At 47.1% G+C, this 71,065-nt stretch overlaps 2 protein-coding genes across 2 annotated transcripts; both read left to right on the plus strand.

Annotated features, from left to right (window-relative positions):
• The first annotated feature begins 20,815 nt into the window (after positions 1–20,815).
• LOC119522195 (40S ribosomal protein S7-like) lies at positions 20,816–21,433 on the plus strand. The gene has a single exon (XM_037820826.1). It carries the CDS (start codon positions 20,831–20,833, stop codon positions 21,431–21,433), a length of 603 nt encoding a protein of 200 aa, XP_037676754.1. The 5' UTR covers positions 20,816–20,830.
• Positions 21,434–33,437: 12,004 nt separating this feature from the next.
• EFNB1 (ephrin B1) lies at positions 33,438–46,359 on the plus strand. Its single transcript, XM_037821417.1, has 5 exons — positions 33,438–34,334; positions 42,895–43,172; positions 43,938–44,030; positions 44,229–44,357; positions 44,507–46,359. The coding sequence occupies exons 1-5, from the start codon at positions 34,207–34,209 to the stop codon at positions 44,917–44,919; spliced, it is 1,041 nt and encodes a 346-aa protein (XP_037677345.1). The 5' UTR covers positions 33,438–34,206; the 3' UTR covers positions 44,920–46,359.
• The last annotated feature ends 24,706 nt before the right edge of the window (positions 46,360–71,065 follow it).

Here is a 71,065-nt window from a genome sequence, read left to right on the forward strand (position 1 = left end):
TCTTTCATTCTTTTGGATATGGATATCCAACTCTCCCAGCCCCATTTGTTGAAAAGACCATTATGACTCAGTTCAGTGACTTTGGGGGCCTTATCAAAGATCAGTCGGCCATATATCTGACGGTCTTTCTCCGAATTCTCAATTCGATTCCATTGATCTATATGTCTATCTTTGTGCCAGTACCATGCTGTTTTGGCAACTGTGTCTTTATAATAAGCTTCAAAGTCAGGGAGTGTAAGTCCTCCCACTTCGTTTTTCTTTTTTAGAGTGTCTTTAGCAATTCGAGGCATCTTCCCTTTCCAAATAAATTTGATAACTAGCTTTTCCAAGTCTGCAAAGTAGGTTGTTGGAATTTTGATTGGGATTGCATTGAATCTGTAGATGAGTTTGGGTAGAATTGACATCTTAATGACATTTAGTCTTCCTATCCATGAACATGGAATATTTTTCCATCTTTTAAGGTCCCCTTCTATTTCTTTTAGTAGAGTTATGTAGTTTTCTTTGTATAGGTCTTTTACATCTTTGGTTAAGTTTATTCCTAGGTACTTGATTTTTTTAGTTGCTATTGAAAATGGTATCTTTTTCTTGAGTGTCTCTTCAGTTTGTTCATTTCTAGCATATAGAATCATTACTGACTTATGTGCATTAAGCTTGTATCCCGCTACTTTGCTAAATTTGTTTATTAGCTCTAGTAGCTGTATCGTCGATTTCTCAGGGTTTTCTAGATATAAGATCATATCATCTGCAAACAATGACAGTTTTACTTCTTCTTTTCCAATTTGGATGCCTTTTATTTCTTTGTCTTGCCGGATTGCCCTGGCTAGCACTTCCAGCACAATGTTGAATAACAGTGGTGATAGCGGGCATCCTTGTCTTGTTCCTGATCTTAGAGGGAAGGCTTTCAGTCTCTCACCATTGAGTACTATGCTGGCTGTGGGTTTTTCATATATGCTCTTTATCATGTTGAGGAAGTTTCCTTCAATTCCTACCTTTTGAAGTGTTTTTATCAAAAAGGGATGTTGAATTTTGTCAAATGCTTTTTCAGCATCTATTGAGATGATCATTTGATTTTTCCCTTTTGACTTGTTAATGTGTTGTAATACATTGATTGATTTTCTTATGTTGAACCATCCTTGCATGCCTGGAATAAACCCCACTTGGTCATGGTGTATGATTTTTTTAATGTGTCTTTGGATTCGATTTGCAAGTATTTTGTTGAGGATTTTTGCATCTATATTCATTAGGGAGATTGGCCGGTAGTTTTCCTTTTTTGTAACATCTTTGCCTGGTTTTGGTATTAGATTGATGTTAGCTTCATAAAATGAGTTAGGTAGTGTTCCATTTTCTTCAATGTTTTGAAAGAGTTTGAGTAAGATTGGTGTCAGTTCTTTCTGGAAAGTTTGGTAGAATTCCCCTGTGAAGCCATCTGGCCCTGGGCATTTATTTGTGGGAAGATTTTTGATGACTGATTGGATCTCTTTGCTTGTGATGGGTTGGTTGAGGTCTTCTATTTCTTCTCTGGTCAGTCTAGGTTGTTCATATGTTTCCAGGAAATTGTCCATTTCCTCTACATTATCCAGTTTGTTGCCATACAGTTGTTCATAGTATCCTCTTATAATTTTTTTAATTTCTTCAGGATCTGCAGTTATGTCACCTTTTTCATTCATTATTTTGTTTATATGGGTCTTCTGTCTTTTTGATTTTGTCAGTCTAGCTAGGGGCTTGTCAATCTTGTTGATCTTCTCAAAGAACCAACTTTTGGTGATATTTATCCTCTCTATTGTTTTTTTGTTCTCTATGTCATTTATTTCTGCTTTAATCCTTGTTATTTCTTTTCTTGTACTTGGTTTAGGATTGGTTTGCTGTTCATTTTCTAGCTTCTTCAGTTGATCCATTAGTTCTTTGATTTTGGCTCTTTCTTCCTTTTAATATATGCGTTTAGTGCTATAAATTTCCCCCTCAGCACTGCTTTTGCTGCATCCCATAGGTTTTGGTATGTTGTGTTCTCATTTTCATTCGTCTCTATATATTTAGCAATTTCTCTTGCTATTTCTTCTTTAACCCACTGATTGTTTAGGAGTGTGTTGTTTAACCTCCAGTTATTTGTGAATTTTCTAAGTCTCTGATGGTTATTGACTTCTAATTGTATTCCATTGTGGTCAGAGAATGTGCTTTGAATAATTTCAATCTTTTTAAATTTATTGAGGCTTGTTTTATGTCCCAGCATATGATCTATTCTGGAGAAAGTTCCATGAGCACTAGAAAAGTATGTGTATCCTGGTGATTTGGGATGTAATGTCCTGTATATGTCTGTTAAATCTAATTCATTTATCAGATTGTTTAGGTTTTCAATTTCCTTATTGGTCTTCTGTGTGGTTGATCTATCTATAGGAGAGAGTGATGTGTTGAAGTCTCCCACAATTATTGTGGAAACATCGATTGCTTCCTTTAGTTTTGCCAGTGTTTCTCTCATGTATTTTGTGGCACCTTGGTTGGGTGCATAGACATTTACGATTGTTATTTCTTCTTGCTGAATTGCCCCTTTTATTAGTACGTAGTGGCCTTCTTTGTCTCTCAAAACATCCCTGCATTTGAAGTCTATTTTATCTGAGATTAATATTGCTACACCTGCTTTCTTTTGGCTGTAGCTTGCATGAAATATTTTTTTCCATCCTTTCACTTTCAGTTTCTTTGTGTCCCTGTGTCTAAGATGAGTCTCTTGTATGCAACATATTGATGGTTCATTTTTTTTGATCCATTCTGCGAATCTATATCTTTTAATTGGGGAGTTTAATCCATTTACATTCAACGTTATAACCGTGAAGGCATTTCGTGAATCATCCATCTTATCCTTTGGTTTATGTTTGTCATATTTTTCCCCTCTGTCTATTAATATCCTTTATTGTACCCATACCGAATCTCTTTAGTACTGAACCTTTCTCCAAGTCTCTCTCTCCTTTCTTTGTTTCTCTGTCTGTAGGGCTCCCTTGAGTATCTCCAGTAGGGCAGGTCTCTTGTTAGCAAATTCTCTCAGCATTTGTTTGTCTGTGAAAATTTAAGCTTTCCCTCAAATTTGAAGGAGAGCTTTGCTGGATAAAGTATTCTTGGCTGGAAATTTTTCTCACTCAGAACTCTAAATATATCTTGCCACTGCCTTGTCACCTCCATGGTGGCTGCTGAGTAGTCACTACTTAGTCTTATGCTGTTTCCTTTGTATGTGGTGAATTGCTTTTCTCTTGCTGCTTTCAGAACTTGCTCCTTCTCTTCTGTGTTTGATAGTGTGATCAGTATATGTCTCAGAGTGGGTTTATTTGGATTTATTCTATTTGGAGTTCGCTGAGCATTTATGATTTGTGTATTTATGTTGTTTAGAAGATTTGGGAAGTTTTCCCCAACAATTTCTTTGAATACTCTTCCTAGACCTTTACCCTTTTCTTCCCCTTATGGGACACCAATGAGTCTTATATTTGGACGTTTCATATTATCTATCATATCCCTGAGGTCCATTTCGATTTTTTCAATTTTTTTCCCTATTCTTTCTTTTATGCTTTCATTTTCCATTCTGTCATCTTCCAGGTCACTGATTCATTGTTCAACTTCCTCTAGTCTTGTACTATGAGTGTCCAGAATCTTTTTAATTTGGTCAACAGTTTCTTTAATTTCCATAAGATCATCCATTTTTTTATTTAGTCTTGCAATGTCTTCTTTATGCTCTTCTAGGGCCTTCTTGATTTCCTTTATCTCCCATACTATGGTCTCATTGTTCATCTTTAGTTCTTTGAGTAGTTGCTCTAGGTGCTGTGTCTCTTCTGGTCTTTTGATTTGGGTGCTTGGGCTTGGGTTATCCATATCGTCTGTTTTTTTCATATGCTTTATAATTTTCTGTTGTTTTTGGCCTCGTGGCATTTGCTGAACTTGATAGGGTTCTTTTAGGATTTGTAGACCAATTGAAGTCCTTATCTCTAATTCATCAGATCTACAGCTTCGTGGAGTACACTTTCTCTAACTAACCAGCAGGTGGCGTCCACGAGCCACCTGTTCTCCACAAGCCAGTTCTCCCCTGCTTAGCCTTTTTGGTGAGTGGGGTAGTGAGTCTTGTGGGGTCCAATTGGTGTATCAAGCTTGCATGTGTAGTTGGTGTTGCCTGCCCTGTATATGGGGCGTGTTTCTGGGCAGTCAGGGAGGGGGGGTGGCTCTAACAATCAAATTTCCCTGGTGATCCTAGAGTTTTAAAGCTGCTGCAATAGTCTAATCCTTCAGTTCAGTCCTGCCACAGTTTGTCTCTGCCACTGACCCACAAGTCCTTGGTATTGGCGTATGGCTCCCGAGACTTGCAAGTGGGCCCCTCTTCCAGGCCGTGCACCCTGGGTCCTCTGTTGAGGGATGACTGTGCTATGTCACAGGTGAGTGCCGTCCCCCCAGGGCAGTTCTGGGCTGCTGGGCTGTGTCGGGAGGCTCCCAGTCTGCTGATATGATGGCTGAATGGGGCTTTGTTAATTCACACTGCTCTACCTTCCCAACTCTGGGACAATCAGCTGAGGTTGCAGGGAAGGCTAATGTCCACGCCCAGTTTTGTGGTGTGTGCCTGTTATTTGAAGCACTTCCGTCACACTGGATTGTCTGGGGAAGTTCTGGGCTATGGGGCTGGCGATGGGCAGGAGTGTTTCCTGTCCACCAGGATGATGGCTGTGAGAGGACACCCCCCTTTTCTTGGGAAGTTGTGGTGTTTAGTGAATTTTCTCAGCCACTGGATTATTGCGTTTTGTCTCAGAGCTCTCCTAGTTCTGCTCTTGACTTGACCTGCCCAAATAGCAAGTCTTTGAAGCTTTCTGTATTGGGCTTCTTAGAGTAATTGTTTTAGAAAAGGAAAAAAGGATTAAAAACAAAACAAAACAAAAAAAAACAACAACAGCAAAAAAAAAAAAACGGGCCCTCCTCAGAGATCTAATGGGTTATTGAAATGCTAATAGACAAAGCAACCAGGGCCATTAAGGAAAGGTCCACAGGGCAGAGAGATCAGCTTTTCTTCAGGATTTGCATATGTGCCTCAGGGCCCTTCCCCTTTCTATGTTCACCAGAACTCCAAAAATCCTCCGCTTTTATTTTGGAGTTTTTCGTGTTGTTTTTTTTCTACGCCTGTCTCCTCTCTGCTGGGCTGGCTGCTCTCAGATTCTCTGGTGTCTGGTCTCAGTCTATCTATGGTTGGAGTTTGAATCAGTAGAATGAGTTTCCGATAAGGGCTGCCACTGCAGTTCTCCCTTCTCCTTCCCGGAGCTGACAGCCCCTCCTCCCACGGGACTGAGCCTGGCAGGGAGGGGCGCGGGTCCCCTGGCCGCAAAAACTTACAGATTTCACTGATCTCAGCAGTTCCACGTTTTCATGAGTGTTGTATGAAGTATGCCCAAAGTCAGATTGCTCTGTGGTGTCCAGTCCACGCAGTTCCTGGCTTTCTACCTACTTTCCTGGAGGAGTAACTAAAACATACAGCTCACCAGTCTGCCATCTTGCCCCGCCTCAGCACTTAATCTTATGGTGGTTCCCTCATATGTGATGGAATTGCTTTTCTCTTGCTGCTTTCGGGATTCTGTCTTTACCTTTGGCATTTGATATGCTGGTTATTATGTGTCTTGGAGTAGGTCTATTAGGATTTACTCTTTTTGGAGTACATCTTGCTTCCTGGATATATATATATATATATATCTTTCATAAGAGTTGGGAAATTTGGGGCCATTATTTCCTCAAATATTCTTTCTGTCCCTTTTGACCTTTCTTCTCCTTCTGGAACACACGTGGCAAGTATGTTTGTGCACTTCATGCTGTCATTCAATTCCCTGAGAACTTGCTCATTTTTTTCCATTCATTTCTTTATCTTTTCTTCTGTCTTTAAGATTTCAATTGTCTTATCTTCTAGCTTGCTAATTCTTCTGCCTGTTCAAATCTGCTGTTGTATGCCTCTAGTGTATTTTTACTCTCATCTATTGTGACTTTCATTCCCATAAGTTTTGCTATGTTCATTTTCATACTTACAAATTCTTCTTTATGCTCACCCAGTGTCTTCTTAATATCCTTTATCTCTTTAGCCATTGTTTCTGTCCTCTCTTAGAATTGATTTAGGAGATTTGAACATCTTTGATTAGTTGTTCCAAATTATGTGTCTCCTCTGAAGTTTTAATTTGTTCCTTTGATTGGGCCATATCTTCCTTAGTATGGCTTATAATTTTTTGCTGATGTATAGGCATCTGATTATCTTGATGAGTTTACTCTGAAGTTCAGTTTCTCTCTCTTGCCTAGAGTTTTATTGTTGATTGACTTTGTGTTAAGGCTCATCTTTGACACTTGGTTCAGCTTATTCTAGACCTTTAGAATTGCCCTGTTTAACTGATCAGATTTTTTCATCTCTTCTTAATCTGATTCTTGCCCTGGGTTGCAGTACAATTTTTGAAATTGCACTATTTTTGCAGTTGTTTCACTCCCAGAAGAAAGCTTCCTTTCCTCCCTTGGTGTCTTGATCTGTTCTGTTTGTTTTTGTTTTGTCTCTATAGTTTATTATTTTTTTTACTCTCCTTTCATTGCCTCTAACTGCTTTTGCCTGGAGGACAATTTCTGGGAGGAAGTCACCCTGGAGGGGACTTTATTATTTCCCAGCCAAAGCAGGGCCAGGGACCCATGAAGCTAGAATAGACCAACTCCAAAGAGCCCTGGGGAGAGATTCAGGAGAGACACAAATAGCCTTTTTGATGACCCCCCAAAGCTGTGCATTCCTGGCCTGCCCACAACCCCAAGGAGGCCCTGCATCTTTAAACCTCCACTGCCTTCATCCCTGTTGGGTGCTGGGTTGAAACAATGGCTGTGGCAGTCCTTGTCTGAGGTAGGCTAAAAAAGTGGTTCAGAGTTGGGACCCAGTGATCTAAATTCACTGATCAAAAACTGTAATCAGTACTCAGCTGTGCCCTCACACCCCCATTTTGTGGAGGAGGGCTTCCACATCTCCTTCCATCTGCAGCAACCAGACAGGGACCAGACCCATGCCAGCTCACCTCAAGTGTGTGCTCTGTGGGGAGGGGGGCTGCCATCAGCTACCATGGAGTGAGTTACTCACAGACCTCTACCAGTTTCTCAGCCTCATTGTTCTGTTCTTCCCTGGATGCTGTACAGTGCTCCTTGGCCTCCAGAGCCCTGAAAAGTTGTTTCAGATCATTTCTGCCTGTCCACTAGCTGCATTTGGAGGAAAAGTGAGTCCTGAAACCCCCCGCCCCATCATCTTTCCCATAAATCATCGATATTCTCTCTTAAACTTGATAATCTTTAACTTGAAAACTATGAGATAAAGTTAATACAATTTATGTTATATGATAAGGGAATAAAATAGGGAAGAAAACAAGATATTTACTTTATGTATAAGTACAAACATATTAATAACAAAACAAAGAAGAAATATTCATAACCATTACAATCCTCATTTCTGTAACTGGTCATGTGGTCATAGCTCCTATTTATAACTAACATCTTCTACTACAAATTCCATATTCTTATTACCCTCAGCAAGCACTTCAGCACTTTCCCTGATGAGGTGACCCAACCTTCATTCCTGAAGTTTCTGGGCCATTGGTAGTCTTGCATGGATTGGGTTGTTGCAGTTTTCCATTAACTTTAATCACAGGGCATAGTAGTACTAACAGGCACACTATAAGAGCTCCTGTATTCCAGGCAAACTCTTCTTTACCTCCATTGTGTAGTTGCAGTCCTATTTCCCTTTGATAATCAGGATCAACAGCCCCAGCCAGTATAGTAATCTCCTTATTTTTCTATAGATTCAGAGGCATGAGAAGCCCAAAGTGGCTGGGTGGCAGTCTTCCAATTCAATGTAATAATTGTGATTCATGGTGGAAGCAGTCTTCCTTTTGGATCAAAGACCTGTAAGCCACCAGAGCTTAAAGTTGCAAGGAAAGAAAGCAAAAATTTTCCTAGTGGATCACTAGGGGTAATAGTGAAAAGTGCCACTCCCACTTCCACCCCTTGATTCACAGGCCCATGGATCCTGGATATGGGAGAAAGAGCACCATAGAGTGGATGCCTACTTAGAGCACATACAGCCTCTTGGGGATCATTGCTCCATCCCTGCAAGATATTACCACCCAGTTGGTACAATAATCATACCTTCAAAAGGCTACCCCCCATTCTATCAATCCAGTTTTTTCAGGATGATGGGGAACATGGTAAGACCAGACCTCTTTCTCACAAATTTTCCAATTTTGCTCCTTCAAAGTCCTTGATCATGCAGCCAAACCATTGGCCATAGCTCATGGATCATTATTCAAACACAACTCTAGCTATTTCTCCTTCCAGGAAAATGGACAACCAGGTGCAAGGCTTGATGTTCCTACTGGAAGGATTTCCCTTCACCATTGTGCTTCAGGGATGTCCCAGAAAGGGGCTGTAATGCTATGCTGTCCACTTTTGGTGGTACTGCTTTATCTTGCCAAACCACCTGTAACCCTGGCCCAAGTTTTCTCTTCCCCAGTAAACTGGTCTAGAGCTCCTTCTAACCCCTTGAGCTGCAAACATTAAATCCAGATCCAACCATATGTTCCTTCCACCATTATTCCACACTTTTAAAATTCATTCCCACACATATTCCCTTAATCTCTGTCTATATAAATTGGAGAAATCATGCAGCTCTTTTGGAGTGTAGTGCACCTCCTCATTGGCTACATTTTGCACCTCAACTCTTGGGGCCTGTGGGGCATCAGGATAGTTATAGTTCTGAAATAAAAGAAGGGTGATGGGGTGGGTCATGAGAGGGATAAGTAGCCTCTTACCAGCCAACTACTTCAGAGCATTCCACTGCAGTTTCATCTGGTGAAACAAGATTAATCTCTTCAGATGGAAATGTGAGGGCTGTTTCCTCAGGGGAGGCAGTTACAGGTTTATCAGTCACAGTAGGGTTAATTTCTTCACATGGAGGCTTAATGGCTGATTTCTTGGGCAGACAAGGTTGGGAGGCTGATTCCTTAGAGCAGATGATTACAGGTTTATCTGGAAAGGAATTCTCAGCAGAATCTAGGGTTTAAATGTCCCCACCATCATCATCAACTCATATTTCTCCATTCTAATTCTCAGGATCCCATTCCTTTCCGATCAATGCCCTCATTTTAACAGCAGACAACTTGCACAGTTAGGAATTGAATTTATGTTGTAATTCAACTGCTGTCACAATGAGACTCTGGGCCTGGTTATCAGAAATCTCAGGTCTGTGGCTACAAGAAATAAGTTTCTGTCAGAGAACACAAAGAAACTTCCACATCTTTCATGCCATGCTTATGCTGGTAATTCAAAGACTTGAACCTATGCCTTTCTTTAACAGCTCTATCCAGCAAATTTAAGAACAACCAGCCAACATCAGTATAATTTTTAATAAAACTCTATTGAGGTAGCAAATAAACTGTCTTTCAAAGCCTTGCCTCTTATAAGGATTTGAATAGCAGTTTCCAATGGTGACATTTTGCATATCTCTATTGCCAATTCATGCCATGGAATATCAGTCCCTGTTTTATCATTGAAAACAGAGTCATTAGTGACTTTGAATCAAATCAGATTAGAGAACCAATTCCAAAATCCAGAACCAACTGAAAAACCTTATTCTTAATATTCCCTTTCTCAAGAACCATCCCAGTACCAAATCTCTATTAGTCAGTGTTCTCCAGAGAAACAGAAATGGCAGGAGATAGATGATAGGTAGGTAGGTAGATATAGATATAGATATAGATATAGATATAGATATAGATATGAAGATATGGGGATATATAGATACAGATATATTATGTAAATATTATGAGATTTATTATAGGAATCAGATCATGTGACTGGGAGGATGGGCAAGTCTGAACTCTGGAGGGTAGGCTGCAAGCTGGGAGTTCTGATGAAGATTTTCAATGAATTCCCTAGCAGAAGCTTGCTGGCTGAAGTAGAGATGGAAATTCTTCCTTCTGACTGCTGAAATCATGTGTTCTCCCTTTAAGGCCTTCAACAGATTGGATAAGACATCTCTCATTTCTGAAGGCAATCTCCTAAGTTGATTGTAGATGTAATCAGTCATAGATGCAATCAACCTACTGATGATTTACTCCATGAAATATTTTCACAGTAACAAACAAGCCTGTGTTTGCTTGATAAACCAACTGGACACCATAACCTAGCCAAGTTGACAAATGAACTTAATCACCAAAATTTTTATATATGTAGCATGTTAAATATTATTAGCCCTAAGATAACCACAAAGAAAATATAGGAAAATATATATTCAGAAATAAATGGGTAGGGACTCATAATAGTACAATACAAAAAATAAAATAAATATGAAAATAGGCATTAATGGAAGAATTGAGGGTCAGAAAAGGCTTAAAGCATTTGGAAAATAAATAGCAAAATGGAATAAGAAGGACCTTCATTGTCAGTACTTACTTTAAATGTAAATGGAATAAACTCTTCAGCCAAAAGGCAGAGATTGCTAGAATGGATAAAAAAAAGCATGACACAATTATGTGCTGTTTATAAGAGACACACCTGAAATTCAAAGACATAAATAGGTAGAAAGTGAAAGGATGGAAAAATATACCATGCAAGTAGTAACAAAAAGAGAGTTGGGGTAACTACACTAATATCAGAAAAGAACAAGACTTTAAGTAAAAAATGTATGAGATACAAAGAATGTCATTATATACTGGCAAAAAGGTCAGTTCCATAAGATGGCAAAGTAATTATAAACATATATGTGCATGTAAATAACAGCAAAACCCCAAAATATGTGAAGCAAATATTGACAGATTTGAAGGGAGAAATAAATATTTCTACAGTAGTAATAGGAGACTTTAACACACCACTTTCAATAATGGATAGACCATCTAGACAGAATTTCAGTAAGGAAATGGAAGACTTGAATGATATTCTAAACCAACTCAGCCTAGCAGACATACAGAGAACACTTCACACAATAGCAGTAGAATACACATTCTTCTGTAGTGCACATGGATTATTCTCCAAGATAAACCATATCTTAAGTCACAAAACAAGTCTCAATAAATTCAAAAACATGAAAATCATACAATATATCTTATCCACCGAGGGAAAAATAGAAAATTCACAAGTATGTGGTAATTAAACAATGTGCTCTTAAACAATGGGTCAAAGAAGAAATCATTAAATAATTTAGAGATTGTCTTGAGGCAAATGAAAAGTAAAACACACCAAAACTTGTGGGATGAAGCAAAGACAGTGATGAGAGGGAAATTTATAGCTCTAAATGCTTACATTTTAAAATAAAGAAGATCTCAAAGCAGAGACCTAATCTCACAATGGGAGGATCTAGAAAAAGCAGAGTAAACTGAATCCAAAGTGAGCAGAAGGAAGGAAATAACAAAGATTAGGGCAGAGATAAATGAAATAGAGAATTAAAAAATGGAGAGAAACACACAAGCAAAAGTTGGTTCTTTGAAAATATCAATAAAATTGACAAACCTGTAGCTTGATTGACAAAGAAAAAAGAGAGAAGATGCAAATAAAAAAAAATCAGAAATGAGAGGGGGAACATTACTACTGCAGTACCCCAGAGAAATAAAAAAGTTCATAAGAGGATACTATGAACAACTGTATGACAACAAATTAGACAACCTAGATGAAATGGACAAATTCCTAGAAACACATGAATAAACTACACTGACTCTATAAGAAATAGAAAACCTCAACAGACCAATTAGAAGCAAAGAGATTGAATCCATCATAGAAACCTTCCCAAAACAGAAAAGCCCAGGACCAGATGGCTTCAAAGGTGGATTCTACGAATCATTCTAAGAAGAATTAATACCAATTCTGCTCAAAATCTTCCAAAAAAAAAAAAAATAGAGGAGGGAATACTACCTAACTCATTCCAAGAGGGCAACATCACCCTAATACCAAAGGCAGAGAAAGATACTGGTGATTGTGGGATTGAGAAAGTCTTCTTGACCAAAGGGGGAAAAGAAATGAAACAAAATAAAGTTTCAGTGACTAAAAGTTTTCAAATACAGTCAAGAGGTCATTCTGGAGATTATTCTTATGCATTATATAGATATTCCTTTTTAGTTCCTAGTGTATTAGAATAGCTAGAAGGAAATACCTGAATCTCTTGAACTATAATCTAGTACACTTGATTCTTAATGATTGTATAATTATATAGGTTTTATCATGTGATCTTTTGATTGTGAAAAACTTGCGACTGACACTCTCTTTATTCAGTGTATGGGCAGATGAGTAATCAAACAAAGACAAAAATATATATAAATAATAGGGGGGATAAGGGGGTATGGGATGTTTTGGGTGTTCTTTTTATTTTCTTTCTTTATTTTGGAGTAATGAAAATGTTCTAAAATTGATTGTGGTGATGAATGCACAGCTATATGATGATACTGTGAGGCATTAATTGTATACTTTGGATGGATTATATGGTGTGTGAATATATCTCAATAAAATTACATTAAAAAGATACTCTAAGAAAAAAAAATTATGGATCAATTTCTCTTATGAATATAGATGCAAAAATCCTCAAAAAAATACTTACAAATCAAATCCAAGAGCACATTAAAAGAATTAAACACCATGATCCTGTGGGTTTTATCCCAGTTATGCAAGGGTGGTTCAATACAAGAAAATCAATTAATGTAATATGTAACATCAGCAAAATGAAGAGAAAAAACCCATATGATCATCTCAATTGATAAAGAAAAAGCATTTGACAAAATTCAGCACCCCTTCTTGATAAAAACACTTAAAAAAATAGGAATAGTTTTGGGTAAGAGAAGATGGCAGCTAGGAGAGACAGGGAAAAAAAACACCTCCATGAAAAATACTAGATAAAAGCCAGAAAGTGACCCAGAACACCAGTTCCAGTGATGCACCAGCTGGACAAGGTCTGTTAAATCCACAGGGACCATGCACTTGGTGAAACTGGGAGTCTGCGTTCTGAAACGAGTGAGTAAGCCACTGAATATCTGGCAGCCACACTGCAGTGTGGGGAAACCGAAGGTTGGTGTTTGGAGGTGGACTAGTTCTTTTTAAAAAAAAAACCCAAAAGCGGCTGCAGATACGGCAGCAAGAACTGCACAGTGAAGCACGGCAGGAACGGTCTGTGCGAACGCCTCAATATCTGGTGTGGAAGATAGCCTTTTGCGCACCTGCTGCTAATTGTCTCGGAGCGAGGAAGGCAGAGGTTAGCCAAAAGGGGAAAAAAAACAGACCCCTTACAGCCATCTTCCCAGTGGGCTGGGAACGCTCCTGCCTGGTGCTGGGGCCACAGCCCAGAGCCGTGCCAAGAAACCCAGTGTGACGGGGGTGTTTCCAGTGGCACACGCACATGCCACAGTGTTGGCTGTGGACAATAACCTTTTGCGCACCCACAGCTAATTGTCCTGGAGCTGGGAAGGCAGAGCTGTGCAAAAAGGGGGAAATTGGCACACCCCATTCAGCCATCCTTACAGCAGTCTGGGAATGCACCTGCACGGCCCATGGCCCAAAACTTCCCTTGAGGGATGGTGCGCACTTGTGACGTAGCACAACCTTCCCTCAGCAGAGGCCCTGGAAGGGCATGGTGTGAAAGAGGGACCCACTCGGAAATCCCAGGGACCATACACCAATACCAAGGACTTGTGGGTCAGCAGCAGAGACAATCTGTGGCGAGACTGAAATGAAGGTTTAGACTCCTGCAACAGCCTTAAATATCCAGGAACACCCAAAAGGTTTGATTATTAAAGCTGCCCTCCCTCCTTATCTGCTCAGATACATGCCCCACATTCAGGGTGGACAGCTCCAACAACACACCCAAACTTGTTGCACCAATTGGACCCCACAAGAATCAGACCCCCACACACGACAAAGACAAAGTTGGGGAGAACTGACTTGAGGGGAATAGGTGACTTGAAGATGCCATCTGCTGGTTAGTTAGAGAAAGTATACGCCACCAAGCTGTAGATCTGACAAATTAGAGATTCAGCTTTGAATAATCCTACATATTCTAAAAGAACCCTATCAAGTAAAGCAAATGCCAAGAGGCCAAAAACAACAGAAAATTTTAAAGCATATGATAAAACCAGATGATATGGATAACCCAAACCCAAACACCCAAATCAAAAGATCAGAGGACACACAGTACTTGGAGCAATTAATCAAAGAACTAAAGACAAACAGCAAGAGCATGGCACAGGATATAAAGGACATGAAGAAGAGCACAGCACAGGATATAAAGGACATGAAGAAGACCCTAGAAGAGCATAAAGAAGAAATTGCAAGAGTAAATAAAAAAATAGATGATCTTAGGGAAATAAAAGAAACTGTTGGCCAAATTAAAAAGATTTGGGATACTCATAGCACAAGACTAGTGGAAGCTGAACAATGAATCAGCGACCTTGAGGACCACAGAATGGAAAATGAAAGAACAAAAGAAAGAATGGGGAAAAAAATCAAAAACATCAAAATGGACCTCAGGGATATGATAGATAAAATAAAACACCCAAATATAAGACTCATTGGTGTCCCAGAAGGGGAAGAGAAGGGTAAAGGTCTAGAAAGAGTATTCAAAGAAATTGTTGGGGAAAACTTCCCAAACTTTCTACACAATATAAATACACAAAGCATAAATTCCCGGTGAACTCCAAATAAAATAAATCCAAATAAACCCACTCCAAGACATATTCTGATCAGACTGTCAAATAATGAAGAGAAGGAGCAAGTTCTGAAAGCAGCAAGAGAAAAGCAATTCACCACTTACAAAGGAAACAACATAAGACTAAGTAGTGACTACTCAGTGGCCACCATGGAGGTGAGAAGGCAGTGGCATGACATACCTAAAATTCTGAGAGAGAAAAATTTCCAACCAAGAATACTTTATCCAGCAAAACTCTCCTTCAAATTTGAGGGAGAGCTTAAATTTTTCACAAACAAATGCTGAGAGATTTTGCTAATAAAAGTCCTGCCCTACTTCAGAGACTAAAGGGAGCCCTACCAACAGAGAAACAAAGAAAGGAGAGAGATGGAGAAAGGTTCAGTACTAAAGAGATTCAATATTGGTTCAATAAAGGACATTAAGGGGGGGATATATCTGACAAACATAATCCAAAGGATAGGATGGCTGATTTAAGAAATGCCTTCACAGTAATAATGTTGAATGTAAATGGATTAAACTCCCCAATTAAAAGATATAGATTCGCAGAATGGATCAAAAAATAAGAACCATCAATATGTTGCATACAAGGGACTCATCTTAGACACAGGGACACAAAGAAATTGAAAGTGAAAGGATGGAAAAAATATTTCATGCAAGCTACAGCCAAAAGAAAGCAGGAGTAGCAATATTAATCTCAGCTAAAATAGACTTTAAATGCAAGGATGTTAGGAGAGACAAAGAAGGCCACTACATACTAATAAAAGGGGCAACTCAACAAGAAGAAATAACAATCATAAATGTTTATGCACCCAATCAAGGTGCCACAAAATACATGAGAAAAACACTGGCAAAACTAAAGGAAGCAATGGATGTTTCCACAATAATTGTGGGAGACTTCAACACATCACTCTCTCCTATAGATAGATCAACCAGATAGAAGACCAGTAAGGAATATGAAAACCTAAACAATCTGATAAATGAATTTGATTTAACAGACATATATAGAACATCACATCTGAAATCACCAGGATGCACATTCTTCTCTAGTGATCATGGAACTTTCTCCAGAATAGATCATATGCTGGGACATAAAACAAGCCTCAATAAATTAAAAAAAATTGAAATTATTCAAAGCACATTCTCTGACCACAGTGGAATACAATTAGAAGTCAATAACCATCAGAGACTTAGAAAATTCACAAACACCTGGAGGTTAAGCAACACACTCCTAAAATAAATGGTTTATAATGTAGAATGTAGGGGAACTAGTGATAGAGAGCAATTAATGAAGGGGGAACGACGACCCAATAAGAACAGATAAGCTATCATGGGTAAATTTAATGTTCTGGTAATGCCCAGGAATGACTATGGCTTGTTAATTTCTGATGGGTATGGTAGGAACAAATTCACAGAAATGTTGCTATATTAGGTTATTTTCTTGGTGTAGAGTAGGAACATGTTGGAAGTAAAGTAGTTATCTTAGGTTAGTTGTCTTTTTCTTGCTCCCTTGATATGGTTTGTTTGAAATGATTTTTTATTGCATATCTTTCTTTAAAAATTTTTTTTATATAGTTAATTTAAAAAAAAAAAGATACAGACAGCCCAATTATAAAATGGGCAAAAGATATGAAAAGACAGTTCTCTGAAGAGGAAATACAAATGACCAAGAAACACATGAAAAAATGTTCAGCTTCACTAGCTATTAGAGAGATGCAAATTAAGACCACAATGAGATACCATCTAACACCGGTTAGAATGGCTGCCATTAAACAAACAGGAAACTACAAATGCTGGAGGGGATGTGGAGAAATTGGAACTCTTATTCATTGTTGGTGGGACTGTATAATGGTTCAGCCACTCTGGAAGTCAGTCTGGCAGTTCCTTAGAAAACTAGATATAGAGCTACCATTCGATCCAGCGATTGCACTCCTCGGTATATACCCGGAAGATCGGAAAGCAGTGACACGAACAGATATCTGCACGCCAATGTTCATAGCAGCATTATTCACAATTGCCAAGAGATGGAAACAACCCAAATGTCCTTCAACAGATGAGTGGATAAATAAAATGTGGTATATACACACGATGGAATACTACGCGGCAGTAAGAAGGAACGATCTGGTGAAACATATGACAACATGGATGAACCTTGAAGACATAATGCTGAGCGAAATAAGCCAGGCACAAAAAGAGAAATATTATATGCTACCACTAATGTGAACTTTGAAAAATGCAAAACAAATGGTTTATAATGTAGAATGTAGGGGAACTAGCAGTAGAGAGCAATTAAGGAAGGGGGAACAATAATCCAGGAAGAACAGATAAGCTATTTAACGTTCTGGGGATGCCCAGAAATGACTATGGTCTGTTAATTTCTGATGGTTGTAGTAGGAACAAGTTCACTGAAATGTTGCTATATTATGTAACTTTCTTGGGGTAAAGTAGGAACATGTTGGAAGTTAAGCAGTTATCTTAGGTTAGTTGTCTTTTTCTTACTCCCTTGCTATGGTCTCTTTGAAATGCTCTTTTATTGTATGTTTGTTTTCTTTTTAACTTTTTTTCATACAGGTGATTTGAAAAAAGAAGGGAAAGTTAAAAAAAAAAAAAAAAAAGAAAAAGAAAAAAGACAAACAAGGGAAAAAAAAAAAAAAAAAGATTTGGTGCCCCCTTGAGGAGCCTGTGGAGAATGCAGGGGTATTCGCCTACCCCACCTCCATGGTTGCTAACATGACCACAGACATAGGGGACTGGTGGTTTGATGGGTTGAGCCCTCTACCATAAGTTTTACCCTTGGGAAGACGGTTGCTGCAAAGGAGAGGCTAGGCCTCCCTGTATTTGTGCCTAAGAGTCTCCTCCTGAATGCCTCTTTGTTGCTCAGATGTGGCCCTCTCTCTCTGGCTAAGCCAACTTGAAAGGTGAAATCACTGCCCTCCCCCCTACGTGGGATCAGACACCCAGGGAAGTGAATCTCCATGGCAACGTGGAATATGACTCCCAGGGAGGAATGTAGACCTGGCACCGTGGGACGGAGAACATCTTCTTGACCAAAAGGGGGATGTGAAAGGAAATGAAATAAGCTTCAGTGGCAGAGAGATTCCAAAAGGAGCCGAGAGGTCACTCTGGTGGGCACTCTTATGCACACTTTAGACAACCCTTTTTAGGTTCTAAAGAATTGGGGTAGCTGGTGGTGGATACCTGAAACTATCAAACTACAACCCAGAACCCATGAATCTCGAAGACAGTTGTATAAAAATGTAGCTTATGAGGGGTGACAATGGGATTGGGAAAGCCATAAGGACCAAACACCACTTTGTCTAGTTTATGGATGGATGTGTAGAAAAGTAGGGGAAGGAAACAAACAGACAAAGGTACCCAGTGTTCTTTTTTACTTCAATTGCTCTTTTTCACTCTAATTATTATTCTTGTTATTTTTGTGTCTGTGCTAATGAAGGTGTCAGGGATTGATTTAGGTGATGAATGTACAACTATGTAATGGTACTGTAAACAATCGAAAGTACAATTTGTTTTGTATGACTGCGTGGTATGTGAATATATCTCAATAAAATGATGATTAAAAAAAAAAAAAAAAAAAAAAAAACCTAGGGAATGACCAAAGGGAAACCAACATGGAGAGTAATAGCAATAAAAATAGCTAACGTTTTTTGAGCACTTACTCTGAGCCAGGCAAATGAATATATATAAATGAGTGTGTGTGTATGCATATATATATATATGCATACACACACACACATTGTTTTGATCCTCATAATAGCCCCATGAGGTAAGTACTATTATGGTTGTTATACCTATTATACAGATGAGGAAGAGTGACAGGACAATCTGCCTAAGAAGGCATAGTTCTGTTGTCTTCCACTGCTGGGCCCCTCTGAGGATCCATTCTGCCTTCCTACCTCCTGGCCTGCCTCCATGGGCCAAAGGCCCTCTCTAACCCCAGCCACCTGCAAGTGCCCTCCTAAATACCCAGACTCGGGGAAGGCCAGGCCAAGACGGGGGAGCCTACCCTTCCTTTTCACCACCTTAAAGAGGCAGGGGAGAAGAGTAGAGTGGAGGGATCATAAACTCAGATGTCTACAGGGCCAGACATTTTTAATAAAGACAGCAGCACAATAGTTTAAGAACAGTATTAAAGGGCAACTGACACTTGGCCCCACTATGGGGGTACCAGAAGGAGTGAGGGGGATTAGGGTGAACTGGAGAGCCCATTCCTCATCTCAAGGGGCACTGTTACTTAGCTGATTGTTGTGTTAGACTTTAGGGCCCAGGGTTGCCCGATAGGATTTTTCAAGAGAAGCCCGATACCCAAATTCATATATGAAATCTTAACATTTTAATATGTTGGCAATGAGTTAAAAAAAATCTTTTTGAAAACACTGTTCAGGCAAAACCAAACACATCTGCTTACTAGCTGGGTGAACCTTTGGGCAAGTAACTTAATCTCTTGAGCCTCAGTTTCCTGATAATGTAAAATAGGGATAATACTAATATCTACTTCAGGGGGCTATTATGAGAATTAAATAAGGTGATGTAAATGAAAAAAAAAAAAAAAAAAAAAAAAAAAAAAAAAAGAGCTAAGAGTTAATGACAATCAATGCAATATATGATACTGGAGTGGATCTAAGAATGGAGGAGAAAAGCTCAATGGGGGCATAAGGAAAAATTGGAATATAGAATTTAAGCTTTATATCCATATTAATTTTCTTGAATTAACTGCAGTTAAGTTAATGACATAAGTGAATATCCTTGTTCATAGGAAATGTACATGGAAGTGTTATGAGTTCAAGGAGTATGATATATGCAACCTGCTCTCAAATGTTCAGAAGATGATAAATGGGTAGATAGATAATTGATAGAAAGATAATAGATATAGTTGAAAGAAAGAGAGAGGGGGGAGGGAAGGAGAGAGGAAGGAAGGAAGGAAGGACAGAGAAAGAAAGGTACTGCAAAGGTAGCAAAATGTAAAATTGGTAGATATGGATATCTTGGGGTGGGGGGGTGTTGGAGTTCTCTGTATGGGGTTTGTATTGTATTTGCAACTGTCCTATATGTTTGAAATTATTTCAAAATAAAAATTAAAAAAAAATAAAAATGAAACTTCTTCAACATGATAAAAGGCATATATGAAAAACCCACAGTTAACATCAAACTCAGTGGTGAAAGACTGAAAGCTTTCCCCCTAAGAATCTGGAACAAGACAAGGATGCCCACTGTCACCACTGTTATTCAGTATTGTACTTGGAGTTTTAGCCAGAGCAAAAAGGCATAAAAAAGAAATAAAAGGCATCTAAATTGGAAAGGAAGAAGTGAGACTTCCACTATTTGCATATGACATGATCCTATATATAGAACGTCCCCCAAAATCAACAACAAAGCCACTAGAGCTAATAAATGAATTCAGCAAAATGGCAGGGTACAAGATCAATACCCCAAAATCAGTAGCGTTTCTATACGCTAGTAAGGAGCAAGATGAAGAGGAAATCAAGAAAAAAATCAATTTACAATAACAACTAAAAGAATCAAATATATAGGAGTAAATTTAAACAAAGATGTAAAGGACTTTTACACATAAAACTACAAAACATTGCTAAAGGAAATCAAAGAACTAAATAAATAGAAGGACATTCTGTGTTCATAGATTGGAAGACTAAATATCATCAAGATGTCTATTTTCTCCAAAGTGATTTATAGCTTCAACACAATCCCAATCAAAATTCCAAGAGCCTCTTTTGCAGAAATGGTAAAACCAGTCATTAAATCTATATGTAAGTTAAGGGGCCCCAAATAACCAAAGCTATCTTGAAAAAGAAGAATGAAGTCAGAGGATTCACATTTCCTGACTTTAAAGCATATTACAAAACTACAGTGGTGAAAACAGCATTGTACCAGCAGGAAGACATAGACCAATGGAACTGAATTGAGATTTCAGAAATAGACCCTCACACCTATGGTCAATTGATTTTTGACAAGGCTTCCTAGTCTACTCAGTTGGGAAGAATAGTCTCTTCAACAAATGGTGCTGGGAGAGCTGGATATTCATATGCAAAGAATGAAAGAGGGGAGATTTGACGAGTTCTCGCGAGGTTTTGGCCTCTTCCTAGGCCGGCGCTCAACAAGAAAAAGGCCATGTTCAGTTCGAGCGCAAAGATTGTGAAGCCCAATGGCGAAAAGCCTGATGAATTTGAATCTGGCATTTCTCAGGCTCTTCTTGAGCTGGAGATGAACTCAGACCTAAAGGCTCAGTTAAGGGAGCTGAATATAACAGCAGCCAAGGAAATTGAAGTTGGTGGTGGTCGGAAAGCTATTATAATCTTTGTTCCTGTTCCTCAATTGAAGTCTTTCCAGAAAATCCAAGTCCGGCTAGTACGTGAATTGGAGAAAAAGTTCAGTGGAAAGCACGTTGTATTTATTGCTCAGAGGAGAATTCTGCCTAAGCCAACTCGAAAAAGCCGTACAAAAAATAAGCAAAAGCGTCCCAGGAGCCGTACTCTGACAGCTGTACACGATGCAATCCTTGAAGACTTGGTATTCCCAAGTGAAATTGTGGGCAAGAGAATCCGTGTAAAACTGGATGGCAGCCGGCTTATAAAGGTTCATTTGGACAAAGCACAGCAGAACAATGTAGAACACAAGGTTGAAACTTTTTCTGGTGTGTATAAGAAACTCACTGGCAAGGATGTTAATTTTGAATTTCCAGAGTTTCAATTGCAAGCCAAAATGACTAAATAAAATGTCATTCTCAAAAAAAAAAAAAAAAAAAAAAAGAACGAAAGAGGAACCCTATCTCACACTATACACAAAACTTAACTCAAAATGGATCAAAGTGATGTGCTGAGCCCTCGAGCATGGGACTTGCCCTTATGAAGCTCATTACCACAAAGGAGAGTCTAAACTTGTATATAATGGTGCCTAAGAGTCTCCCCCTGAGTACCTCTTTGTTGCTCAGATGTGGCCCTCTCTCTCTCTAACTGAGCCATCTTGACAGGTGAACTCGCTGCCCTCCCCCCTACGTGGGACCCGACTCCCAGGGGTGTAAATCTCCCTGGCAACACAGAGTGACTCCCGGGGATGAATGTGGACCCGGCACCGTGGGACTGAGAGTATCTTCTTGACCAAAAGGGGGATGCAAAATGAGACGAAATAGTTTCAGTGGCTGAGAGATTCCAAATGGAGTCGAGAGGTCACTCTGGTGGACATTCTTATGCACTATATAGATAACACCTCTTAGGCTTTAATGTATTGGAATAGCTAGAAGTAAATACCTGAAACTACCAAACTCCAACCCAGCAGTCTGGACTCCTGAAGACAATTATATAATAATGTAGATTACAAGGGGTGACAGTGTGATTGTGAAGACCTTGTGGATCACATCCCCTTTATCTAGTGTATGGATGAGTGGAAGAATGGGGATAAAAACTAAAGAACAAATGGGGTGGGATGGGGGGATGATTTGGGTGTTCTTTTTTCACGTTTATTTTTTATTCTTGTTCTGGTTCTTTCTGATGTAAGGAAAATGTTCAGAGATAGATTGTGGTGATGAACGCATAACTATGTTATCATACTGTGGACAGTGGATTGTATATCATAGATGATTGTATGGTGTGTGAATGTATTTCAATAAAACTGAATTTAATAAAAAAAAATGGATCAAAGACCTAAGTATCAGAACCAGGACTATAAATTCCTAGAAGAAAACATAGGGAAGCAACTTCAGGATCTTGTGTTGGGTAGTGGTTTCTTAGCTTTTACACCCAATGCACAAGCAGTGAAAGAAAAAAATAGATAAATGGGTCCTCATCAAAATTAAAAACTTTTGTGCATCAAAGGACTTTGTCACAAAAGTGAAAATACAACGTTCTTAATGGGAGAAAATATTTGGAAACCATATATACAATAAGGGATTAATATCCAGAAAATATAAATAAGTCCTACAACTCAATGACAAAAAGACAAACAACTCAATTTAAAAATGGGTAAAAGGCTTGAATATACATTTCTCCAAAGAGGATATACAAATGGCTACAAAGCACATGAAAAGCTGTTCAACATCGGTAGCTATTAAGGAAATGCAAATCAAAACCACTAGAATGGCTATGATTTAAAAAAAAACTACAAGTGTTGGAGAAGGCATGGAGAAATAGGAACATTCATTCACTGCTGGTGGGAATGTAAAATGATGCTGCCTCTATGGAAGACCGTTTGGCAGTTCCTCAGGGGACTAATATAGAATTACCATATGACCCAGCAATCCCACAACTAGGTATATACCCAGAAGAAGTGAAAGCAGGGACTAGAACAGATATTTGCACATCAATGTTCATAGTGGCATTATTCACAATTGCCAAAAGTTGGAAGCAGCCCAAATGTCCATCAGCTGAAGAATGGATAAACAAAATGTGGTATATACATCTGATGGAATATTACTCAACTGTAAAATGGAACAAAGTCCTCAAGTTTCACATGGGTGAAACTTGAGGACATTATGCTGCTGAGTAAAATAAGCCAGACACTAAAGGACAAATATTGTATGATCCTACTGATATGAACTAATTATAATAAGCAAACTCATAGATTATAATCTAGAATATAGGTTACCAGAGGATAGATTGGGGTAGACAATGGGGAGCTGATGTTTAATCCGTACAGAATTTCTATTTAGGTTAATTGTAAAGGTTTGGAAATGAATGGTGGTGATGGTAGCACATTATTGTAAGTGTAATTAACAGCACTCAATTATGAGTGTGAATTTGTTTGAAGGGAAGTTTTTGGTTGTGTACATTATTAGAATGAAAGTTAGACGATAAAACATGGTTTTAGTAAGAAGGTGTAACACCCTGAGCCCTGTTGTGGATGACGGACTGGGGTTAAAAGTACCAGTATAAGAATATTCTTTCATGAATTATAACAAATGTATGACACTAATACATGGCATTAATAATAGGATGGTATATGAGAAAAATACACCTAATGTAAAGTATGGACTATAGTTAATAGTACTATTTCAGTATTCTTTCATCAATTGTAACAAAGGTAGCACACTAATGCAAAATGTCAACAATAGAGGGTGTAAATTTTGAGGCCTTGTGTTAGGCAATAATTCCTTAAATATGACACCAAAAGCACAGCAATAAAGAAAAAATAGATAAATTTGACTTCCTCAAAATTAAAAACTTTTGTGATTCAAAGAACACTATTGATAAAGTGAAAAAATAAACTACAAAATGGGAGAAAGTATTTGCAAATCATATCTGATAAGGGACTGATATCCAGGATATATAAGAACACCTAAAACTCAACAATAAAAAGACAGATATTCCAATTAACAAATGGACAAAGGATTTGAATAAACATTTCTCTAAGAATACATTCAAGTGGCCATTAGGCACATGAAAACATTCCCAATATCATTAGTTATTAGGGAAATTAAAGCCAAAAGTACAATGAGATACCTCATCACACCCATTATGGTAGTTATAATAAAAAAGAAAATAACAAGTGCTGATGAGGATGTAGAGAATCAGAACCCTCATACACTACTGGTAGGAATGTATAATGGGGCAGCTGCATTAGATTCATTTGGTAGTTCCTCAAAAAATTAAATTTAGAGTTATTATATGATCCAGGAAATGCACTTTCAGGTATATACCCAAGAGAACTAAAAAATTATATGTCCACACAAAAATTTGTACAAGAATGTTCATAGCAACATTATTTGTAATTCCCCAAAGTGGAAACAACCCAAAAGTCCATCAAGTGATTCACAGTTAAACAAAATGTTGTATATCCATGCAATGGGATATTGCCCAGCCATAAAAAGGAATGAAGTGCTGATACATACTACAACATGGATTAACCTTGATAACATAATGCTAAGCAAAAGTAGCCAGACACAAAAGACCACATACTGTATGATTGGATTTATATTAAATGTCCAGAATAGACAAATATATAGAGACAGAAAGCAGATTAATAGTTGCCAGGAGCTATGGCAAAGAGGGAATGGGGAGTGACTGTTAATGGATACAGGGTTTCTTTCTGTAGGACAAATGTTCTGAGATTAGATATGGTGATCTTTGCACAAGTCTTGATACTAAAATCTATGAGTATGAATTTTAAGATCTGTAAACTATATCTCAATAAAGCTATCAAAATAAGGAATGATCTGAAAAGCAATATGGTAAAAATAACTCATTCTCCAAATCCTAGACAGTTTTAATAAATAATATTCTTAGTATATAAATTGTTCTTACAGGTTAATGAGGGAAAAGACCACAAGGCAAAGGAAATGAATATGCAAAGCAGAGAAGAAATTAAGAGGTCAAGTAGAGAGCAAATGAGGGTTTCCATGGTACTTACTATACAAGTGTTTCACTCTTATATTAGATTAACTCATTTAATCTCCACAACAACCCTATAAAACAGGCTCCCAGTCCCCTCACAGTGAATGGCACAAGCTATCCAGGACACGATGATAACGACCTCCCATCCAGGTGTCCTCTGCTGACCTGTGCGGAGTGGTGTGTGCCCCCATAATGCCCAGTTGGTACCCCTGATGCCGATGTCCTGACTTCATCCAGGGGCCATTGAGGATTTCGAGAATGCTTTCTGGACCACACACCTTCAGGCAAGGCTCCTGGAGACTTTGTTTCTTATAGGTGGACTTTTGCTATGTGCTAGGTGGCAGAGCTTGTAAGCCTAGCTTCCCTAATGAACTCCCGGAGTGTGAAGATTCTGTGTGGTCTGGTACGTGCACATCTATCAGCCTTAGCAATCAGCAAGGCTGGCAGTGGAGTCGTTAGCTGTTGGTGGAAGTTGAGTTGCCTGGCAAGGGCACGTGCACTTCTGAGAGAAAGACCACTGTGCTTCTGCTCAGCAGTGGATCCTGGGAAGCACTGCTAGCAGGGGCAAGATTTCCCTTGGAAAGCATTCTGTTCTACACCAACACAAGGCAAAATGGGTAACCGCAGTCAAAGTCCTGTGCCTTAATTGCCCTGCTGCAGTAACATCAGCCTGGGCATTTTTAAAAGCATGTGTTATCAGTCATCCACTTTGGCCATAAAACCCCTTAAAAAAGTGTCCATGGAAAGTCCACCCTGAAACCTGCAAGCTCTGCTTGTTGTGGGATGTACCTGGGAAACTGAAGAGGCTGCCTGCTTTCCAGGGTTGTCAACTCCAAGCCAGGGCTTTGTTAGAGCCTGAGTAACGGAGGGACCAGAAGGAGGGGGCCTTGGACCACTTCAGACCCCACAATGAGTGGTGTTCCCTTCCGACCTGAGCAGACACTGTGCACCAAGGATTACTAAGAACTGAGTGACAGAAAAATAGTCTCAGGTGAGGGGCTTACTTGGGCAAAGAGTGAGGCAAGAGGAAGTGCCTCAGACTCCCCCAAGGTCCCCATCTGGAGAAAAGCAAAATGGCTCAGGAAAGACATGAACAAGAGTAAAGCTCAGGTTAGTGGGCCCACTATTCAGAGGTGCTTGTTGGCTTGGGACTGTTCCCTAGGTGGGCACAGGTAGGGTGAGGGGAAGAAACTCAGGTGTCTGTCCCATCTCTTCAGCCTTGGGACCAAGAACCTGCCAGGCTCCTGGGGGCAGCCCAGCAATTTGTTCCTGGGGGAGTCTGGATATTTCACTGGTAGCAATCTCTGATGGGCTCTCCCAATTTGGCCCTGGTTTCAGGTGTCAGTTTTCTGCAGAAGTTGGCCACAGCCTTGTTGTGTGATATGACCTGGGAGACTTTCCCTTCTGAGCTTGGAAATCTGGCTTTCTGTCAAATTATCCAACTAGAGAAAACATGCCTTGAGACGAAGAGAGAGAAGGACAAAGGGGTCAGAGTTATTCCGTCCATGCTCCACGGAGCACGTGGGTCTCTGCTGTGTCATCAGGGACCAAGTCATAGTCATCCCCATGTCCCTTCCAGTTCCTGACACATAGTAGATGTGGTTTGGAGCCAGGGAGCCCTGCATCAAACTCTGGGTTCTGCCATTTACTAGGCATGAGGCATTATTTAAGTCACTTGACTTCTGAGAGTGCCAATTTCCTCAGCTGTATGTAAAATGAGTTTTGAATGAGATAATGGATGCAAAGGACGTGGAACATAGTAGGTGCTTAATAGATGGTCGCTGTCACCACCACCATCATCCTATCAAATAGCATTTAATGAACACTTTCCTGTGCTTGGCATTGATGCAGAGACTTAAGGGCAAGCAGCCAGTGGTCTTCCCCAGGTTAGTACCTAGTGGGAGAGCTAAAGTGTACACAAATAATAAAAATCCAAGGGACAATTACAGGCAGTATGGTCAGGATGCTGGAGCTTAAAGGAGGAAACAGATCCTGTGGGCTAGGGCCTTCTGGAAATGCTGCCCAAAAGAGGTGGGTGCTAAAGTTGTCTGGATAGATCGGGCTTCCAGTATTAGAGAGGAGGTAGGATGGGGAGGGGAAGGAAAAGTGTTCCTGGCTCAGCTTAGTTCAGGCCAATACTCAAAGCTGTCTGTATCCCAGTCTCCTGTGGGGCCTCTGGGGCTCAGGGCTGGGTCTGCTTTTGGGATGCAAGCACCAGGCTGGCCACTGGGGGTCGACAAAGTTTAAGGAATAGGAAGGCTATTATGAAACGGAAAAGAGTTCCTTGGGGACTACACCCCTCTGATTCAACAATCTGCCTAATGCCTAGATTCCCCAGCTCTGGGATCTCACTCCCTCTCTCCTCTGTCTTTAGAAAAGCCCTAATCCCCTAAGGCAGGCTCAGTTCAGAAGTCCCAGAGCTTCCTGTCTTCCCCACCTCTGCCCAGGACATGAATCCAAGGAGGAAAATTCCCACTCTCCACAACCCTGACTCCTCATGGTGAGGATGGTGGTAAGGATCCAGGCTAGGACAAGGATTGCCATAGGCTCTACTTTGTGTCCTGGAGAGGGGCTGTGAAACAAAAGCAAGCCTGGCTAGGGATATTTATGTTCCTCTAAGGGGGCTGGCTTCCTGGTAAGGAAGATGCTGGGTGTTGTCAATTGAGGTCTGTCAAAGCCTCTGCCTCACCCCAGACTCTCCTTGGTCAGCTGTAGGGAGGTGGAAGTATGGCGGGGGTGGGGTGGGGAGGTGGCAGGATGGAAGGATTTAGTGGAGAAACTAAAGGTTTAGAAAGTAACTGGGCACTTGCAGGGAGATGCATAGATCTCAGGCATTGGGGTCTTCCTGATTGAAGGTGGGAAGTAACATCTCTAAACTAGGCTGGACTGACTTATGAGTGGGGAAGGCAGGTTTCAATGTCAGGGACTCTTGCTGGATTGACTCAGGGACAGCTGGGGATGGGTGGGCCTGGGTGCCATATATCCTCCAGTGGTCATCTGGCCAGCTGGGTCCAGCCCCTTATCTAATTTCAGGATGTCCCCAGGGGCTCATGGCCTCTCTACCACTAGATCTTGGGTTATCAGTGGTTAAATCCCAGAACCTGACCATTTAGCCTTCTTGCTGGAGTGGGAAGTAGGGAGCTAGCTCATAAACTAGTGAGGGGTCAGAGCTGGGAGTGCTAGAGAGATGAGGGAGCATCTTCCCTTTCCTTTGCTTGCTCAGCTTGGAGTATTCCTCCTTGAGAACTTTATTCCCTGTGTCTGTGGGGCCTGGTACACCCAGTGTGCTCACTAAGGAGCCATTTATCCAGCTAGAACTGCCCATCTCCAGGCCTACTATCTCTGAGATGAGAAGCTAGGCTGGGGTCAGTGACAGGTGGGGACAGCTGCTGCTCCTTCCGAGTGCCTTAGCCCTTGACACTGATGCATGGCTCGGTCCCTTCTTGCACATTCCCCAGGTAACCAGAGTGAAGGGAGCAACAGGTGGGCTGTGCCATAGTGTTGCAGGCTTCCCCCCACGGGCTGCACCCCACTGGGCTGGGGAGCCTAGGATAAGAAGGACTGCTGGAGGGAGCTGAGCACAGGTCAGTGAAACAGAGGAGGACAGTCACGTCCAAAGAGGAGGCCACAGAGGGACCAGCTGCAGTTCAGAGCTTCGTGTTACCTGCTGTGCCAGGTCTGGCCGTGCTCTGGTTCTCAGAGGCCCTGTTCCAGGCCTTTCTCAGGGCCAGAGGGGGAGGCCGTTTGCCCGTCTGAGGCCTGAGGACTTGGGACAGATATCTAGGCAGCCAAGGTAAGGATAGAGGGGGATAAAGAGAGAGGGAGGGATGGGGACCAGGCCCATCTCAAGGGAAGAGGGGCTCCTCCTATCCTTGATGTGGTCCTGCCAATAGTCTGACCCGGGTTCAGGCTGGCACCTGACAGATCAAGGTGATCTCAATGCAAACACCCATAAGCCAGGCAGGCAGCTGGGACAGGAACAGGGAAGAGGCTGGGAGTAAAGAGTTTGGTTGAACATTTGGCCTTCAGGACCACCCAGTCCTCCTTCCCCAGCCACTGGGAACTGCCACGGCTGTAGTGAAATCAGATTTCCAGGGCTTACCCACCTGGAATTTGATCTGCCCTAGCCCTGGGGCGTGGTGCAGCTGGGATGGAGAGAGGAGGAAGAGTGAGAGGGTTCAGACCCCACCCTGGATTTGCCCTGAGACTGACCCAGAGACAGAGTGACTTGAGAAAAGTATTCATGGGGGAGAGAGGGTAGCCTGGGCCCAAGAAAGACTCCAGCCAGTCTCAGCTAGGAGGCAGTGGAGGCAGAGAGAAGAACAGGAGAGGAGATGGTGTGAATAAGCCAGCAGGGCAAGTGAGCTGGGCAAGTAAGGGGATTGCAGGCTGAGGATGGCGGGGCAGGGAATGCAGCCAGACTGAGCTCCAGAGCCTGTCTCCTAAACTCTAAAATAGGCCTATCAATATCCTCCTTAGGGAGGAGGTGAGGATTAAACAAAGATAATATAGACCCAGAGGTGAAAGCACCCAGCTATCCTGCCTGGCACACACTAGGTGTTTAGAAACAGTAGCTCCCCTTCTCCCTGTAGGGAATGGATATCTGTGAGGAGGTTGCAGGCAGAGGCAGTGGGCCTTCTAGGGGACAGACAAGAGGAACAAGGCAGGCCAGAGATGATTGTAGCTAAGAAAGAGGGTTGCTAGCCTCACTGGGTCATCCCAATTGGCATCGCTCCCAGACTCTTCAGTCTGCTTTTCCAAGGGCTTGCTCTGGCTGGGCCTGATGGCTCACCGAGACCCATATCCTGGCATGCACTCATTTCAAGAGCCCTGGGATAGCAGTGTAGAGTCATGATTTAGAAGGTCAAGTTGTGAAACCAGATGGCCTGGGTTGTAATCCTGACGTTTCCACTTCCTAGCTGTGTGGCTTTGAGTGAGTTACTTCACTTCTCTGTGTCTCAGAGTACAAAGCAGGCAGAGAAAGGTCAAGGACTCAGGCCACAGAAATAGGGGGTGTGTGTCTGTTAGTGAATGTGTGTGCATGACAATAAACATGAGAAAATATAGGGGCTAGACTCCAAATTCCACCAGGGCAGGAACCAGGCCCTGCCACCTGGTACTGAATGAATGAATAGTGAGAATCTGTGTGTGCATAGGTACATTTGTGCCTGAGCCTTCGACAGGAGAGAATATCTGAGCAGGAGATAAAGATGTGCATGTAGCACACAAAAGCATGTGAGAACGTGTGACTGGAAACAGGGTGTCTCTGTGGGAGGCTCTGTAGAAGAATAATAGTTTCCATTTAGTAAGCACTCGTGGTGGGCCAGGCATGATGCTAAGTCCTTCATGTGCATTATCTCATTCACCCCTCCCCATAGCTCCAGCTTACAGAACACACAGAGGCTAAGTGACTTTCCCAAGGTGACACAGCTGATAAGTAGTGAAATCTGTTTGTGTTTGCCTGCCTCCCATGGGTGTGTGAATCTGAGCTTGGAAGTTGCTGATCTGTAGCTCTCCAGGGGCTGCTTGACACCTGAGACTTCCTGCAAGTTGCCTAATGTTCTTTTGCCCCCCTGGGTCCCCCATATACTTATTTTGGTCTGCTTGAGCTTTGTACATGTCATCCTGTCCTCATGAGACCAGGAGCTCCCAGATGACAGTGGTGGGTGGGGCTTCTCTCTGGGCCACCAGGGTTGGTCCCCGACCCTCCAGGAACACTGGTAAACTTGAATTGCAAGGTATGCACGTGTGCGCACATGTGTGTGCATGTGCACACGTGTGTGTGTGAGAGAGAGAGAGAAGGGGGGTAGGGAGGGAGAGAGAGTGTGTCAGAATGGTGACTGGGTGGTCTGGGAGGCCCAGGGAAGGGGCATGACTGCCAGTGGAATAAATAGGTAGGGCTTGCATAAAGGAGAGCCCACATCCCCCACAGATCCTGACCAACTTCCTCTCAAGCTCCCCTGGGGAGTCATTTTTCCCTACCTTAGGGGCCTGAATCACTACATCTGAGGCCCGCTAGGGTGGGGCAGGAGGTGGGGGCTTGGCTGTGGCAGGGAGTAGGTCGAAACTTGCTACTGAGGCCCCTGAAGCTGGGGTGGGCAGGTTGGGGCAGAAAGGCTGTGCCATGACCAGGGGCGACCTGGGGTGGAGCAGGCCTGGACAAAAGGAGTCCTCTCATCCTTTCCTCTTCTGCCCTCTCCACCCAGGATTAGGTGTTGGTACAGTCAGGCATTGCATCTGTCTGCCCAGGTCTCCCAAGTCTGGCAGCCTAACCTCCCCTCCCCTATCCACCAGCCAGCCTTGGGTTCCCCTCCCAAGAGGAGGAAGAATCCCAGGCAGGTTCTGGAGTTGGTTGTGATGGTCTTAGCTGAAAAGAACGTTGGGATGTGGCCAGGAACAAAGAAGGACTTTCCCAGGCCTAGTAACCTCTTTGAAGTCTTTGAGTGAAGCCTTGAGTGCTGGCCATCCTGAAGCCTGCTGCTTTCCAGGGACCAACCAGCTTCCAACCATAAATAAACCAAGTAAACAAATAAGCAAGGATGGGCTAGGAATGTGACAATCCAATATGGTATAGAGACAGATAAACTTGGGGCCAAATTCTGCTTCAACACTGATCAGCTTGGTAACCTCAGAAGGGTCACTTCTTCCTGAGCCTTAGTTTCTTCCTGATGTTCTATGGGGATGGCAAAACTCGTCTCAAAGGATTGTGACAGAAAACACAACTAATATGGTTCTTGGCACTCAGTGGCACTCAGTAAATGGCAAGCTCATTTCCATATTTGGATTTTGACATCCTAGCATGCATGTTGGGGATCCTAGTCTTCCAGCTACATTAGAGGTGTGTCCTTGTCTCTTTTTCTTCTCCTTTCTCCTTGCTTACCTGCCAATGTGGGGGCCAGCTGAAAGCTGCGAGACCCCAGACAGCTCCATGTTATCCCCATCTGCCCTGATCCATTTCAGCCTCAAAGCCCTGTCACTGAAGGTGGGAGGAGGGCCCAGCTTCTCCCTTTTTATTTCTCCCCAAACAGAGGTCCACTCTACAGCCCCAGAGGTCAACAAAGGATCCAGTGAAAAACTCAGCAGCTCAGCCTTCTAATTACCATTTACATGGACATGAAACCATGTAAATGGTAGAGCTCTTTGGCCTAATCATCTCCATAAAGCAGCAGTAAGGAGACTTTATATTCTTGGCTGTTCCAAAGCCAACCCCAAACCCAGATCTTCCCTTAGTTGTTTGCCTTCCTCCCCGGGCCAGGCCGCAGTTCTTGCCAAGGACACGCCTGTCCCAGGTCTTGCGTTCAAGCGCGTGTGTCAGGCTTGTGTGTGCCACGCTCCTGTTACAGTGGGATAGCCCCCAATTCGGCCCAGACTCCGCCAGCGCCACTGAAGACCAGTAGGGGGAGACATCAGCACGTGGCTACGTCTGCTGGGGTCCGACCGTGGAGAGCGGGCCGGACCGGGAGGGTCTGAGCTGTGGGATGGAGCCAAGTTATAAGCAAGTAAGCGAGGAAGGGCGGGGAGAATGGGCCAGGGCTGGGAGACAAAGACCCAGATGGCGGGGCCGGGAAGGGCTGGAGTCCGGCGTCTCCGGGCCAGGGCGCCCGCTTTTGCTTTTTCAAAAGGCGCCTGCCCTGTGCCTTTTCGTCTTTGCCTTCGAGGCGTCTTTCTTTATCGAAGTGCCTTCATCCCCGTTTGCCCATCCCGGGGCCTTGACCGTGCCTTCAGAAAGGAAGAGACTCCGAATCTGGGTTCCAGGGCCCCTACAGAGCTCTCTCCAAAGCTGAGATCTCGAAGGCCTGGTCTCTGGGGGTGAAGAAATCGCCTTTCCCTCCGGATCCCAAACTCGACCCCATGCGAACCTCCACCACCCCACCATAGGCGCCTTTGTGTTCTGGATTCCCGGCCCATGTGCAAGCGGACGCTGTATTGCCTGGGCGGAAGGAGGAGAGGCCACCAGAGCCTTACGTGAGATGGATGGGGAGCAGGCAGGCTGTTCTTGCCACAGAGGTGGGCACAGAGCAGGACTTCAGGGTTCGTATGTGTAAAAAGTGAATTAAAGCACTTTCTCAGGGTACTTGGGACAGGACTGGATGTTTGAACAGATACGCAGGGAGGAGAGCAGACCCGCCGTTCTCAAGAAGCGCCAACTTCCCACGGGCAGAACGCTCTGGGAACAGGACTAGTCAGGACCTAACACCAATGGCAAGGGCCGCACACTAAGATTGCTGCCATCGAGAGCGCGTCGTCCTTAAGAGCTCCATGAAACCCCGCCCCTTTCCTGTTCTGGGGGCGTGGTGTGGGGGGCAAGGACCCCGTCACGGAGCTTCCCATTGGCTAAGAGGAGCAGGGTTGGCCTTGCTTTCGCCTGAGCAGGGGAGTAGACATCTCAGCGGCGGCAGAGGGAGTCTATGCGCGCTGGACAGCAGTGGGAGGTGTGTGAGGCTCGTATTGGCTGCAGACCCTCGGGCGCAATCGCCGGGGAACTAGGACTCGGCGACGGGGCTGCCGGGCTACCCGGCCGAGGCTTCAGAGGCACAAACTGATGAGACTTGCTCGCTCGACCGCAGCGTCCCCCGCGCTTTTCTAAGTACGCTGAGCGGGGCCCGCGCTGAAGTAGAAGCTGTCGGGGGCGCGCACCCCGGAGTCCCAGGGTGGCCCCGAGGAACGGAGCTCGTGCCAGGGCGACCCAGTCGGGAGCCCGGAGACCGAGTTTGTGTTGCTAGAAGACCCCCACTTCTTCCCGGGGGTGCCGATCCCGGGACGGTCGAGGCGTCGGGGCGGCCACCGAATCCTCAGCGGGGAGACCTGATCGGGGAGAGGGCGCGCAGTCCCGAATAGTCTCGGGGAGCCAAGCGAAATCGGGCGGGATCGCCCGGGGGCGCAGAGCCCCCGTCGTGCCTCGTGCAGCGGAGAGGCCAGGGGAGCGAGCCCTCCGAGGCCGCAGCCCATGCCCGGGTTGGGGGCGGCTGCCCAGTGAATCCTCCTGGCTGGCCGGGCGGAGAAGAGCGACACCGAAGCCGGCGGGAGGTGAACACTTCAAGGCCAGTGGCCGCGGAGGATGGGCGCCTGAGCGTCTTGGAGCGCAGCGCGGCACGGGAAGGCAAGTCGAGCTTTACTGAGGAGGCGCCTGGGAATCCCGAAGTGCAGCCTGCCCCCGGGAAAATGGCCCGGCCTGGGCAGCGTTGGCTCGGCAAGTGGCTTGTGGCGATGGTCGTGTTGGCGCTGTTCCGGCTCGCCACGCCGCTGGCCAAGAACCTGGAACCCGTGTCCTGGAGCTCCCTCAACCCCAAGTGAGTAACATCCGCTCCCGTCCTCGAGGGTGGGAGGCACTCCGGGGTGAGGCCGCGCGCCCCCGAGTGCGTGTGGGGATGTGTTCGGAGGAAGAGCGGCGCCTCATTTTGTCTCTTGCTTTTTTGAGTGTGTTTTCCTGCAGACGGGCGGGGCAGGGTGCGGCGGGGAGGGGTGGGGGTACTTGGTCGGGATGTGTCCCCTCACCTTCCCGGCCCTCGCCCTCCGCACGTCCCGAGTCAAGTCGAGATGGTCTCGTCAGCGCGGAGCTGGGGAGATCCGGTGCACAAGAGCGCACCCGAGAGCTGGGTGGGGGCTAGAACGCAGCCCCCTTTGGGGCCCCTAGGGAACGTGGCGGTCTTAGCAGAGAGCCGCTCCCGGGCGAGTTTGACCAGGGATGGGATGGGGGTGGGGGTGTGGGGGCCGAGGCCGGAACATAGATTCCTCGTTGCCTAGCTGGGCGAGGAACGCGGCGCGGGACCAGGCTCTTGGGGCGGGTGGGCAGAGTCTGTCCCCACTCGGGTTTCTCTCATTTTCATTTCTCTTTCTTCCCTGTTTGCTTCCCTGGCTTTTCGCTTTTGCCTTCTCTTCTTGCATACGCCCCCCCACTCCCCGCTTCTTTGCCAGCGCTGTGGAAGGGCGGGCGCCGCTCCCAGGCTCACAAAGGCGGCGGGCAGAGAGGGGCGGAGTGGGAGAGGGATTGTTGGGGGGGGGGGGTTGCAATCCAGCACCCGTCGGGGGTCCAGTGGAGCCGGCAGTAGAGCTTCAGGGACCCGCCTGAGCGGAGAGTGGCGGTCGAGCCGGCCAGGGAGGTGGCCTGGGAGCTAGCAATTCCTGCCCATGGAGGGTCCCTTTGACTCCCAACCCTATGTACCCCAGCTTGGAGAGCTGTCCTTAGTTTTCCCCGAGGGGGTGGGGGGCAGCTCTACAGAGAAGATCCTTCCTTTTCTAACTCCTCATTCCCCTCCACGTCCCCCCCCCCCCCAACAATGCACACACCTTTCAGGGCGGTGGCTCAGTGGTTTCTGGGCTGTTAGTGGGGAGTCACAGGGGCTGTTGAGGTGACCTCTGGACCTTTCTCTCTTTTGGCATCCAGGACTCGGGTTGGAGCCCAGGGTCAAAATTGGTCTTCCTCCCTGTCCTCTAGAGGTCTAGACAGTGTCAGCAAACCCCCACTAAACCGGAATCTGGGGTCCTTGGCCTCTTCTGTCCCTGCTCGCTAATTCCTGTATCCAGAATCTCTTCCTGTCCACTCTTACAGGACTCACTGCTAACTTCACAGGCTCCTGCCTGCCTTGGTCTCTTGGGTCCTGGGGACAGTGCATCTCTCAGTCCTGGAGTGGGAGAAGGCGGTGGCTTTAATTCTCTTCTTGGGTTAAGGTCCCATTACTGTTTGGTGGGATGGCTAAACTAAGGTCAGGGTGGAGGGCTCCGCCTCCGCACAAGAATAGGATTGGCAAGAATTTCTCCCCTCCCCAGAAGCCAAACTGGGCACAGCACTCTCGTAACAGTGGGGGCTCAAAATGGTTTGGGGGCCCTGGGCCTGCTCAGCCCAGGGGAAATGTTGTGAAGCACCCAATTCCCCCTATAAGGGTAGAGGCTGGAAATGCTCTCTCGAGCCAGGAGAGCTGAAATCCGCCTGGGGTAGCCCATCACAGGGACTCATGGGAGTGACCTAATTGCTTTGGTCTCTAACCAGAGATAGCATACAGGTCCACAGCTGGAAAGGAGCCCTCCTGCAGAGTTGGGAGCGGAGGGGGGCGGGGGTCTGGGAGAAACAAGATCTGTCTGAACTTCCCCCTTTTTGTGTTCTGAACCTTAGGGCTCTGGACTGGTTTACAGGTTTTTGGAGGTTGCATCCCCTCTGTTTCCCCCATCCCCCTCAAGCTGGGGGCAGGCATACTGGGGGAAGGGGCGACCAGGGCATGAATTCCATCCTGTAATGGAGCAGATCCTGGGAACGGTCGGGAGCTGATCTTGGTGTCCCCGTTCCCCCTCCCCTCAAGAGTTCCATCTATGCTTAGGGGTCTGGAATGCAGCCATGGTCTGTGTGTGTTGGCGGGGTAGGGGTGGGGGTGGGAGCAGGAGGACAGGAGGGAGGCACTGCCCTCAGCTCGACTTGAGCTCTGGGGGCTGCCTCTGCCACCATGCCCAACCCTCAGGCTGCCACAGCCTTTCAAATAAACAGTCTCTGTCTTTCTTCCCCTTTGCCTCCTGTCCGAGTACTCCCTCTCTGGCCCGCGACTTGTCGGCTCACCCTCTCACACCCTCTGTGAGCCTCGCTCACCTCCCCTCTCCAGCTAGGCTCACTTGTTCTCCCTCTTTCTCACACTCCCTCTCACTCTTAGTCACTCTCTGCCTCTTTTTCTCAAGTCCTTTTGTTTCTCGCACATGCCCGTGCTTTCCCTCGCAGGCTCATTTTCTCTCTTCCCTCCCCTCTTTCTCCTGGCTTTTGGTCTCTCTTCTCAGCCCTGTCAGGAGCTGGCAATCCCCGCCCCCCAAAATCTCCCAGCGCCTATAAACCCTGCTTAATTGCTTCCTCCTTGGGAAAAAAAAATCAAAATAAAGAAGTGGTGGGGCTGGGGGTATGCTTCCAGGTTCTAGGATGCGCACAGTCCCAGCCCTCACCGGGAGAGGGGAGCTGGAAGGGCTGACTCAAGACTCCCGGCCTGTTTTTCAAAGAGGTACTGGGGTCGTCTGGGGTGGTGGTCCCTGGATGACAAGAGCTTCTGCCTCCTTGGGCCCCTCCTGTCCGATTTGCCATATGCACACAGGCTGGGAAGGTGGGCTTGGTCCCGCTGGAGATTTGTAGGATCTAGGGTGTGTGGGCATGCCTGGGTGAGGGGTGGGGGTGGGGGGCTGTGAATGAAGTAGTCCCTAGCGGCCCCCTCCCCCAGCCTCTTCCCCCAGGGAGCTCGGGCAGCCGGCTGGGCTCACACTTGAGTCCTCAGCCAAGTCCAGCTGCTGCAGTTCAGTCTCTCGATCCCGTTATGACCCCTTCCTGCCCCCCACTCAGGTTCCCCCCACCTCCAGAGAGTGGCAATGTGCCTGAGATCATATTACGCCTTCCCTACAAGGGGGTGGGGGTGGGAGGTTCAGCTTGGAGTCCGGGACCCTTGACTCCAAGCATGGGGGGGGGGGGGCAGCTGAAGACCCTAACCCAATGCTTTGCCTGCTACAAGCCAAAGTGTTGGCCCCAGCCCCCTCACAGCTGTTCCAGCTCACAGTCCTGGGGAGGCCAGCTTGGGGGGGCCCCTTTCTGGGGCCGGCTGAGGACCTGACCTCTTCTACTCTGTGGCTGATTGGCCACAGGTGGGGGCCTGAGAATGATGGGGACCCAGCAGCTCCAAAAGTTCCCTGTTCCCTTCCCTCCCTACCCAGGGCAGCCAGGCAAAGGCAAGAAGGGCCTGTGAGGCTGGAGTGGGAGCTGAATAGAGGGGTCCCTTTCTCCCCTCAGTGTTCTCTGTTGCCTCACCAGCTCAGGAGGTTGGGGATGGGTGGGACCCGGATACTGCGTCTCACTACTTTCTGGCGATGGGACTATGGGGAGGGTCAATCAGCCAAGAGGCCACAGGTTGCCATGGGAACAATAGGTTTGGGGGAGGGTCCACACTATGACGATTAGAGGCGGTGAGGTGTGTGTGGGGGTGGGGAAGTGTGCTCACCAGCCACATTCTGGGTTCCTTACCCTGTGGACCATAGCAACCCCTCCTGGGTGTGTTTTCATGGTGGTCGTTATGGGTGGGGGTGCTAGCAGCTAGGACATAACCTCCCTCAGCTTCTTCCTTTAAATGGTACTGTGTTTGTCGGGATAACTAACAGGCAGCACCTTGCTACTTACAAAGCATTCTCATAGATGATCTCATTAGATGCTCCCAACAGCCCTGTGAAGTAAGTATCGCCCCATTTCCCAGATGAGAAGGCATTGGTCCGGAAAGGGGAAGTGACTCGTCTGTGGTCGGTCAGCTCATAGGAGGCTGAGCTGTGATATGTACTTCTTTCCATGCCTTCCTGCTGCCTTGGAACCTAGGAGAGGTAAAATTAAAGATGAGGTTTGGAAGAGGCGCTGGCTCCCTGCCCCTGGGTTCCCCTCTCCCCTCACAGGTGTACGTGCATCTATCCTGGTGACTCAGTCCCTGTCTGTGCAGGGTGAGCAGTGCCCTAGCTCCCTCATTTGGCTTTGGCAGGCCTACCTCTTAGAACAGCCTGCTTATTGGCGTGAGCTAGAGGCAGCCAACTCACTGCCTGGCTCTCTTGTTTCTGAGCTCTGAGTAGGGCCTTTGGTTCCTCTCTGGGCCAGAAAGCTCACTTCCTCTCAGGGACCCCACAGTCTCCTCAGCTCCAAGGACCCGGCAGAAAGCAGACAATGGAGGAGGGGGAGTGTGTTAGGCCCTCGATGGAAGCGAACTTTAGCCGGGTGGGGCAGAAGGGAGGGCATAGTTCAGTGTAGGTGTGGAGGGTGACTTCCTCTGGGACTCTCCTGGCTTCCCTGCCTCTAACAGGGCTGCTGTGTGTATGCCAGGACCCAGCTGCTGTTCCTGCCCACCCACGCCTGGGCGGGCACTGCTGGGACACGCCAGGCCTGCTCCTGCCGCCTCAGGGACTGGGTGGGGCTGGGGGAGTGAAGAGGAGCCTTTAATTTGGGGGCTCCCCACCCTAACTGGGATGAGAGCAGACTTGAGCTCTGGCTTAGGGTCTGCCCTCCTTTGGTCTTGCCACCCTGGGGGTGGGGTCATCAAATTAAGACTCTGGCTAGGGTCTTCTCCCAAACTTGGACTTTCGTGGCCCAGGACTGGCTTCTCCCTTTGGCCATTCTCTGACCACAGGTTCCTAGAGCCTGAGGGAAGGGTGGGAGGGAAGGGTAGACCTGGCTGAACATGGGCAGCTTTCTGGGCATGCCCACTGCAGCTGCAAGCTCTTCCCCCTGTAGGTTGTATGTGAGAAGGGCTCAGCTGTACAAAAGAAGCCGGAGGGTGGGGTGGGGGGGGCGCTGTCCCCAGACCCTTTAGGCTTCTTATATCCCAGGATTCCTTTCAGCAGTCATGGCCGTACTTCTAAACTCAATAGAAAGACTGTGGAAGGGTTTTGAGCTAGGGTGGAGGGGAAGAGACTGGTCACAAGACAGAAGCTGCCCCCCTCAAGTGCTTTTACTCCTTAGGGTGGCTCCTAGGGGCCCAGGGCTATCAGAGGTTAGAGAAGGAAGGCCTCAGAGGTTACCATGGTGACCTGCTTCAGGCTCCCTGCTGGGCCATGCCAATCCCCTTACTTTCCAGAAAAGGGCTTTGTCCGGGGGTGGCCCCAGGCAGAAAAGCTTGGCTTGATAATGGGGGGGGGGGGGGTTGTTATAGAAAGGTGGGGGGTGAAGAGTTTAACTGGGGGATAACAGTTTAACTTCAGGACAATCTCTTCCTCCTCCTCTCCTGACCTGGTAGGTGAGAGGGGAGACCTATAAGTTTCCCCCCATACTGTATCACTAGTGGCGTGCCTGGCTACAGGCCCCATTCTCACTGCATTCATACGCACTCCTCGTGGCCTCTTGCTGCTTTCTTGGGCTTCTTGTGGGCCAAGACACAGTTTCCCAGTGGTGGGGGAAAGTGCTGAGAAGGCAGCATTATGGGGGATCAGGGTCAGGGTAGGTGGGTCTCATCAGGCTCTTCTGCCTTCTGCTTGGCTGATGTACTTCTAGGGGAAGGTGAGTTTCCCCTCTGCCAGCTGCTATGCAAATGCACTGATGAATATTTATGAAGTCACTGTTCACTGAGGTTGAAGAGAGTCTGAGGGGTGTTGGGGGGAATAGTCCTCTCTTCTCCCCCCTCCCCCACCCACTATATAGACATCTGTTTGCTCAATGCCTCTGGGTTAAAGGTAGGACCCGAGTAGCTGAAAGCTCTGTGTTCCAATGCCATGGCTCTGGGGCATGGGTGGTGATGGGAGACTAAGCCCAGGGTAGGCAGGATTCCCTGGTGATAAGCCAGGCAGGGCCAAGTGGTTAAAAAGGTGAGCTGTCCTGTCCTGCACCCCTTTCTGTGCCCTCTCTGTACTTGTTGAGGTGCAATGGTACAAGGATTCGGCCAATGTTTTAGGTGCTCTTTGGTCTCTCGGGTTGGCTTTGAGCACCCACTTCAATGGGAACATTCATATCTTCATATGAGAGCCCTGGGTTCTGGTGAGTCTCTAAGGTTCCTTCTGGCTCCAAGATGCCAGAAGTTGTCTAAACCTGATGTCTGGGTAAACCAGTGTGAGGATTGGAAAATGAAAATTGCTGCGGGAATTGTAGAGGTTTTGGTGGAAAATCTTGGCTTTGTGTGGTGCAGTGGGTGGGGGGTGTTCCATCTCAAATGTTCACATAAGCCCACATTCCTTTCTGGCCCCTGAGAGTAGGGTAAAGTTAGTTGCCAAGGGGCAGGGTTCCATTTTGGCTTTTACCCTCCTGCACATTAAGATCTTCCTGGGCAGGTGTCAGCTTGGTGGAGCCCCACTTGACATGGAGGGCTGCATTTCTCCATCTCCTTCATACTTGGTCTAGTTTCCCTACTCCCCTACCTGGGAATCATTTCCCTCTCTTGGATGAGGACACTGAGGTTTGGTGATGCAAAAGCACTAGCCTGGAGCTCACAGTAGGTCCTCATTACTTGCAGTACACACCACGTAGTGGAATCCCTCTATTCCCAGATGATTGCACTAGCCTTCTAACTGGGACTCTTCGCCAGCGGAGCCTGACACTGTCTGCTTCATCTCCTCCAAGCCCTGCCTTCACCCCTTCATCTCCCTCCATCCAATGGGACGAAACCCACACTGCTTATTGTGACATTTGAGGTCTTTCGATCTGGCCCCAGCTGCTCCTTGCCAGCTCTTTTCCTGCTCCTCTCTACCTACTCGCAGCCAAGCTGGACCCATCACTAGGTTGGATTTTGTATCTCAGACACCTCTGTGTACTCTTCCTGTGTGTTGGCTTATTATTCCTCACCCAGAAACCCACCTTCATCCAGCCCTTTCTGTGGAATCGTCTCTGACCATCCTGGTCAGATGAGCTGTCTCCTTCCTCTCGAGGCCTCCAGCTTTGTTGTTTGAACTGCCATCCTAGCACACAACCCATGGATAGCCTTGTGCTGTCTGCTGATAGTGTGGGGGCCATTTACTTTGCTGTCCCAAACCAGACAGTAAAATCCTTGAAGGTGGGGCCATATCTTCTCTTCCTATTTCCCCTCCAAGAAACAAAACTGGGCTTCTAGGTGTGTAGTGTTAGTATCTGGCCTCCTGGCTCTTGGCAAACTATTTCTAGGAAGGAGTCAAACCTGTTGAGTGCCTACTGTGTGCTAGTTGCTCTACTTGTGCTAGCTCATCTACCCTAGGAGGGTACATGCTCTTACCATCCCCAGCTTATACGTGAGGGAACTGAAGCTTAGAGAGGGCATGCGGCTCACTCGAGGTCACAGAGCTAGGAAGGGCCAAGCATGTCTGAGTCCAAAGTCTGAGTTCTTTCTCCTCCATGGCACTGCCTGACTTTCTGCTCCCACCTGCCCAGAAATGACCAACAGAGCACCACCTGTGCCCTTTCTTACTGTATGCTCAGGCAAAGACAGGCTCATATGATTAGGTGGCCTTAGGCAGCTGCCCTCTCCTTGCTATTGCCCAGTGCCTGGCCTTCTGGATTAGAACATGAACCTGGCTCAGAAGGCATTTAACCATCTCCTCTCTGGATCTGGGGTAGGAGTAATGTGGCGGTGGAAGGTTGGAATACAGATGAGTGGGGTTCCTTGGCCCTGTCTTGTATGTTCTGTAGTCCCTGGTTGGTCTCCCTTCCCTCTGTTCTTAGGAGTGAGACTGGTTAAGTTTGGGAATTCAGGCTCTTCCATTGTGGGGGTGGGGTGGGTCACCAGTGGGGCACTGGTCGGCGGGAGTAGGGAGAGCTGTGGGGAGTTGTACCTAGCCAGAGACTGTACCATCATCCTTCAGCTCTAGGCAATGCCTATTCTTATCACCGCATCATGCCCAAGATTAGCAAGGATGGGGGAGAAGGCATGGGTCCCAGGCAGGTTGAGCTCCCCCAGCCTTGGCTGGGAGTTGCGGGGGTGGTGGATAAGGCATGTGTGGGCTTGCTCTGTGTGTGCGCATGCACGTGCGTGCGTGTGCGTGTGTTTGGAGGGAAGGTGGTGGCAGCAGCCATGAAGGAATGAATGTGAGTGTGTTGGGGGAGGGGGGAGGGGACGCTGCCTTTTCTAGGCAGCCCAGGCCTGACACCTTGGTACCCAGCCCATTGGCCACGTCAGCCCCCTGCGGAAATGCCACATTAGGACAAAGCGCTCCCCCAGCCAGGCAGTGCCCCACCCTGCCAAGCAGCCAAAGTCTGGCAGCCTTGCCCATGGGCCACCCCTTCCACACCCTACCGGCAGTGTGGTTCTCCCTCCCCACCCCCCAGCCTGAGGACAGAGGAAGGGCAGAACGCCTACTCTTGCCATTTCCAACCAGTAGACCCAGGCTGGTGCTCATTGTCTGCTCCCCTGTCCTGGGGTGGCCTGAGTCCCCAATGCTTGGGCTGACCATTCTCTCTCTTCTGGGCAGGTTCCTGAGTGGGAAGGGCCTGGTGATCTACCCAAAGATTGGAGACAAACTGGACATCATCTGCCCCCGAGCAGAAGCAGGGCGGCCCTATGAGTACTACAAGCTGTACCTGGTGCGGCCCGAGCAGGCCGCTGCCTGCAGCACCGTGCTCGACCCCAATGTGCTGGTCACCTGCAACAAGCCAGAGCAGGAAATCCGCTTTACCATCAAGTTCCAGGAGTTCAGCCCCAACTACATGGGCCTGGAGTTCAAGAAGCAGCATGACTACTTCATTACCTGTGAGTGCCTGCCCATCGCGTTGGGCATTTCCTGAGTCCGACTTTGCCATCCTGTAGCAATGAGAGCTTCCTAAGTAGCTGAAGATTCTGCCCACAGTTAAGGTCCTGCCTGAGCTGAACCCCTTTGAAGACTGACATCCTTTCCTCCCAGCCTAACTTTGGGATTCTAGCCCCGACATTCTCCAAGGGGCCCACTGCCAGCTCAAAGAGGATTCCAATTCTTGTTTGCTTTCTCTCTTATTTTCTTTGCCCACCTTCAGTCTAATCTTGGTAATGGCAGAGTTGGCAGAGCCCTTTGAGATCAGCCTGCTATTTAGCCTTTTCCCGAGCTTCTTGTCCTAGATCACACAGGGAGCTGTAGGGATAGAATTGGGACTCCAACCCAGTTCTCCTGACCCCTACTCCAGGATTCCTTCTAGTCTACATAGAAGCCTCCTTCATAATGCCAATTCTAATTGCCTTGCCTCTGAGCAACTTCACCCAATGAGAGACATGCCTTTACTACTGCCACTGAGAAAGAGGGGCTGAGGCCTGGTCATGATAGAGGAGCAGTGCCCTTGGGGAGGGGCTAGTTTGTGACCGGTGCTGGGCTGGGCTACTCTATTCTTAGTGGGAGGGAGGGAAGTAGACAGGTTTACAGGTAGCTGGATGCTGTTTGCCACTCCCCCTCCCAGTTCTATACCTATTGGTTGAGGCACGCTAGGGTTTCTGGGTAATGCTGGCAGACCTTCCTTGCCTCCTGACTTCTCTGGCCTCTTCCTGTAGCTACATCCAATGGGAGCCTGGAGGGCCTGGAGAACCGGGAGGGAGGTGTGTGCCGTACACGCACCATGAAGATTGTCATGAAGGTTGGTCAAGGTGAGTGCCCAGTCTGAGACCCCCGCCCCCAGTTAGGCCTTTGGAATAGACGTTCCCAAGCTGGGTGTGGAAGAGGTGCAATAAGGTTAGAGAATCTGGTCCAGTATACAGGCTATTCTTTGGCTACCCTAGATGATTGAGGGCATCTATGTTGGTGGGGTCCCTCCCTCTCACCTGTCCACATCTCTCCACCCCCAGATCCCAATGCTGTGACGCCTGAGCAGCTGACTACCAGTCGGCCCAGCAAGGAGGCAGACAACACTGTCAAGATGGCAACACAGGCTCCTCGTGGTCAGGGCCACCTGGGTGACTCTGATGGCAAGCATGGTGAGTGTGTAGGTGTTTCGCCCAGGGCAGAAGCCATGGCTTGGTCTTCCTCTGAAGAAAGGCAGGCCAGGGGCCCAGCCTGAGATCTGGCATGTCTCCCTGGGACCCCTGGCTGACCATTCCTCCCCCTCCCACCTCCCCTTCCTCAGAGACGGTGAACCAGGAAGAGAAGAGTGGCCCGGGTGCAAGCGGGGGTGGCAGCGGGGACCCTGACAGCTTCTTCAACTCCAAGGTGGCATTGTTTGCGGCTGTTGGTGCTGGCTGTGTCATCTTCCTGCTCATCATCATCTTCCTGACAGTTCTGCTACTAAAGCTGCGCAAGCGGCACCGTAAGCACACACAGCAGCGGGCGGCCGCCCTCTCGCTCAGTACGCTGGCCAGTCCTAAGGCGGGCAGTGGCACAGCGGGCACTGAGCCCAGCGACATCATCATACCTTTACGGACTACAGAGAACAACTACTGCCCCCACTATGAGAAGGTGAGTGGGGACTACGGGCACCCTGTCTACATCGTCCAGGAGATGCCACCGCAAAGCCCGGCGAACATCTACTACAAGGTCTGAGCACCCGGCGCGGCCTCGGGCCCCAAGGGACAGTCGGCCTGGACCGCACCTCTCCCTTCTCCCCATGTCCCCTTCCCTTGCCAGCTGTGCCCACCTTTGTATTTAGTTTTGTAGTTTCTTGGCTTTTATAATCCCCTTTTGCCCTGCCCCCTGGGCTACAGAGGGGGTGCTTGTGCCCCCAACCCCCATGCTCTTGTGCCTTCCCCCTCTGGCCAGGCCTCTGGGCTCTGTGGGGGCGCCCCTTCTTGGGGGGCAGGGTTGGACGCTGATAGCAGGCGGGGGATGGCCTCCTGGCCTTGCCCCCTCCCTTGCCCCTCCCCCCCTTCCTAGGACTGCTTGTCCACTATCATCACTGTTTTTTAAATGCTTTTGTGTTCATTTTTTAGCTGTCAACTCAATTTCATCTGGTTTTGGGGGGGAAGAAAAATGGAAAAATGGAAAAGGCAGCCCCTCCCCAGGCTTTCTGAGCCGAACTTGGCTCAGTATAAGAGGGCCTGGGGCTGGGGCAGGCTGGGGCCAGCCAGGAAGCATAGGATGGCATTTCTTTTATAGACTCCTTGGCATTTCTTGGGGGTGGGGGTGAGGGAGCTGGCCAGGGCTGTTCCTGCCTGTGAGGGAGGAGGAGAATGCTATTGGGCAAGGTGTCCCACCGGCCCCTACTGTACCCCCTTCTACCAAGCTGATCCCGGCAGTGGGGTAGTGGCTGCCACCCTTCCACCAAAAAAAAAAAATCCTTTCCTTGTGGGATTCTTGGGCATCTACTGCCTCCCTCACTCTCACGGTAATTAACGTCTTAATTGGCTGTTGCCTGGGGAACAGGAGAGCTGCTGCAGGCAGATGACCTCATGGGGGGTGGAGGGAGGTGAGGTGCCCAGGTGGCTATTTGCCCTGCAGAGCTGGGAGTTCCCCCCCACACACACACCCTGTTCTCTCCTCATCTTTAGCCTGGTGGGGAAACAGAGGCCCAGGCAGAGACCTAAGCGGGTATAAGGCCAGGTGGCCTTCTCCTTTTCTGGACTCTAGCACCGGTTGGTGCCCCTCACCCATCTAGCTGCCACTGCCCATCCCCTCCCAATCTTGAGCTGGGGCCTGGAAAGAGGAAGAGGCTGCCTGGGGCTGGGCCAGCCTGCCGTGCACTTTGACCCTGGCTCCTTGCCAGCACGGCTAACAGACTGCCACTTGAGTGCACCTTGCAGGCACTCCCGGAGCGGCCAAGGAAGGAGCTGGGCCTTACACCATCCACCCCCACACTGCCTCCTGGCCAGCTGCCCACCCCAGCGTCAGGTGGGAGAGGGAGCAGAACAGCCAGCCCTTTCCAGGTGGCAGTCGGAAGGGTTGTTTTGTTTTTTGTTTTTTGTTTCTGTTGCCATTTGTGTAAATACTAGTCTTTTTTGGAAAAAAAAATAATGTAAAGATGTTTTGTATAAACTCTGAATTATTTTCTTGTTGCTTTTTTCTTAGAAAAAAAATGAGAACTAAAAAAAAAAATTAACCACATGGCGAAATGGGTGTAAAATGGTGTTGTGATATTGGGGAATGCAATGTGTGTGCATGTGTGTGTGTATGAGAGAGAGAGAGAATCATTTTCTATGCCCGAACCACTGGTGATCTGGGCAGGTATGAGAAGAGAGTAACTGTCCTAGTTGGGTGAGATGTTTCAAATGCCCTGTGTCCTTCCTCCTGCCCAGCCCCCCTCCAAGTTTCTCTGCCCTCTTGCCCTGCTGTCAAGGAGCCTGGTGCTATCACCCTCTGTCCATCCTGTCACCTTTGTGGCAGGGTGCTGTAGACCATGGACATCTTTGTAGTCTGGCACCAGGCTCAGTTAGAGTTTTGATGGGGGACGGGGTATTCCCATGGGAATCTGGGTGTGTCTGCAGGTACTGCCACCACCTGGCTGGGGCTGGATCTGGGACCTGCTGGCAGGCCCAGCCCTGCCCTGCCTCACCTAACTTGGAGGTAAATAGAAGTAACTTCCCAAGAGCTGGGCCTCAATTTTGGCCCACTGGACATAGGGGCTGTTTTGGGCTGCCCAGTTCACCTCTCAGCTAGAGGAATATTCCTTCTCCTGCCTTCGGGGCTGGGCCACACCAAAGCCCGTCCACCATGACATACATGGGGGCATCTGGCTAGCAGTTGACACCCTTAAGCTAGAGCAGCCCTGGGTACACAGTCTCCCTCCCACAGGCAGACGAGTAACTCGCTCGGGTCAGAGACTGTGGTGAGGGCCCCGAGGAGAATTTGGCTTCAATCCCACAGCAGAGACTCAGACTGGCAGGGCCTGGGGCCTTCCTGCTGTAGCCTGAAGCAGCCTGCGTGTCTCTTGGGGGACTCCCTGCTGAGATGGCTAAGACAGTTGTGAGTGAGATCCTAGCAGCTGAAAATGTTAAGAAGGTAATAGAGGAAAGGAGGTGGAGGAAGGAAGAGGAGGGGAGTTAGTGGCGCAGAGCAGGAAGCCCCCTGTGAGGTGGCCAAGGAGCAGCCATGGCTGAGGGAAGTGGGAAGTGCATGGAGAAGGAAGGGGGAGGAGAGCTATGGGACTTGCAGGGTGGAGGGGAGGGAGGCTGGGCTAGAGCAGGGCTGGGCCAGGGCTGGGGTGCTCCCGGAGCCAGCTGGGGCAGAGGCTGTTTATTTGGTTTCTCATTAACCAAAGGAAGTGCCTGGATCAGATGGGGCCTCTGCTGCTTGACTGCCTTCCCAGAGTGAGGCCCTGCCTGGGCCAGGGGTCTCTAACCAGGGCTGGTTCGGGCCAGACTGGGGTCTCTAACTGAGGTGGAGCCTGATCAGGGTTGGGTGGGCCTTCCCGCACTTCTCCAACTGAGCATCTTTGAGTGCCCACACCCCAGCTTTCACCCTACCGGCTGCCTTCACCTTCCTGTTGGGGGACTGAGCTCCTGCAGTCCCCTATGGAATAGCTGTGGGAGTGTGAAGTAAAATCAGAGGGAAAGGGAGAAGGAAAGTATGGGGCAGTCTCCCCTCTAACCCACAAGGCTTGTGCAGCTGTTGCCACTTGTCCTGGCATAGGTACCCTGGCCAGGGTTGTTTTGAGCTCAGTATATCCTTGTGACATTGTGTCCTTCATCTGGACAGTGCCTGTCACTTTTTTCAAATGCTTTTTTACACATGGCATCTCCCTAAGTGTCATAAGCTGTCCCATGACGGTGGTTGGTAGGGAAATCATTGCCGCATATTTGAACTGAGGAAACAGACCCTATAAGGGGACAGTAATTTGCCCAAGAACACCCGTCCAGCGACCAGGGAGCCCAAGGATTCAAGCCCAGGCCTTTTATTACACCGTGAGCAAACAGGAAAAGTTCCTTGAGAATGAGGGGTGTGACTCCCCTTCTCCCCCTTCCCTACCCCTGGCCTCTGTCTAGTGTGAGACTGAGCATGCAGGCTCCCTTGGCGATCTTGAATACCAAGAGCCCTTCTCCTCATTATCTTCCCATCTGTCTGGGTCAGGGAGGGACTGAACTTAGCTAGCTGGAGGCAGGAGGTGGGAGCCTCTAGTGGTAGGGCCCCAGTCCTGCCCCACCCTCCACTCTCCTTCCTGTCCTAGCTGGGCCCAAGCTCTTGGTGAGTCAGGGATAGAGGATGCTTCCCAGGTGAGGGTGGGGCTGCCTTGATTCCTCACCAGGCTGAGCCCAGTCTCCAATGAAGCCCAACAGTGCAGATCCTAACCAGGCCTCAGTCTCCCTGAAAGAACAGGCCTTAGGGAGTTGGAAGGGCAGGGCTTTTGGGACCTTATTGCACCGGTCAATTTTCAAGCTTCCAGAAGGCCTCCCTGAGGCAACAGGGACATGGAAAGCCTGGCACTCTCTCGAAAGGGGCACGAGGGTGGGCTGCGGAACCCAAAGGGAGACCCAGGTCTGACCAGAGCCAATCTAGGTTGGGCCCTGCTGAGCAAGTGTCCCTCCTGCCACCTGGCACCAATCACTCTCAGAAATCTGGCCTGCTTGCCTGCCCTCCTGCCCTGCCCCAGCACGTCACAGTCCCACTGACACCCCAGCTGAGTCAGCCCCAGCCTGCCTGGGGACCCTCCTTGCCCATCTGCTGCTGGCCTCCTGCACAGCTGGCCATCAGATCTGGGGGGCTGGGGCCCCAGCTGGTGTTTTTGTTAGGTTGGCTCCCACTTTGGGAGGCTGCTGAGGGGGAGCCCAGCCCCTACTCAGGACAGGGGTCATGGAGCCCAAACGAAAGCAATTTAAGGGCATGGGGGAAACAGTAATTATAGGTTCTCTTTCCAATGGCTAATTATCCAGCTGACAAAGAGAAAAGAAAGAGGGAAAGCTGGGGGTGGGAGGAATAAAGAATGTGTGAAGAGATATGGGAGGGTAGGAAGAGTTTTGCCATGGGCAGAGAGGCTGGAGACCTGAGGGCCTGCCCCAGCTGTGCCATGGTTCCCCTTTTGACCAGGGCCAGGCAGGTCCCTCCTTCTTTGGGCCTCAATTTCCCTGTCTAGGTAAAGAGGGAGTGGGACTAGATATATTCCTTTACTCGAAAATACTTGCTGAGCACCTGCTATGTGCCAGCCAGTGGTCTGGGCACTGGGATACAGTGATGGACTGAAGAGCCAAAGTCCCTGCTCCCAGGAGCTCACATTCTAGAAGGGTCTTTCAGTGCCAGATTTGCTCTTGACTGTGCTGCTGTGGGGATTGGGTCATGGGGATGTGAGAGACAGGAAGGAGGATGCACAGATTAAAAGCTTGGATTCTGAGTCATTCATTCATTCATTCATTCGTCCATTTTTCTTTTCAACAAATGTTGACTGCCTGGCAATGTAGTAAGCCCAATAAATGGTAGCTGTTGCTTCTCCTGTGAGGTATGGAGCAGGCAGTTGGGCTCTGCAGCTGGGCTTCCAAGGGGCTATTCCTACTTTGGGAGTGAATCCTGAGCCCTGACTATTCCCATCATGACTGACCCAAGTTAGCTGGCCTTTTGCAAAGTTCCTAAACATCTTCATAAGAACTTGCCCTAGGGCTCTAATCCCAGCCTGCTTCCCCAAGCTGCATCCCAGGTACCTGGGCCAGGGGCAGGGTGAAATGTACCCATGATATACACTTCCCCAAGCCTGTAGGCAGAAGCTATGCAGACTAAAAGAAGTGTTCTCCACCCGTGCCTATCCCTGCAGTCCCATGGGCTGCTCTCTCTGTCTCTCCAGAGACAGCAGGTAAGGAACTGGCTCCTGGGTAGGAGCTCCCTCCTTTCTCTGGTCAGGCCTCTAGCAGCTCCACGGGGGCTCCTCTGGTTCCAGGGTACCAGGAGAAACTGAGCGAAATCCTGGATTCCATCCTTGCACAGGAAATGCCACATTGGCTGGATTCTAGATTCTACTGGGCAGAACCATTTTGCTGCCCATGTTCTCAGGGGAACTGGCCGGCAGCCTTGAGGGCTGGCTTCTTGCCTGTTTGGGTAGAACCTGGGAAGTCAGAGACCCAAGAATGATGGAGCTAGGACTTTCCTGAGAGCTCCCTGACAGACCAAACCCTTCATGGGGAAACTAAGGCCCAGAGACTGGAAGGGAATTACCCAAGGTTTCATAGGGTGTGCTGGCAGAGCCAGGCCTAGAACCCAGCTTTCTTGCCTCAGAGACTGGAGCTGTTTGCCCTTTTGTACACTGTTGCTTTGTTCTCCCAGAATCCCCAGGAGTGTGTGTGTGTGTGTGTGTGTGTGTGTGTGTGTGAGAACCAAACAAATCTATATATGCCCGTATTTATACTGACAAACTGTGTAAGTTTACACATGGCAATTACTAAAACGACACATTATAATCCTGAGAAAACACAGTCCTGGGAGGTTTAGGCCTGGGGCCGAACAGCCCTAGAAAAGGCTCTAACAGTTCACCCCCTTCTGGTGGGCAGGGGTGGGGGGGTACACTCCTCTCCTGTGGCACCACACACAGCTCTGTAGTCACTCAGTGGCACAACACCCTGGAAGCATCTGTAGGGGCCAGACACATTGGGTCATGGCCCAGACCCAGCACGGGGCATCTTGAGGCTGAATGGAGCCTTAAAGTTCACGTGGTTTCACCCTTCCCTCCGAGCTGAATGTGGCTGTCCAGCCTCCCTGAGCACACCTCCAGGGCCTCCCTCCCCCACCTGGCAGCCTGGGCCTTTCTGGCCAGCCTGACAGTTAGCCTGTCCCTGCCCTGTCTTCAGCACCCCCTACCCCACCCCTCACACACATTAATAGCCGTGGCAGCAACATGCTTTCACATGCAAATTGCTATGGAATTCTCAGCCCCTGCCTGTGCCCAGCCCCCAAGGCTTCCCCCTGGGCAGATTCTGAGAAGAGAATGGAATCTTTCAAGCTGTTAAGGCTTTTAGAGACCTTCTAGTCCAGCCCCCCTCATTGGATGGATGGGAAAACTGAGGCCCAGAGAAGGGAAGACGGAACTGCCCTACAGTCACACACACAGTTCGCTGGGGCTGGATCTTACCCAGGTCTGACTTCCAGCCCATTACCTCTTCACACGATCACACAGCCTCCCAACACCCCCACCCACCCCTTTCACTGGTTGTTTCCTATGGACCCGGGGGTCCCTCTGGCCCAGACTCTCATCCCAGACACACTTCGGTGGGGCCTGGGACTGTGAAACCCAGAGGAGAAAAGGCTAGAGGTGTCCACGACTTACGGGCATTGTCCAGGGAAAGGAGCCATTCTCCTTTGAAACAGGCAACAGGCAGGATTTCCTCACTTCTCTCTTCTGGCCCCTGATCCTGGCCAACCTTTTCTCACCAGCCTGGCCCACCTGCCCTGCTATGCCATGCCAAGCCTTCTCCTGGGCCCTAGCCCCACCAGTCCTTGCTAGTTCTTGTGCCTCATCACTCCATTGGAGTTGCGGCCAGCAAAGCCTGGGCCCTAGGAGGCGCAGGAACCCCGGTCCCAGCTGGAGTCTGGAAATCTCTCCCTTCCCTTCAGTTCAGCTGAAATAGGACTGGAATTTTCTGAAATGAACTTTACAAGGAAATGAAAAGAAAAGAAAATAAACAAGGAGAAAAAGAGATGAGTTTACAGAACACAGGTGTCTGCTCCCAGCTCAGCGGAGGTCTTGCCACAGATGGGCCCAAGCTAGAAACTTCAGGGGTATCCCTGAATCTGCCTTCAATTCTGCCTCTGAAACAGTGCTTGACTCTGCCCATATCTGATCATCCCTACAGCCACCGCCCTGGTTCAAGCCATCTTCTTCTCTTGCCTGGGCTATGGTAGTAGCCTCCTAAGTGATCTCTCCGCTTCCATCCTGCTCTACTCCCCACTCCACCGCTGTCTTGTAAAACAAGCTGCCAGAGCATGTGATCTTTGCAAAGCCAGTCCTGATCTTGTCAATCCCCTGTTTCAATCTGTTAATAGTTTCTCAATTCCTCAGCATGGCTTTCAAGGCCCTGGGTGACCTGGCTTCTATGTCTCTATAGCCTCTCACTTCTACCCCTCACCCCACCCCCACACACCTTACACCCAGATGACACAGACTTACTCACTGGTACCTGACCAGAACATGCACCTTTAAGCCTCTGTGCCTTTCCAAATGCACTTCCTTCAACGAGAAATGCCCACCCCCTTGGTCCTGATCTTGCAAACTCCTATTGATCCTTCATGGGCACCTCTGACCTCCAACTCAGGCAACGTTGGTGCTCTCTTCCCAGCTCCCACAATGCTTCTGCTCACAGTGTGTGCCTCTGTTTCTCCCACTAGACTGTTGGTTTCTGAAGGGCAGGGACTGTGTCTAATCCAAAGCTGTGACTCACCTAGAGTGACATCCAGCACAGAGTTGAGCACAGAGGCGATATCAGTGAATCTCTGAAGTATTCGTTGAATTGAATGGACTTGGCTGGGCTGGGGCAGCCATCCCAAGGAGCTGTCCCTGCCCTCCACTTGCTCACATTGCTGTCCAGCTAATGTGGAGAGTCAACCTCTTATTATGTTACTCTACAATAGAAGCAAATGCTTGTTATGGGCCAGGCAGTGTGCTCAACACTTCACACACATGACTCCATTGACAACTCATGTCTCAATGATGTCTCAGTGAGGTGCTTATCTGAGGTAGGACTATGATTATCCCTGTTTTACAGATGAGGTAACTGAGGCTGAGAGAGGGAAAGTATCTTGCCCATGGGCACATGATGGGAAATTGTAGAGCAAAGATTTGAACCCAAGAAGTCCAAATCCAGAATCCAAATTCTTAGGTACTTTGCTATGATAGTGATGGGAGGTGGTGGTATCAGCATGGAGAGGGAATGGGGCTGGGCCCTAGGGCCTGTAACCTTGCTACCAGCCATGTGGCTTCAGAGGCAGTTTAGAATAGTATTTAAGAGCCCAGACTCTAGGGTCAGGCTGCCAGGATTCAAAGCTCAGCTTTACCACTTTCTAACTATGGATTCTGAAGCAAGTTCCTTAAGCCCATCTGTGGGCTTCTGTTTTATTCATCCATAAAATGGGTAGCAGTCATCTCATGAGACTGCGGTGAGGATGAAGTCAGTGAATATGTCTCAAGCCCTTAGAAGGCTGACCTTGTTAATTGCTCAGTAAATGCCATTTACTACCATTTGAGAGTCATGAGGCAGCCTTTGGTTCTTGTCACCCAGCCTCAGGCAGCCAGAACACTCTAGGCTGATCTCTACTTGGCCCCTTGAATCAGGAGGCTCAGTAGGCAGAGGCCATAGCTGCAGCCTTAGCCTGGGTCCTGATGGCCCCAAGGAGGGTCCAGGGAGTGGTAGGCTGCAAGATTTTTCAGGCCCCAGCCCCAGGGCATGGCAAGCTTGGGCTTGGCTCCTGAAGGCCCAAGGGGAGGAAAAACCAGGCAGCCATGCCACCTACAGGAGCTTGGAGTCAGGGTTGGGAGACCTGCTTTTGAGGCCTGACTCTGCCACTACTACTTGGATGTCATCTCTTCTCTCAAGGCCTGGGTGTCTTCTTCATCTGTTCAGTGTAAATGGGATGATGTAAGTAAAACTGCTTTATAAAAAGCAGCCAAGTGTATGTCAATAGAAGGGACCACCATTTCTCATTAAAATGTGTGCTCCTTCAGGGCGGAGAACCTGGAGCCCAGTAAAGAGATGATGAGTGAATGAAGTGGGTGTCTCTTCTGTCTATATCCCCTGCCCCATTCAGAGTCCAGCAGCCAAGAGATCCAGTTCCAAAGTAGAGACTCTCACTCTGATAGTGGGATGGAACGCTTCTGGAAAGTCGAGAGGATATGTTGCCATGTTCAGGAGAAGCCCATTAACTAAAACCTGAGCTCCAAAGACTATTTTGTTCACATCTTCAGCAAGGTCACCAGAGCTTTTAGGGACCTTTCAAAAGAAGGAAGCTACACTAAATAGCTTCTTTCTATATTCTGTTGTGCTTGTGAAGTTCAAACTGGTACAGCCTTTCTGGAGACCAGTTAGACAATAATTCACTTCGACAGCCTTAAAATGTGCAAATGCTCTGACCCAGCAATTCCAGTGTGGATGAAGACCCTGTGTAAGGGATGTTCATCACAATTTTATGTATTTGCAGTGTTTTTCTAACGTCAAAAAGTTGGAGACCACCTTGAAAGCCGCCTTCACTGGGAAGTTTTCATGATCTACGCACACAAACACACACCTCATGTGTAACAATGAAAAATGTTCTGTGTGGCATATATTACCTCTCCTCTCCTTTGAAAAACCTTCCCAGTTCCCCTTCTGAGCTCTGCGCGCATCTCTCTTGACTCGCACATTGCATTGCAACTGACTGGTTCTCCGTAACTCAGTTTCCTCATCTGTAAAGCGAGGATGCTGATACTGCCCCTGGTGTTGGGTTGTTGAGAGGATGCCACGAGATAATATATGTAAAGACCTTAGCACAGTGCTTGGCACATCGTAAACGTTCAATCAATTTTATTATCTTAACGGAGATAGCCATTTGTATGTCTGCCTCTATCATTAGATCATGATTTCCTCAAAGGTGGGGACTGAGTTGTATTTTTTCCTCTCTGAATCTCCAGTGTGCATTCCAGAGCTGAGAATGTAGTAGGTACCTGAGTGAATTTGGTGATGGAATCAACTAACAGCTGAGAGGAGGCAGCTGAGGCCCAGGAGGGGACAAACCAAGAGTTGGAACTAGAAGGAATGTCTTCAGTCCTTAAATTGTGGTCCTCTGGGGATGTGGGGGTGAAGGTGGTGGTTGGGGAAAATCTTCTGGAGTCTTTGAGCTTGACTGCTTGGGTCCTTTCTGTGCTTTGGGTCTGGGATCTCTGTGATCAGAGGGGCTCTGGGACTGGAGGCAGTTGTACAACAGCCCCCCACCCCCCTGCCATTTCTTGCCCTCATTTACTCCATCTTGGGCTCTGGCCTGGACCAGCCAAACAGGAAGATTCATTAACCATCTAAATATACAGAGCCCAGGGGCCATGTGCAGCCTGCAACAGAGCTGGGGTCCCAGCTGGGCCAGAGCCTGAGGCAGCCTTGGCGGCAGAGGGCTGGCTGGGAGGCGAGAGGGGGGAAGAGCGGGTGTGTGTGGGGGGTGTGGGAGGGTGGAAGCCTGGCGAGGGGGAAGCTCAGGGAACAGCCAGTGGGATGATTGATGGGGAGGTGAGTGAAGCCAGGCCAGCCCCAGGCCCTCTGAACCCTCTGTCTCTTGTCCCATTCTCAGTCACCCAACCCTGTATCCCCCAAGACCCAACCCTGGTCTCCAAATCAGCTGCGGTTTCATCCCCTTCTCAGCACTCCCCAGTCCCTCAGTCAGGGTCCCTGAGCCTAAGAGGTGGGCAGGCCAAGGTGGGGTGGGTTTCCCCAGGCTCCTGCCTGATTATTATTATAAGGGCTATTTCTCTAATCAAAACTCCCCAATTACCCAAGGGCCTCTCTGATTAATATTCCATGATAACAGGAACAGGTCACATCTGGCTGCAGGAGCTGGAATTCGACACTCCAGGAGCTCCATGATTGGTCTGCAGGAAGAATAATAAACTTCCTTTCTGCTGCCCCCCCACCCCCGTTCCCTTCCTTCCAATCCAGAGGCTCCCCCTTTCCTCCCTCTCCCTTTCTCCAGCCCTCTGTCTGTCCGCCTCCCTAAGCTCCCAGCTTTGAGCTTTGCTGTCTCTCTAGGTGGAAGCTACTTCCCAGTCTTGGTAAACCTCCTGGCCACTATATAGTTGTGTCCCTTGCAAAGCCCAAGAGTATTGCATGCTGGGGTGGAGGGAGTCTGAGCAGGGAGGGCAACTTTTGAGCGATTGTGGGTGCTCTAAATGTATCACCTGATCAAATCCTCATTACCATCCTCCAACAAGGAGGGACACAGTGACTCCAGGAAACCACGGGACTTGCCCAGCATCACATGGCCTATAAGTGACAGAACTGGGATTTCAAACTCAGGGCTTTCTGCTTTCTAAGGCTCCTCCTCGCCCCACACCCCACCCAGATTTGCTGAGCCTGGTTTCAGTCTGTGGATACTTGGATTAAGGTGGGACCAAGTGATCTGGTACAGAGCCAGTGCCTGACATCCAGACTCCCAGGCTTTCATTGGATTATAGATGCTTTTAAGGCAAGAACGAGTGTTTCGAGAACTTTTAGTCAAATCCCTCAAGCCCCAAGAGAAAAGACTTGTCTACGTTTGTACAGGAAGTTGGCTGTAAATATGGGGCTAGGACCCGGGTCTTCTAACACCCACGCGAAAATTCGTTCCATTTGCCATCACCTGGAGGGCTCTGTGAGAAGTTTCCCATCAAACCTGCATACAAGGCACTTCCAGATACTACCCTTCCCTGAGCTAATCCAAAGACACCCCAGAGAGAGCACAGCTGCTTGTGTTTGTTCAGTGTTCACCAGGGATCCTGGGCAAAAAAGGGTCTTGGCTTGGGGTGGGAGTCAGGACAGGGACAGCGGGTGAAGGGGGCGTGGCTGCTGCTGGTGGCCAGAAGAATTGCCTTCGACCCAATCTATAGTGCTTGGCCCTCTGGCAGCTACTCCTTCCTTTCCCATAATGCATCATAGTAGAAAGAAGGAAGGGCAGGCCCTCGGGCTTCAGGAACACACTCCTCCACCGTTTTTCCTTCCCCCTCACAGTGGTGGGGGTGGGGTTTTATCAGTGCCTGCCAGTAAGACACCAGTTTGGATTTGCTGAGGAAGGGCAGGGTGGTGAAGCATCTTCCCCCCACTCTTCACTCCCCCATCCGGCAGTTCCTTCTGCCTCTCACCTTGCTCCTAACTCCCCTGGTGTGCTCTTCTGCTCAGCTCTTTTCAGAAACACCCTGGCGACATTTCCCAATTTCATAGCTAGGTAAACTGGAAGTCCTGGGTGAGGATACTAAAGTTTTGACTCAGTCAGTGGAGCCTTGCTCCAATCATTCTTCCCATCTCTTCCATCCTTTGGCTGGAAACGTTCTGGCCAGAGGGGTAAACGTGGGGCCGCTCAGTCCTCGAGTTCTGCCCCTTAAGGAGGTCTGAGATCTGCACTGTTTTTAAAGATCCATGGAGTTCCTGGGGCACAATTCCCTCACGATTCATGGAATCCCAGACAGGCCTTGTGAGGATCTGGAGCTCTGCCTGGGGGAAGCAGAGACCCAGGTGTCTCCCACCCCTTCTGTCTCTGCTTCTTGCCTGCCACTGCTCTTATTGCCCAGGCCCCCACAGCCTCTCACTCGAATCCCTGCCTCTACCTCCTCTCTGACACCCCACCCTACTTTCAGGGTGCCTGTCTAATTCATTTTCTACATGCTGAAGCTAAATTGATCTTAAATGAGCCAGATCCAAGCTCATTACTTAACTTTTCTGCACCTCAGTTTCCTCATCTGTAAAATGGGGGTAAAACTCACACCTATCTCACAGGGATGTGAAGATTAACTGAGAGAATGCAAGTAAAGCACTTAGAACTGTGCCTGGAGTAGAGTCAGCACTCAGTCAGCATTATTATCTAACCCACTAATGATGAGAAAGGCTAAAACCAAGTGAGTGATAACTATCTGCCAGGCACCATTGAAAGCACATGATGTCTGTTAGGTTGTTTGAGCACTATAACAATTTCATGTGGTAAGTACTGTTACCATTCCCACTCCACAAACCAACACATAGAGGTACACTGATGTCATGAAACTTGCCAAAGTTCCCATTGCAAGTAACCTACAGAGCAAGCGCTTGCTCCCACATAATCTGACTTCAGAGTTTGGCCTCTGAACTGCTCTGTCATTTGGCCTCCCTAGACACAGTCTGGGTGCTCCCCGGTACCCAAAGGATAAAGTCTGAATTCCTTAGGCTACCATTTAAGGCTCTCCCACTCCTTCTCCTCATACAATACACCTTGAGAACTGAATGTCTGCTCCCAGAAGAGCAAGAGTACTTATCTGCTTCCAAACCTTTGCTGAGGCAATTCTACCTGCTTGAAATGACCCTCCCCCACCAAACACATACACACACACTCACACACACATTCCACCTCTCCAGGTACTTATTTTAAACTCATCTGCCAAAGCTGATGGGCTCAAAGTAAGCACCTAGGGCAGTGGGGTTCATGTGTGTAAGCATGGGGATTTTTATGGGGGCGAGTATTGGAGGGTTACTTCAAGTGTGACCACCCTCTTGAAGCCAAAAGTACATTGGAGGTGCCCTAGGCCAGCAGTCCCTAACTATTTCACCACCTAGGACTATCTTTTTGAACTATCCATCCCTCTTCCTGCCCTAGACACCAAGGCTTTAAAAGACTTGTCTACTAAACACTCTGCATTTAAAAAAAAAATAGAAAGCAGGGTTAGCAGGATAAGCCAGTCTCCTGGGAAATCAGATACCACATTTGAGAGGTTTATGGATTTTTCCTTCTCTCCCCCCACCCGCTTCTTCTGAACTTGCCTTTGAATGACTCGAGATTTCTGGGCAAACTGGATACCTGGGCTGGGCCCCCTACAAGTGAGAAAAGAAAGATCTGTATTTTTCTCTCCACTGATATGGTTTTATTGTCATGCTTCGGGAGTAACTGCAACAGACAATTGCTCCTACTGCCCAATTATTGTCAGAAAGCAGGCTTTAAGATCAACTACCCGAAAACCCACATCATCAGCGTTGGCAGACAGCCCCCAGCATTCAATTGGTTTCTCTCCAACAATTTAATACAGCAAGTCAAATCATTCAGTTACCTGGGGGTGCAATTTGCAACTAATTCATCTTGGAGGGTTCACCAGGAAGCTATATTGCCTAAATTAGATGTTCTAAGGGTGTTTTATTGAGAGTTTTCAAATGGCTACAGTGGCAATTGGTAACGCCTGCTTTGAAAGAGTTCCAGACAGAAATGGTTGCAGGGCTGGCTCGATGGCAAAGAACTCTGTATGTTGGAGGGGATTCAGGACTGTTTCTGGGGAGGACTGCTCTTGTCCATGGGTACCCCTCCAGGCCCCTCTGTGAGAACCAGTTCTAGTCGCTCTTAGTCCATCTAAGCCCTCATCTCTGCCCAGCTCTCTGGCAAAGTATATGGCTCTGCCCTGCATCAGCAACTCGGAATCGTGACACTCTAGGATCTTTCTCTAGAAAACTCAGCCTTGAGGCCTCTGGTGTCCCAGCCTTAACAATAGCTCAGTTGGGAGAAATAATAGTTATGGTGGCCTTCTTGGCAGGCAGACAGTCCAGCCTGTCTCCTTAGCTTAAGGCAGCTTTTCAGAGGCTGGGTATTCAGACCCCAGGCTTTTAGACTCTCAGGAGGCAAGAAAGCCTAATGGTTATGAACCTGGGATCTGGTAACAGACAGACCTGGGTTTGCCTCTAATCCTTCCTGCCTATGGGCTCTTGGTGAGTGATTTCCCCTATCTGACTCTCAGTTTCCTCATCTGTAAAGTGGGGTTAAAAACGGTGCCTACATACAGCAACGGTTAAAAAAGCTTAAAAAGAGTCCACACTTCAATTAGAGATATGAATGAAGCATATGTGTTTAGGACTAGGGCAAATTGGGCCAAAGGGTAAAGGACAATACTGACTGCGTTTTAAAGCTTCAAATTCCATGTGAGAATAAGGGAAGAGATGTATAGTTGGTGCAAGATCCATATTTCCTAAACAATTTAACTTGTACAGTTTGTTCAAATACCATAATTACATAGAACTCAAAATAGGAAGTGAGACCTGGTAGGTTTGCATAGGTTAGTGTGAAATAGCAGCACATCCCAAAGTAATTTGGACAGAGAATAAAAATATATATGCAGGGCCCCTCTGAAGAACTGAGGGAAAATGCAGAGGTGTTGGGCTTCCTCACCTGGATTGTTGCTGATGTTCTCACAAACATTGAAGACTGGCTGTTTGATGTGCCGAGTCCTCTATCTTGGGGCTTGCCCTTATGAAGCTTGTTCCTGCAAAGGAGAGGCTAAACCTGCTTATAATTGCACCTAAGAGTCTCCCCCTGAGTGCCTCTTTGTTGCTCAGCTGTGGCCCTCTCTCTCTAGCTAAGCCACCTCGGCAGGTGATCTCACTGCCCTCCCCCATACTTGGGATCTGACTCCCAGGAGTGTAAATCTCCCTAGCAATGTGGGATATGACTCCCAGGGACGAATCTAGACCTGGCACTGTGGGATGGAGAACATCTTCTTGACCAAAGAGGGGATGAGAAATGAAACAAAAGAAAGTTTCAGTAGCTAAGAGATTCCAAATGGAGTCGAGAGGTCACTCTGGTGGGCATTCTTATGCACTATATAGATAACCCTTTTTAGGTTTTAATGCATTGGAATAGCTAGAAGTAAACACCTGAAACTATCAAACTGCAACCCAGTAGCCTTGGCTCTTGAAGACAATTGTGTAACAATGTAGCTTACAAGGGTGTGTGATTGTGAAGACCTTGTGGATCACACTCCCTTTATCCAGTGTATGGATGGATGAGTAGAAAAATGGGGACAAAAAACTAAATGAAAAATAGGGTGGGAGGGGGGATGATTTGGGTGTTCTTTTTTACTTTTATTTTTTATTCTTGTTTTTACTTTTTCTGGTACAAGGAAAATGTTCAAAAAATAGATTGGGGTGATGAATGCACAACTGTATCATGGTACTATGAACAGTTGTACACTTTGGATGATTGTACAGTATGTGAATATATCTCAATAAAATTGACTTAAAAAAAAACAACAAAAAAAAAGAAAAAAACAGTGCCTACCTCTTGGGTTTATTTGGGGGACTCAATGCCTGGCATGTAGTAAATGGTGGCAATTATTTTTTATTGTTATCGTTGGGGATTGCCAAGGGTGCATGTAGTAGGTGGTTGGAGGGAATGTTGTTGAGGAGGTCATCCGGGGTACTCATTTCCCTCAAGGTCCTATGTGCGTGAAGTTCTAAGGAAGGAATATGATTTCTTTTCTGACCAGGAAAAGCGATGTTTCTCTGGAATACTTGGGTTCTTTTTATGTTTCAGATGCTGCAAAGTCTATAATTGATGATGTTTCCCTCTTTTCTGTGGCTACCAGGGGAGCTAAGAGCCAAATGCAGGGTCACCTGTAGTAACTGTATAGAACGTCAAAGGAGGCATTTTGTGAGCGTGCCAACTGTACCCTGGCTTTATTATTTTCCTAACCTCATTTTTCTTTATCTTTTGTTTCCTTAAGTACATATTTTATCATTTTATATTTTATGGCATTTAAATTGTTCCAAAGCCTTTGATGAATAATAACGTGATATGAATGACTGTATTAAAAGCCACCATCATTTAGCAAATGCTTACTGTTTTCAGTTCTTTCTGTGGATTATCTTATTTAATTTCATGACAATCCTACAAAGAAGGGACCATTATTATCATCCCACTTTTTCAGAGGAGAGGCCTAAGGCTCGGACAGGTTAAGTTACTTGCCCAAGGTCATACAGCTGAACAGAACTGGGAAAAAAAAGCCTGTGCCATCTGGTACCCTCACACTATCATGCTGCCTCTGATAGGTAGATGGAAGGTAAGTATGCAGGCAGGCATCTAGGGGATACGTGTATAGATGATAAATAGAAACAGGTGGATATGATAGGCATAGATGACAGGCAGACAATGAAATGAAAGATATGATTGGTTTTTCTATGAGATATCCAGGGCTGCCACATTGAGGTGATATAATTCTAGCCCAAGGCAAAAGAACTTGAAGTCATAGCCCATACAATCCTAACATAAGTAAATGTACTTTCTCCCTTAGGGCTTTGGAAAATTGAGACACTTGTGGCTGTTCACTAATGCCTTCATGGACCCCTATTCATTCATGCATCCATCATTCATCTACTACATAGCTGAGCATCGAGGACCCAGAGAAATAAGAAGGGTGGGTCCTTGCCCTCAAGGGCTCCTGATTCACTGAGGGGGACAAACACCAAGACTAGAGATCATGATATAGTGGAGCAGACACTGTAACTGAGACCTATTCAGGGTGTTTGGGAAGTGCAGAGGCAGCCTTGGGTAGGGAGCAAGAGGTCAGCTGGAGTCAGGAAACCCTTTAACCCATCATCTTATTGGGAAATGCTTCCAAGAGAAGGAGATGAGCAAAGGGTAGACGATGATTAAGGGTTTGCTCGTCAGCAGAGGTGCCAGAGGGTGCATGGAAGCACCATGGGCAAAGGTTCAAAGGTGGATGGATGGGACCAGAGCATGTTGGAAAAATGGAAGATAACCTGTTCTGGTTGGAGGATGGAGGGTGTGTTAGGTGGGCCGAGAGATGAGGCTGGAGGGGGAAGGAGGCCAAATCAGGAAGGACCAAGGGTTTGGAGTTTATCACACAGCTCATGGGGAGCCCCAGAAAGTTTTGAGGCAGAGGAGAGGCTTTGTCAGATTTGGGTTGTGGAAAGACGACCTCAGCAGCAGTGTGGAGGGTGGAGGCAAGGAGACCAGCTAAGCAGCAGTTTCTGCTACTGCCATGCCACCACCCTGTTCTGTGCCCCTATTATATGAGTTGTTCCTTCAATACATTGGAGCACCAGGCCCTGTTCTAGGCACTGGAGACACTGCAATAAATGACACGGACAAAGCTCCCTGGCCAAGAAGAGCTTGGCGTCTAGTGGAGGGAGAGACACAATAAATAAGGAATTTAGATATTATGCTAGCAGGTGAGAAGAGCTACAGAAAAAGAAAACAGAGCACAAAGAGGAAAATTGGTATGTGAGGGTGGGGGTGGTTTTTCGGCCTTGTTGAGGAGGTGACATTTAAGCAAAAACTTGAAAATACTAGAAAGAGATGGTGGTTGCACAACATTGTGGAAGCTACTAAATGCCACTGAGTTGTCATTTTAAAATGGTCAATTTTATGTTATGTGACATTAACCTCAATTTAAAAAAAAACAAAAACAAAAAGCAAAAAACAAAATCTTCAAGATAGAAAGCAGAGGCAATGCAGGGACTTTCCCCATGTCTGACTCCTACAGACCTTTTATAGCCCAGAGTAGTGTGGACTTGGGATTTGACAGTCTTGGGTTCTAGTCCTGGTACCTTGCACAAGAAGCAACGTCTCGGTGCCTCCATTTTCTCTTGTGCTCCCTGCCTCCTGGGGTCGTCGTGAGGGGCTTTGGAGGCAGACCGCATAGTGCAGAGGTAAAGCAGTTATCACAGATGTCCTCCCTGGCATTCTTTCCCCAAGTCTCTGGCAGCTCCCAAGGCTCTGAGGGCCTGAGGGAACAGTAGAAGAAAAGTCAGTGGGAGCATTGCTGAAAGGCTTTTGCTCAGGGGAGAGTGAGCAGCTTCTGTCAGCTCCGATGAGGATAAAAGTGGACCATGGACAGGGCCTATGGCATTGTGGCTATTGAGAAATGATCCCAACCCAGTTGCTTAGGTACAGATGGGGAGGCTAAGGCCCAAGGAGGGCACAAGACTGACCCAAAATCACACATTGAGTCAGAAACAGACCTGGTACAGGGGTTATGGTCTCCTGCTTCCCGCTTTGGCCTGGGGGGAATTTGTTAATAGTAATGGCCTGGCCTGGCCTTTTTTCCTACTTTGGCTTCCTTTGGGGGTCTGGAACCCACTGCTAAAGAATATAATAATTACTAATGTGCAGTACTCTCCTAAACAATTTCCATTCATTATGTCATTGGGTCTCTCTACAACCCCTTGAACTATTATTACTATTATCCCCATTTTTACAGATGAGGAAACTGAAGACAAAGGGGTTAAGTGACTCGCCCAAGGTCACACATTAGAAAGTGGTTGAAATGGACAATCTAGGCAGTTTTGTTCATGAGTCTTTGCATTGAGCCACTATGTGATATGGGTGAGAGAAGAGTGTGCAGGCATGTGTGCAAGCATGTTCTTAACGGTTTGCAAGTGCATGTGTGCATGATGGTTGTGTGTGGAAGTATGATTGAATGTGTGTGTTGGGTGGGGTTTCTGCCTCACTCTCAATTGCTTTCACTCAGCACAGGGGCTGCTTGGGGGCCAGGGCAAACCATTGAAGAGATCTCTCTCTCACTCTGCCGGGCTCCTGTGGGGAATGGGGGTGTCAATGGTTCAGAGTAGCTGTGACATCCTGTCCAGTTTCCCTCACCCCTCCTATATTATGGAAGAGCAACACGCATAGCAAGAATGTATGCTGATGCCATGGTGGATGTGGCACTCTCAGCTCGCTGTAAGTCAGTGGTTCTCCAAGTGTGATCCCCAGACTAGCAGCACCGGCAGCACCCCGAACGTGTCAGAAATGCAAATTCTTGCGTCCCACTCCAGTCCTACTGAATCGGAAACTCTAGGGGTGTGGCCCAGCAAACTGCTTTAACAAGCCCTCCAGGTGATTCCGATGCATGCTCAAGTTTGAGCACTGTATACACAGGGGAGGGGCCCACCAGTGTGTTCCGGGGTGCATGTTTCCATATGCACGCACACACGCCTAAATGCACCGTCCTTTACCATTTTCAAAGGCCCTTCTCACCCATAACCTCCTCTGAGACGCTCAACAACAGTTGGGCGGGAGGCAGGGCAGGGCTCCCGCCCACTTCCCAAACGCGTAAACTGACTTTCAGGGAGGTGAGATCATACAGTAGCCAGTCCCCAGCAGATGCCAAGCAGGGAGATCTTCTCTGGCACCAAGCGCTTCTCTTAGATCCTCCCACTCCCTTCCCTGTGTGCCAGTCCAGGGCTACTCCTGCCCACAGCAGCCTCTCAGAGGAGAGACAGGAAATAGGGAAACGGCTATCCTCAGCTTCCTGCCCCCCAACCCAGATTTTCTCCTTTCTGCCAGCAGCTTGAATTCACCTGGCAAGGAAGGAGAAGGGTGCCCAAGGAAGTAGGAGGGATCTTAGGGACCCAATGGCCATTTTCTAGGACATACCATGAGGCCGATCCGGGGACAGCAGAAGTTTCAGGCTTAGAGGCCATTTTCCACTCCCTCCGCTGGCTATATGGGCTCCCCTGGGTGTTGACCCAGCCCCTGTAAAGGGTGGAAGATGGGGCCTCAGGCCGACCCCTGCCCAGGCCCATCTTCTAGCCGGATCACAGGCCTGCTCGAGGGTTCCTGGCAGGGAAGTAAGGGACTGTCTAGGCTGTGAGGGGAGCTGGGGATAACAGAGGGGGTGGGGTGGGGTGGATGTTTGAGTACACGAAAGTGGGATATATGCACAGCCAACAGACTATAAAAGTAGGCATAGGCCCAGAGCAAGTTGGGAAGCCTCTGGTCCAGTGATTCTCAAACTGGAGTTTGTGCAATTTGGGGTGGTCTGCTGATGTATTCCCAGAGGCCACAAGTTCTTTGAGAATTTAACTTTTACATTCTTATTTTGATGGTAACTGAAACACAGTTTATTTTACATTTATGAGGACAGCTGTAATTCACAATAGAAAGTTTCATAGTCTGCAGTCAGTTCTGAAAACTTTTCTCCAGTGGGCTGCAGGCAGATCTGGGGGATGGGGATGGGGTTGTAGTTGCCTATAAATATTTTCTTAGGAGGTAATTCTGATGCAATTTTTGTCCTTTAAGCTCTGTATGTTCCCCAAGGTCGAGAAGCACTTATCTAATCCAACCCCTTCATGTTTCAGTTGTGGACACTGAGGCCCAGAGAGGGTCAGACACTTACTCAAGGTCTTCCAGCAAATCAGGAGCAGGGTTGAGAATAGATAAGCAAGACTCCAGCAGCTTGGCCTAGGGCTCCTTCTGTCACACTCTGCAGGGACCAGGGCTCAGGGAGTAGGGGGTGGCAGAAGTGTGTGCATCAGATGTCACCATTATGTTTGGTACATCCTCTTGCTGTTCACAGGGGCTTCATGGACTCATTTCGACCTTTCTAAGAGGGAATGCAAGTAGTTATTCACAATTGTCAAAAGACGGAAGCAACCCAACCATCTATGAGCCAATGAATGGATAAACAAAATGTGGTATAGACACACAATGGAATATTATTTAGCCATAAAAAAAGAATTAAATCCAGATGTATGCAACAACATGGATGAAACTTGAAGACATCATGTTGAGTGAAATAAGCCAGATGCAAAAGGACAAATGTTGTATGATCTCACCGATATGAAACAATTAGAATAAGCAAACTCATAGAGTCAGAATCTAGAAGATAGGTTACCAGGAGCCAGGGTGGGGATATGGAAGTTAAGGCTTAAAATGTACAGGGTTCCTATTTGGAATGATGAAAGTGTTTTGGTAACGGATGGTGGTGGTGGTAGAACAACACTGTGAACATAGTTAATAGCACTGAAATATATATCTGAATGTGGTTAAAGTGGGGAATGTTAGGTTTATTCTGGTAACAGAAGAAAATTTTTAAAAAATCCATGGAACTGCACTATATAAACAGTGAACTCTAAGTTATACCATGGAGTCTAGTTAATAGTACAATTATAAAATTGTGCTTTCATCAATTGCAACAAATGTTCCAAACGAATGCAAGCTGTTACTAATAGGGTAGTATATATGAATCCTGTATTTTATGCATGATTGTTCTGTAAACCCACAACTTCTCTAAAAAACAAAAAAAAAAAAGTAAGAATGGACAGAACACCAGCCAGGCAGCCAGAAGTTTTCATTCTACCAGAACAGAGGAGAAGAAGCCAAAAGTTTCATGCCACTGGGACTACCATTCAATCCAGTCTCTGTCTTCACCGAGTTCCTGGACTATCTGGGGAAGTAGGCATAAAAATGTCCCACGCCTCCCAGTTTTCCAAGATGGGCTTTTCCATCCATAATGATAAATTGCATTTGCAGAGCATTTACTATGTACCAGACACTTTACACAGAAGATATCAAGATGTCATTGAGGAAGGTGCAGCCCCATTTCATAGATGGGAAAATGAGGCCTGGGAAGGTTAGGGAATCTGCTTCTAGGTGGCAGAGCCAGGCAGACTGATTCCTGATTCCTGAGCACACTTCCTTTATGCTTCCTTATCTCAGGTAGTCCATGCAATAGTCCAGGAAATGAGCTGGGATCGGTCATTTCTCCCATTTCACAGAAGAAGAACCTGAGGCATGGAGAAGGAGTGGTTGGATCACAGGGTTCAAAGCTAGAAAGTGCTGTCTGCCTCCTTACATAGTGTCTGCTCACTAGTGAATGAAGACCTCAGACCATTTCTGACATACTCCCAAATCCTTGTAGATCCCACAAACTTGTCAAAAATCAGTGACAACCGTGAAGTAGTTGAAATTATAAATTGGTGGAAAATAAATATTTTCACTCATTGTTTTTCCACATAATGGTGATTTTCATGCACCATGGGGAAGTTGTGCAGCCTTTGAGCATTTTTATCTGTTTTCTGGATGTTTACATTTTCATTTTGGGGCAGGTTGATTTGGGAATTCATCTTCAGCTTGTTCTTCCTGCACTGGTAGTTCAGCAGAAGTTTTAGTGAAATTTGAAAATTTTCCCCTGATTCTCAGTAAATTGCCCCCAAAAGCAAATTGGTTGAAACTGAAATATTTCTGTCGGCTGGTTTTGGCTTTTATAAGTTTGTGCAACCTAGGATGAACATGCAACCTTTAAATGCAATACAATCTGCATTTCTAGTTATTTACCTTTATGTTTTTCAAATTAATTTTCTTCAAGTGATGCCCACTTTATCTTAGCCCAATTTCAATGCATACCCTTTTTCAACATAAGCAGGCTTTGCTTAGCATCTTTTCAACTGTGTCACAAGAATCATTTTCTTCAATTGGAGATGCGATGCTGCTTACTGTCAGAATTGAAGTGATGTGTGGTTTCTGGGACAAGCTTAGGCTGAGCTTTGTTGGTGTAATGGTGCTTGAAACTGTGGCAGAGGATAATGCCAGTTGGCATAAATGTCCTCACACAGAGGGCACAAGGTGGGTTGTAGGGTGAGGGAACATTGAAAATGATCAGGGTATATTGTTCATTACACTAAAACCACTGCTGCCTCAGTGTTTGTCTTAATTGTCTAAGGCTTGGTGCTTCCAATCCTGGGTCTCCCTCAAAACTGGTTTAGTACTCTGTGCCTCGCTGGCCCTGCATGCACTGATCCGGCCACCAAACTGTAAAACAAATGCCCCCCAGGGCAGCTGAAGAGGAAGAAGTGGTATTTAAATAAATTAGAAATAACTTCCCACAAACAAAAAAAAAAAAAACAAACAAACAGCAATTCTCACCATGAATGCTATAAGTTGTCAAAAATTTTCTAAACCATCTCACAGTCCATCAAAATTACTAATACATGGAAAACCAGTGGCCAGGAAGGTTAAGTTTCTCTAGTCTATTATTTAGAACCAACTTTTCCTCACCATCTCACTTTCTCTGGAAATGCCTAGGTCACTGCTGGTTCCACAGTTGAATTGATTTCATTTGGGCCTCATGCTTCCTTTCCCCACATGCATGTATCCATCTTGAACTAGATCCTCTGGCCTCAGAACTCAGAGATGAGATGCATATGGAGCAACTGAGGTCAAATCAACCCTATAACCGCTGTGGGATTCCAAGTAGAGCTCCTTTTCTTTTATGGTTTTTTTTTTTTTTTTTTTTTTTTCTGTATTTTCCCAATTTCCTACAGTTACTGTGCATTACATTTGTAATTAGCGAAAACAAGCCCCGCAGTAAGAAGTACAAAAGCACATACTCAAAATGCAGAGCCAAACCATGTAACTAAATACCACTAAATTGGTGAGTGCTTTGGGATTGGGGCTGTGGAGCCCTGTCCTGGTCTCTGTGGTCCTGCTGGGGGATTACCCTCTCAGCTAATAACTGGGCTCCTCCCATACCTCCCCTTCTCCCACTGGCTTCATCTACCATGAAAGTCAGGTAAGGAGGCAGGGGACTTGGCTCAGACCCCAGAGTGGGGGAGTGATTAGTCTAAGATTAGTCTATTTACACATAGTAAAACTGAGGCGAAGTTGGGAGAAGACAGCAGCATTTAGACTCCAAACAGGAGCTATTATTCAGCACTTGTTTTGAGAGGCAGTGTGATGTACAGGCATGAGCTTAGGCTCTTGAGCCAGAACAAAGGACTTCAAATTCTGCATCCACTATTGAGTGAACCTGTGACTGAACGTCAACCCTTAACCTCCTGGAGACTCAGCTTCATCTTTGGTATTATGTGGATGGTGCTCGTCACACCATCATCATAGGGCATATATGTGTACATGACATACACAATTTCATTGCATCTTCACAGCAACCCTACTTGGTAGGTGCTATCATCCCCATTTGACATATGGGAAAACTGAGATTGGGGGGGGTGGTAAGGGATTTGCCTAGCATTGCATCTCAGTGATGGAAGAGTGAGGTCAGAGTTTGAAGCCAGGCAGGCTGACTCCAGAGCCTTTGCTTTTTATAACTCTGTTTTATGGCCACCCCTGAATGAGCAAGTGTGATGAGTCAATGGGGCATCTATATTCAAATGCCTAGCCAGAACAGTGCGTAGCACACAGTAGGTATTCAACATAAGCTGGTCCGCTTCCCTTGATGATCTCGCACTCCAAGGGAGAAAGCAGAGGGAGAAGGGAAGGGCTGTGTCCTGCCCTAGATACTGTTTCCACACCAAAGACTAAAGACTGCTCTTGGCAGGTATCTCCTCTGCTTCCTGCTTCCCTGACCCTCAGGCAGGCCAAGACTCCCTCTTCTCCCTGCCCCCTCCCCCAGTTCAGGGAACACCTCTTCTGGCCCCCCACCCCACAGTCTGTCTGGGCCACTCTGTCTCCCCCACCCTGATGAGGCATTAAAAATTGAAACCTCCTTTGAAGAGAAAACAGTTTAATAAAAGCTCCATCCATTTTTCATGAGAGGCTCAGGAGAGGGATGGTGAAAGGAGGCGAGGCAGGATGGGGGAGACTAGCAGGGGGGTGGGCAGTGTGGGGCTTGGGGAAATCCCTAATGGGGGCTTAGCAAAGTGGGGCCAGGATGGGCTGTCTCCTCTTACCGCAGCTCTGATAGCCCCACATCCCTCTTCTCTTCTCACTTCCTGTTAGCAGGGTGCAGGCCGGGCCTGCTGATATAAGGTGGGGAAGTATGGGCTCCCTCTTTGAAGGAACCTCCTCCTTCTCTTCAGGGAAGGCCTGAGATCTGGGCTGCACTCCCTCAGAGGAAGGGGTGGGGGAGCACTAGATGACCTGTGGCCTGGGAGGCCTGTCTCTAGAATGGAGCAGCTTCCAAGTTTGGGCAAGATGAGGTCTGTCACTTGAGACCCCATTTGGCACCCAGAAGGCCAAGAGCATCAGGCTGGGCACTGGGCAGGGGCTGAATATGAGGAAGAAGCCCAATCAAGAGGTTGGGGCATGAGGGGCAGAGGGGAATTAAGTCCAGACCCTGGCTCCCCCCATGTTCTTTGGACCCCAGAACTTTTCCAACTACGAAAGACATAATTATATTTACTGTTCTGCCCAGTTGTCTACGCTTTCTTATTTCCCCATCCCAGGAAAGACAGATTCACCTACGAAAAAGACCCCCTGGACTGGCTCTGGCAGGAGAGATGTGTACATAGGTCTAACTGTCACAAATCTGTGTGTGCATGTCTGGGAGTGTACATGTGCCAGTGTTTGTGTACAGAGTCATATGCATAAATATGAATAAGCATTTGTGTGTGGGGGGGGATATGTGTGCATGTGTGTGTGAACAAGGGTGAGGGCTAGTGCCCATGTGTGAAACTACATGCTCCTACTGCTCCCTGCTGCTGAAGAGGGATGAGCCCCTCACTGACCATATGCCAGAGGGCAGGTGGGATGGGTAAAGTGGGCAAGAAGGTAGCGGGAAGAGTGGAAAGGAGGGCAGGTCACAGAGAACTGAGCATGCCCTGGGGCCTGGGAGACATACAGCCCCAGATTTGCCAGACCCAGTCACAAG

Source organism: Choloepus didactylus, chromosome X (assembly GCF_015220235.1).
Source record: "Choloepus didactylus isolate mChoDid1 chromosome X, mChoDid1.pri, whole genome shotgun sequence".
NCBI classification, from domain to species: Eukaryota; Metazoa; Chordata; class Mammalia; order Pilosa; family Megalonychidae; genus Choloepus; species Choloepus didactylus.

Bases quoted from the DNA above. Each gene is read 5' to 3' on its own strand.
- LOC119522195 (XM_037820826.1), top strand. From the start codon at position 20,831: ATGTTCAGTTCGAGCGCAAAGATTGTGAAGCCCAATGGCGAAAAGCCT.
- EFNB1 (XM_037821417.1), top strand. From the start codon at position 34,207: ATGGCCCGGCCTGGGCAGCGTTGGCTCGGCAAGTGGCTTGTGGCGATG. The intron at 43,173-43,937 runs GTGAGTGCCTGC...CTCTTCCTGTAG, and splicing joins GCATGACTACTTCATTACCT to CTACATCCAATGGGAGCCTG. The intron at 44,031-44,228 runs GTGAGTGCCCAG...CTCCACCCCCAG, and splicing joins TGTCATGAAGGTTGGTCAAG to ATCCCAATGCTGTGACGCCT.